The 72,089-nt window shown below is 25.8% G+C and overlaps 6 protein-coding genes across 8 annotated transcripts in view; 1 reads left to right on the top strand and 5 right to left on the bottom strand.

The window, feature by feature from the left end:
* Nucleotides 1-21,764, bottom strand: part of LOC122513038 (ATPase family AAA domain-containing protein 2-like) — a 32,726-nt gene extending 10,962 nt beyond the window's left edge. Inside the window, exons 1-11 of one of the 3 annotated variants that reach the window (XM_043629268.1) lie at nt 21,341-21,764; nt 17,188-17,429; nt 16,525-16,903; nt 16,271-16,430; nt 16,076-16,157; nt 13,016-13,265; nt 12,403-12,910; nt 9,218-9,535; nt 8,913-9,094; nt 5,004-5,669; nt 4,722-4,907 (exon numbers count right to left, since the gene is read on the bottom strand). In XM_043629268.1, the coding sequence (XP_043485203.1) occupies nt 4,722-4,907; nt 5,004-5,669; nt 8,913-9,094; nt 9,218-9,535; nt 12,403-12,910; nt 13,016-13,265; nt 16,076-16,157; nt 16,271-16,430; nt 16,525-16,903; nt 17,188-17,419 (2,963 nt within the window). In that variant the 5' untranslated portion in view covers nt 17,420-17,429; nt 21,341-21,764. The remainder of the gene's footprint in view (nt 1-4,721; nt 4,908-5,003; nt 5,670-8,912; nt 9,095-9,217; nt 9,536-12,402; nt 12,911-13,015; nt 13,266-16,075; nt 16,158-16,270; nt 16,431-16,524; nt 16,904-17,187; nt 17,430-21,340) is intronic. The other 2 variants (XM_043629267.1, XM_043629270.1) reach the window with 2 other exon arrangements.
* A 2,436-nt stretch (nt 21,765-24,200) lies between these two features.
* On the top strand, nt 24,201-35,047 carry LOC122513041 (transmembrane protein 68). The gene is made up of 5 exons (XM_043629273.1): nt 24,201-24,722; nt 24,871-25,009; nt 25,625-26,081; nt 34,130-34,333; nt 34,499-35,047. Exons 1-5 carry the CDS (start codon nt 24,677-24,679, stop codon nt 34,607-34,609), a joined length of 957 nt encoding a protein of 318 aa, XP_043485208.1. The 5' UTR covers nt 24,201-24,676; the 3' UTR covers nt 34,610-35,047.
* LOC122513040 lies at nt 29,055-32,507 on the bottom strand. Its single transcript, XM_043629272.1, has 2 exons — nt 30,996-32,507; nt 29,055-29,187 (listed from the first exon to the last, which is right to left on the bottom strand). Coding segments are annotated over exons 1-2 (1,335 nt in total). The 5' UTR covers nt 32,330-32,507; the 3' UTR covers nt 29,055-29,186.
* A 2,287-nt stretch (nt 35,048-37,334) lies between the features above and the next one.
* LOC122513039 lies at nt 37,335-40,810 on the bottom strand. The gene is made up of 2 exons (XM_043629271.1): nt 39,276-40,810; nt 37,335-37,467 (listed from the first exon to the last, which is right to left on the bottom strand). Coding segments are annotated over exons 1-2 (1,335 nt in total). The 5' UTR covers nt 40,610-40,810; the 3' UTR covers nt 37,335-37,466.
* Nucleotides 40,811-42,273: 1,463 nt separating this feature from the next.
* On the bottom strand, nt 42,274-47,143 carry LOC122513047 (peptidyl-prolyl cis-trans isomerase Fkbp12). Its single transcript, XM_043629280.1, has 5 exons — nt 47,037-47,143; nt 46,853-46,900; nt 46,440-46,487; nt 43,462-43,648; nt 42,274-42,845 (listed from the first exon to the last, which is right to left on the bottom strand). The coding sequence occupies exons 2-5, from the start codon at nt 46,887-46,889 to the stop codon at nt 42,788-42,790; spliced, it is 330 nt and encodes a 109-aa protein (XP_043485215.1). The 5' UTR covers nt 46,890-46,900; nt 47,037-47,143; the 3' UTR covers nt 42,274-42,787.
* Nucleotides 47,144-48,915: 1,772 nt separating this feature from the next.
* On the bottom strand, nt 48,916-66,256 carry LOC122513043 (protein EFR3 homolog cmp44E). The gene is made up of 12 exons (XM_043629276.1): nt 66,149-66,256; nt 65,999-66,075; nt 64,798-64,913; nt 59,403-59,565; nt 58,920-59,179; nt 55,303-55,446; nt 55,149-55,227; nt 54,460-55,040; nt 51,383-51,743; nt 49,893-50,192; nt 49,620-49,778; nt 48,916-49,537 (listed from the first exon to the last, which is right to left on the bottom strand). The coding sequence occupies exons 1-12, from the start codon at nt 66,153-66,155 to the stop codon at nt 49,385-49,387; spliced, it is 2,400 nt and encodes a 799-aa protein (XP_043485211.1). The 5' UTR covers nt 66,156-66,256; the 3' UTR covers nt 48,916-49,384.
* Between the last annotated feature and the right edge of the window lie 5,833 nt (nt 66,257-72,089).

Here is a 72,089-nt window from a genome sequence, read left to right as displayed (position 1 = left end):
TTAAAAATTATTGTTTTAAATAAATTAAAGAAAAAAATGAATTATTTATTTTCGAAGAAAATATTATTAAAAGTCAATAATTTCCCTACAATTTTCATATCGAACCCTTTTTTCAACAGATTTCGAAATAAAAATTTATTTATTTATTATATAGACGGGCGTTACATTAGTACCCATAAAAATATAAACCGTTATTTTTTAATAACAATATTAAAAAATAATAAAATAATAATGAAATAAAAGTTACTCAAAAAGTTTAAATAACAAGATCTTGCAAAATAATCGAAATTTCAAAAATATTTGCAAAACTATTTTCACAGCTTATAATTGACTCCTAAGACAACAAAATGTAAAAATATAAAAAAAATCTGAGATTTAAAGTTTGTCCTGCTCATGGAAAGCCCTATTTATCTATAATAAAGAAATTATTGAAAGCCACTAAATTCTACGATGCAAACAACAGCAATGGATAAAAAACAGGAAAGACTCAACTACCTCTTTAATATTCCGAGAGAGGGCCTATCGCGCAAGCTGACATGAAAAAACACACAACAATGAATATATGTCAGTATGAGGAAACGACCGATAGATGTGCCGCAATTATTTTTCACACGGAATTTCTTTTTTCTTTTTTAAAGTTAATATACTCATCAAATCCTTGAGAATAAATATCAAAAATTGTCATTTCTTCTTTATTTTCTAATATTAATTAGGGTGCGTGCTGAGGCGCGTAAATATTCCCCCGCCTTCTTCATTTTTATTTACACACATGACATTCCCATCTGTGTTCGATCGGTAAAGTAGAAATGCGCGGGAGAAATATTCATTCGCCCCCTCGTGCATTGAAAACAATCTAAGTGGTTTTAAGAAGATCTCAAGAAGAAACAACTTTATACGTTTAAAATAAAAATTCTCAAGGAAAGAGATTCAATATTTTCATTAAAATTACAATTAATTCTACATTTTTAATTTATCCGTTGAAAAAATGAGAGAAATTAAGAGTGCCAGATGATTGCAAAATAACAACTTTAGGAAGTCACTTTTTTCAAGAAAAGCATTTTTGTAAATCAATTTTTTTTATTGTTATTATTGATTGTTAATTGAATCAACTGTTGATTAGTCTTTTCAAAAGCCAAACTAATTTCCTGGTAAAAGCAATTGTCGCTTATCAGAATTTGCATGATCGTTGGTACCATTCCCTCTAAAAGTTTATCTATAGTAGCCAATAAATAAATTAAATTGGAAAACATGACTTTATCTAAATGTTTGTCATCAAAATTTTATGTCATAATTTCGTAATTTAAAAGAAAGAGACAAATTAAATTTTTAATTCGTTTTGGTGGAAAGGCGAAGAATTTAATTTTGAACATTTAAAACGATTGAAAGTTGCATTTGAATAAAAATTACAATTTTCTGTAAATAAGAAACATTTGTTAAATTTTATGTTATGTTACTTAAATCATTTATTATTGACAAAAAAGTATAATTTTTATTCAAATTTAACTTTAATTTATTCAAAATGTAGAGAATGAAATTCCTCACGCTTCTACCGAAAGGAATTTAAAATTCTTTAAAATACGAAATTATGACATTGGATTAACTTTTGTTCCGATTGTTTGTCAGATTCTTCCTTTCAATCCCCATTTTATTTAAAAATATTATAAAATTTGTAAAAATTTCTTCTTCAAGAATTAACACTTTTTGGCGACTCTTAAACCATAAATTCTTGGTGAATGTAATAAAAATTTAATTTTAATGCCCAAGGGGTAGTTTTTGCAGTTACAACAAAAATTTTATATTCTATACTCTCAATAAACTGATAAAATTCTGATAAAAATGACACCTTAACGACAAAAAAAAATGTTAATTTTTTAATCGAATATTTAAAAAAACCCATTTTCAGTAATTTACCTAGTTTTTTTTATATCTTACGAAAAAATTAACGTTTTTTTAACGTTCAAAGGCTCATTTGAATCGTATCAAATGGTATTTTTTTATAGAAGTGAAATTTCATCCTACAAGAATTTATCTATGTATATTTCTTTAGAAAATACAAGTCAAGAATATTGAATAAAAAAAGTTTAAAAATTTCAAACAACTTTAATGACTTGCAATTTCTAAAGGAATGTACATATAGAGATAAATTATTTGAAAAAAATCTAAATTTTATAAAAAAAATACGATTCAGATGAGCCTATGAACGTTAAAAGAAGTTTATTTCTTCGGAAGATAAAAAGAAATTAGGCAAATTATTATTGAAAATCGGGAATTTGTAAAATATCTGTTTGAAAAATTGACATTCTTTTGTCGTAAAGGTTTCACTTCTTCAGAATTTTATCAGCTTTTTGAGAAAATAGAAAGGAACAAATTTTAGACATTTATTTCAAGTTTATAATTATTTAATAGTCATCAAGGTTGACACAAAAATTTAATTTCGTTTTTTCCTGCCTTTTCCCTGATTTCCAGGCAAAATTTTGACTTTTTCCCTGACCCTAAAGAATAATTCTGATTCACTCTAAAATCCTGTGAAAATTTTATTATTTATCAAAATAATTAAATGTTTGGGCAGAATTTGATTAAAATATGTAAATATTGTAAATTATTGTAACTTCTTCAAAATTGTTTTCATCATTTCAATTTAATTATTATTTTCTAGAATTTTTAACTAAAATTCATCTTTAAATCAATTAATTTTAATAATTTTTGAAAAAGTTCTTTTTGAGAATTTTTAAATTTATTTGTTTACACTTCAATTTTACGTTAAATTTTGATTATTCAGAAATTCTCCAATTAAATATATTTTAGAAAATAAAAACTTTAAATAATGTCAACAAAAATTCAAATAAACTTTTTCAATGAAATTAATTCTACAAAATTGTTAGTTAAAAGTATGAAAAATTCAGATTTTTAAAGATTTTAATTTGGAACCTTTTAAAAATGCAATTATTTCTAAAAATTCATGCTATAATGCCTTTAATATTCAATTATTATCTGAAATTTTAACTAAAGTTCATTTTTAAATAAATTTTTATTAGAAAATTCTACTAGAATTCAATTATTTAAATACAAAAATAAATAATTCACCGAGTGCTTCTCAATATTAAATTCTTTCGACGAATTTCAATGAAATTTTAAAGAATAATGGAATTGAATTCCTAAAAAGAATTTTATTATTTATGAAATAATTGAATTCTTGAGAAGAATTTTATTGAAATTTTTTAAATAATTGAATTCGAGTGAAAAAATTTATTATTTATGAAAATAATTAAATTCATGCGAAGAATTTTATTATCTATGAAAATAATTGAATTATGCGAAGAAATTTATGAAAAATTTGTAAATAATTGAATTCCTCTAAATTTTTAATTATTTATTATGAAAATAATTAAATGTTTGAGTAATATTAAAATTATTTTTAAATAATTAAATTCTTTTGGAAAATTCTATTAAAATAGTAGATATTGAAAATCATTGAATTGAGGAACATTTTTGAAAATAATTGAAATGTTGTCAAGAATTTTTGGAAATAATTGAATTTCGGAGAAGAATTTTATTATCTATGAAAATAATTGAAATTTTGACGAATAGTTTTAAAAATTTTGGAACATAATTAAATTGAAAAAAATTAAATTAAAATTTTTCAAAAAAATTAATTCTACATAATTGTTAGTTAAAAGTATGAAAAATTCAGATTTTTAAAGATTAAAATCTTTTCAAAATTCAATTATTTCTAAAAATTCACACTATAATGATTTTAATATTCAATTATTATCTACAATTTTAACTGAAATTAATTTTTAAATCAATTTTTATTAGAAAATTCTACAAAAATTCAATGATTTAAATATAAAAATAAATAATTTATTGAATGATTTAATGTTTCTCAAAAGTGAATTCTCATAAAGAATTTTATCAACAAATTTTTAAATAATTGAATTCTTTCAAAGAATATTTCTTCCTTTAAAAACTTATAAAATTATTGGATTCTAATAAAATTTTTAATAATAATTGCATTTTTCAAGGAATTTTTTTTAAATTATATTAAAAGTAATTGAAATCCTGCGATGAGTTTTAATGCTTTTAGTAATAATTGAATTTTTGCTAACGAATTTTATTAAAACTTTTAAAAATAATTGAATTCCTGAGAAAAATTTTATTGTTTATGAAAATAATTGAATGCTTGCGAAGAACTATAGTGAATTTTTTTTAAGTAATTGAAATCCTGCGATTAGATATATTATTTTTTTAAAAGTAATTGAATTCACACGAAGAATTATATCTATTTAAGCAAAAAAGTTCCTGCTTTTGTACCACACAGAAACTATAGACTAGAAGTCCAGTTTTGTCGAAAATTTCTTAGTAACAATCTTAAAGGCCAAACCCCGTGGATCATTTTTTGGATTCTTTGATTAGATTCCTTCAAGCAACAACGCTATTGCTTATTCTTAAAAGTTTGCTTAAAAGTCTGTCTGTCTCTATGCAATTTCATAGAATTAAGTCAGTCAATGCAACAATCAACTCAACAGTGTACAATTTATTTTACAATAATTATTCTTTAAAATTTGTCTTCTTGTCCTATATTTTAAAAGAAATTTCATTTATTATGCAACAATTGAAAAAAGTGCTTCGGAAAAAGGGATTTTTTTAAGAGAAAAAGAAGATGATGATAATGAAGAAGAGAAGGAAGGAAAAACAATAAAAAAATAATATTATGGACTTACCTGTCAGGATTGTATTCAAGAGCATTCCGACAAATTAAATCAATATCATCGAGAAAATCACGAGCACAAAGATAAGAGTGCATATCAATTTTTGTCATCATCGTTTCCAAATCCATTGGCTCTTCAATAATCGTATTATAATCCGGCACCTCGTCCGTGTCCACCGGTTTCGTAAACATAAAAAATCTAAAAAAGAAACAAAAAAATTAGAAATTAAAATTTCCAAAAATTTCAAATTAAACAATTTTTTTTTATTTTAAAAAATAATTTAAAACTTCTTACTGTCTATTTCTCGCGAGTTTGGCACAAATTTCCCTCAAAAATATCCTCAATTCACGCAATGAAATTTCTTCTTTATCGCGAAGAAGTTTCTTCTCCTCCTCAGAGAGTTTCTTTGGCATTGGCTCGGGAGCAATTGGCAATTCCTCGAGGACACGCGGCTTATCGAGTTTCACGTGCGGTGGTTTTAAACTCTGCACGAGGAATATATGCTTGAAGAAGACAAATCTTTGCTCCTCAGTGGGCGAATTCATTGAATGAACTTCGCCACGTAGTTCACTGAATAAATTCTTGAGTTGATCGGGAAGTTCATTGTAGGATGAATCACTGGTGGCGAGAATTAAAATTGGCAATGGTGGATCGAGGGATGCGATGCGACAGAGAAAAACGGCTTTCACTGTTTCCGGTACGAGAGGCCACCATTGGTCGATTGATCTTATGTAAATAATGGACGGTACGTTTCGTGAGGCCTCATTGAACACTTGAACGCACGCTTCCTCCGGTGAGCGTGCACTCTCGGCGAAAAGTGCGCTCACATCCAATGTTTGCACTGGTACATGCTCCATTCGATAGATTAAGGCCTGGGCGAGTCGAGGACTCTGACTTTGCGCCATCGGTCCACCGGATATCAAGAGTCGTGGCCTGTGAACTCCTCTTGCTACTTTCACTCTATTGACAGAAAAATTTAAAAAATTACAATTGTTTCGTGAAAAATGCAAAAAAATTACTTTTCCCACTTATAAGCTTCGTACTCGATAAATTATTTTCAAAAAGGAGTTTTAAGAATTGAAAAAAGCAGTAAAAAAAAGTAACTGTCGATAAACTAAATTTGACGACTCAATTTTTTTAAGAATGGAAAAAAGTAGTAAAAAAAAGTAACTGTCGAAAAATTAAATTTGACGACTCAATTTTTTTCTAATTTAAAGTAAAGTTTGTAAAGTAAAATTTAAGTAATGTTAAATATCTAACATTAAAAAATAGAACCATTTTTTAAAAATAAATATTTAAATACAATTTACTTTTTTCACAGAAATTAAAATATTTTAAATGATTTCAATCCTAAAGCCTTTTCAGGGTTGCCACAAATATTTCATTTTTCCCTGATTACAAGAAAAATTTTTAACTTTTTCCCTGACCCTAAAGAATATTCTAATTCGCTCTAAAAATTATTAGATACTGAAAAAAAATGTTCTATTACATTTATTTACAAATTTCTTTAATTGTAAAATTATTCAAAAACATCAATAACTTCTTTTTTAAATAAATATCTAATCATTATTATTTTTCCGTGGGAATTAAAATTTTTCAAAACATTCAAATTCAAAGCTTTTTGAAATTCAACAACTTATAAAAATATTATTACAAAACATGACATGACAAAATTTAAATTATTAAAAAAAATCTTCTCAGAAAAAAGTTAATTATTTACAAGAATCCTTCGCAAGAATTCAATTATTTTTACAAGTAGTAAAATTTCTCAAAAAATTCAATTATTTAAAAAAAAATATAATAAAATTCGTTGCAATAATTCAATTTATTATTTTCATAAATAATAAATCGATTATTCGGTAATTCATTTTTAAATCAATTTTTATTGAACTTTTAAAAAAATAATTGAATTCCTGGCTAGAAATTCAATTAAATTTTGTTTAAATGATTGAAATCCTGAGATGAGATTTATTGTTTTTTTTTAAATAATTGAATTCAAACGAAGAAATATATTAAATTTTGTTTAAATATAATTGAATTTAATCAAAAAATCTTATTTTTTAAAGAAATAATTGAATTCTTACGAAAGACTGTGTTAAATATTTTTTAAAAAATTAAATTTTTTAAAAAGAATTTTAATAAAATTTTTAATTATAATTGTATTTATCGAAGAATGAATTTAAAATTGTATTAAAAATAATTAAAATCCTTCCATAAGTTTTATTACTTTTAATAATAATTGAATTCTTGTAACGAATTTTATAACTTTTAAAAACCATTGAATTCTTGCGTAGAAATTTATTAAATTTTTTTAAAGAATTGAATTGTTTCGAAGAATTTTATTATTTATAAAAATAATTGAGTTCCTCGGAAGTATTTTATGAAATTTTGTTTAAATAATGGAAATCCTGCGATAAGATTCTTTATTTTTTATAATATATTTAAATTCATATGAAGAACTTTGTTACATTTAAAAAAAAAAATTTAATTGTTTTAAAGAATTTTAATACAATTTTTGATTAAAATTGTATTTTTAATACAAATAAATTTATTTGTATTAAAAATAATTGAAATCCCGTCATCACTTTTATCACTTTTAATAATAATTAAATTCTTGCAACGATTTTTATTTAAATTAAACCTTTAACAATAATTGAATTCCAGAAAAAATATTATTATTTATAAAAATAATTGAATTTTTTGAAATTAATTGAATTTTTGCGAAGAATTATATTTATTTATCAAAATAATTTAATATGTAAGAAGAACTTTAACATTTTAAAAAATAATTGAATTCTAACAAACTTACAAAATTTTAAATAATTAAATTCCAGAGAAAATTCGTCTTGTTTGTGAAAATAATTGAATTCCTAAAAAGAATTTGATTATTTATGATAATAATTGAAATTTTGCCAACAATTTTAGTAAAATTTTTGAAAATAATTGAATTTCGGTGAAGAAATTTATTATTTATAAAGATAATTGAAATTTTTACGAGAATTTTCTAAAATTTTTGAAATTAATTGAATTTTTGCGAAGAATTATATTTATTTGTCAAAATAATTGAATATGTAAGAAGAACTTTAATATTTTAAAAAATAATTGAATTCTAACAAAGGATTTTATTACAAAATTTTAAATAATTAAATTCCAGAGAAAATTCGTATTGTTTGTGAAAATAATTGAATTTAAATTAAATTTTTCAGAATAATTGCATTTAGCGATAAATTTATTTAAAATTGTATTGAAAAGAATTGGAATTTCTTCGATAAATTTCATTATTCATAAAAATATAATTGAATTCTTGAGAAAAATTGAATTCTCGTAAAATTTGTTATTACCTACGAAAATTTAATTCAATTTCTGCGTAGAATTTTATAAAAAAAAATTTGTAAATAATTGAATTCCTGTCAAATTTTTATTATTTATGAAAATAATTAAATGTTTGCGTTAAGAATTTTATTAAAACTTTCAAAAATAATAAAATTTGTGAGAAGAATTTTATGATTTATAAAAATAATTGAATTCTTTCGAAAAATTTTAATAAAATTTTTTGAGGAATTGATTTAAAATTGCATTAAAAATAATTGAATCCTGTGATATGAGTTTTATTACTTCTAAAAATAATTGAATTCCTAAGTAGAATTTTGTTACTTAGAAAAATAATTTAATTCTTGCGATGAATTTTATAAAAAATCTTTTTAAATAATTGATTTTTCTTCGAAAAATTTTATATTTGTGCTTTTAAATAATATTGAATTCCTGTGAAAATGTTTATTATTTAGAAAAATAATAATAATTGAATGTTTGCAAAGAATTAAAAAAATTTCTTTTTAAATAATTGAATTCTTTGGGGGAATTTTTTATTAAAGTAGTAAATATCTAAAATAATTGAATTTTGAAATTTTTTTTATAATAATTATATCGTTAGAGAGAATTTTATTAAAATTTATTGAATCTTTTATAAGAATTTTACTAAAAGTTTTGAGAATAATTTTTTTGATTTCAACTCGAATCGTATTTAAAGTACTGCAAATTTTCAAAAAAAGAGGAAAAAGTTGCTTTTAGTGTCACAAATCTAAAAAAAAGGATCCAAAATATTAGCAAATCGTAAAAAAAAAGTAAAAAATAGTAGGTTTTAGTAACTGTGTACGAAGCCTGCGCGCGAAAACAAAGAGAGAAAGAGAAGAGAAAAATACTTACTTCGCCAAAGCTGGATTAATGCCCTGTGGAAATATTCCCTTCACTACGTCAACTAGTTGAGAGAGCGTTGGTCCAAGAAGAGGTTCCATGAACGCCTGAAGTTTTCTTCCTGCACATGGCGTCACTCTATGAGAGGACGGAACGAGAAGTGAACTCGCCTTTATGAAGTCTTTCTTTTTCACCTGCGCAAATTTAACACAAATTTTTCGATTTTTAAAATTTTCACCCTATTTACCGCGACAAAGAAATTTCAATTTCAAAGAATTTTAAAATTCTGCACTTGTAATAAAATAACTTGAAATTACCTCCACACGCTCTGGATCGAGGAGAAGACGATTGCTCGACAAATAAATCTGAGGATATGTCCTCTTTAAACCCTGTATCACCGCCTCAGTGCAAAGAGCACGTAAATCCGAGCCGCAATAGCCCGTCGATTTTTCCGCTAACGCCTCGAGAAGATGATCGCCCGGTTGATTTTGCCACTTTTTCACGTGTATCCTTAAAATTTCAAGTCTCTCCTTCATTGCCGGATGCGGGAAGAAAAGTTCACGATCAAAACGTCCTGGACGTCTCAATGCAGGATCAATTGCGTCTATTCTATTAGTGGCCCCTATAACTATCACCTGAAAGAAAACAATTTTTAAACACTCACGCAATTTAATAACTTTACATTAAAAACTTTTAATCATAAAAAAAGTCGCTTTAGTCGATTAAAAATACAAAAAAAAAATCGAAAAGTTGTTTAATAAAATTAAGTGTCGTCACAGAAATTTTTTTTTTTTTTTATAACTTCAATAATTTTGTTAAATGAATATTTAAATACATATTTGTTTTTTCACAGGAAATAAAATTTTAAAAATTTCAGCTTAAAACCTTCTGAAATTTAATAATATCTGAAAATTTTTAATTATAACCCATCCAAAATTTAATTATTTTCTACAATTCTGAACTAAACTTCATCTTTATATGAATTATTTTTGATAATTTTTCGAAAGTGATTCCATAATTTTTGGCAATTTAATAAAGTCTTTTAAAAATAATAGAATTTTTGAAAAATATAAAAAAATAATCAAATTTTTGAAGAATTTAAATGAAGAATTAAAATTTAAACATGAACATGATTTCTTTTTTCCTTAACAATTAAAAGTTTTCAATAATATTATTCAAAAATTCTAAAAAAATAATTTAATTTTGAAAGATTAGTAGTTTATTTATTTATTTTACAAAAATTATTGAAATTTAAAAATTCTGAAGAAAATTTGGTTTTTAACGATAATAAAATTAAAAAAAAAAAAAAATTTTTTTTTTTAGAAAAATTTTATTATTTATAAAAATTTTGAATTCTTGCGAAGAACTTTATTAAAATTTTTAAAAATAATTGAATTCTTTCGAAGAATTTTAATAAAATTGTTAAAAATAATTGAAATACTGCGACGAGTTTTGTTACTTTTAAATAATAATTCAAGTTTTGAAATAAATTTCTTTAAAACTTTTAAAAGTAATTGAATTTTTTTGAAGAATTTTATCATTTATAAAAATAATTAAACTGTTGGGAAGAATTTTATTAAATTTTGTTTAAATAATTGAAATCCTGCGATGAGATTTATTATTTTTTTTAAGTAATTGAATTCACACGAAGAACTATATTAATTTTTTTTTAAATATAATTGAATTTAATCTAAAAAATATTATTATTTATAAAAATTATTCAATTCTTACAAAGAACATTATTAAATATAAATAATAAATAATTTAATTATTTTACAAAAATTATTGAAATTTTAAAATTCAGAAGAGAATTAAGTTTTTGAAAAATAGTAATTGTTATTTTTTGGAAGGTATACCTACTTGAATTGACGAAAATAATTTTCAAAAAATTTAAACAACTGGAAATTTTGTAAAATTTTATGTTTTAAAGAATTTTACTATTTCATCTTTAAAAATTATCTAGAAATATAATTGAATTTTTAAAAGTACATTATTTTATGAATTTACAAAAATTATTCTATTTAAATAATTAAATTCTCAAACTTGAACTCTGATAGGAATTGATTTAAAAAAATTCCAGTTAAAATTTTAGAAAATAATTTAATATTTAAAGGGTTATAGCAAAAATTTTACGAATTAATTAAATTTTAAAACATATTTAAAATTGTTAGAAAATTTTAGGGAAGCAGAAGTATAAAAATATTTAAATTTTTATTTTGAAAAATTATTAATTACATTATTTTTCTTAAAAAATTCTTAAAGTTTTGAATAATTTTATTCAAAAATTCTAAAAAAGTAATTGAATTTTAAAAGAATTACAGTTGCAATTTTTAGAAATAATTAATTTTTAAAAGTTTTTTCATTGAAGTTATTTGAGATTTTAATTCCTGTGGAAAAATAAATAAAAAATAATGATTTTTAAAAAATTATAATAGAAATATTTTAAGAATTATTTTTTTCAAAAATATTTTTATATAATTTTTAGAAGCTAGTTTTCATTAATTATCATTTTTAAAATTATATTTATAAGATTATTCATTAAAATACTTGAAAATAATCAATTATTTTCAATTGAATTTTGCAAAATTTCAATTTTAAATAATTTTCATTTTTAAAATTAATTTATTGAAAATCATCGAATTGGTGCAAAAAATTTGATAATAATAGAATTCCTTCGAAGAATTTTATTATTTAGAAAAATAATTGAATTCTCAAGAAGAAATATATTAAAATTTTTGATAATTCTAATTAAACTCTTCTTGAAGAATTCCTGTGAATTTTTTTTTAAACAATGGATTTTCTATAAAAATTTTAATTAAAAATCTTAAAAATAATTAATTTTATAAACAATTTCTTTTAAGTTTTTAAGTGTATGTTAATAATTGAAATTAAACATTTAATTATTGAATTTTATTAAAATTTTTGAAAATTCTTTTGAAAAATTTTATAACGAAAGATTTATTAAAAGTTTAAAAAATAATTGAATTTTTTCGAAAAATTCATTAAAATTTTGGAAAATAATTGAATCCTTTGAAATTTTTTATAACGAATTAAGAAAAAAAATTGAATTCTTTCGTGAAAGTGTTTTGAATATAATTGAATTTTTGCAAAGAATTTTGCTATTTATAAATATAATTGAATTGTTTCGAAGGAATTATTAAAATTTTAGAAAATAATTGTATTCATTCGTGAAATGTTATTAAAATTTTGTTTGAAAATAATTGAATTTTTGGAAAAAATTTTACTATATTTATAAAAATACTTTAATTCTTACGAAGAATGTTATTATTTATGTAAATAATTGAATTCTTGAGAAGATAATAATTTTTGAAAGATTTGTCTATAGTTATATTTTATACTATAAAAATCAAAATAAGTTTAATTTATTTTTTACTAAAAATGTGATATTTCATTGCAATATTTGGAAGAAAAGTCGAAAAAGTTGCAAATTTTGAAAATAAGTCATAAAATCCTGAAGGTAAGAAAAATAAAATTTTCTCACCTCTCCCCGATCGCTGAGGCCATCCATAAGTGCAAGTAGTGTCGATACAATACTGGCATGAATCTGATCTTGTTTTGTACTTCGAACAGGTGCGAGGCCGTCAATTTCATCGAAGAAAATAATTGATGGTTTCATTTGTTGCGCTTGCTCGAAAAGTAAACGTAGCTGACGTTCCGACTCGCCGACCCATTTCGATAGACAATCAGCGCCCTTGCGCATAAAAAATGCCACCTTCCTATTGGCCTGACTGCATTCATTTGCTAAAGCGCGCGCTATCAATGTCTTTCCAGTGCCTGGCGGTCCATGAAACAACACACCCTTTGGCGGTGTTATGTGAAATCGTTCGAAAACATCGGGATACATCATTGGAAATACGACCATTTCCTTGAGACAATGAATATGCGATTCCAATCCACCGACATCGGAAAAACTAATATTCGTGTCCAATGTTATTGGACTGATGTCCGCCTTTCGATCTTGTGGTCCTCCTTGTTGTATAATATTTTGTCTAATTAAAAAAGAGTGAATATTAGTTTCTCGTGGAACATTTTGAATATTTTGACTTTTGAAAATTCTCATTGACTTTGAAACGTAATTGTTGAATTTAAATTACCTCGCTTTTTTGCTCTTCTTCTTGTCGTATCTCTGGGGTTCGGAGTCGGTCGAGTCACTTGAACTCGAACTCTTGCTTCGATGCTTACGACGCCGTATCGAATTACTGAGAACGCTTCTTAAGGCGCGAATCGATCGGCGAACTGGTTCGACATTTGCCTGGAATCTGTCAACTGTTGGCTTTTTCTGACGTAAGCTATATTTTCGTGGACCTGGTGTGTCCGTTGACTCGCTCATATCACTGTCCTCAACTGTAAAAAAGCGTAAACAATAAAATAAAATTCCGTTTTGTTTCAAAATATTAAAATTTACATTAAAAATTCTGCTAACCATATGAGATAAAATTTAACAATCTTCAATTATTATTATTGACTTTTTGGTGCAAAATTGGTAAAGAAACACACTTTTTTTAATTCTTATTGGAAAAATTCCTTTTGGAGATTGTAACAAATTACAAAACAAAGTTGCTACAAAAATTTAATTTTGCTTTCCCCTGATTTCCAAACATTGACTTTTTCCCTGACCCTAAAGAATATTCTGCGATTCACTCTAAAATTGATTCGATACTCAAAAAAATATTCTATTACATTTATTTACGAATTTCTTTAATTGTAAAATTATTCGAAAACATCAATAACTTCTTTTTTAAATAAATATTTAATCATTATTATTTTTCCATAGGAATTAAAATTCTTCAAAACATTCAAATTCAAACCTTTTTGAAATTCTAAAGTTATAATAATTAAAAATGACAGAGTGATAAAATCATTAATTTATATTATACGAACATTGTTACTGTAACTACTTCAAAATTATTTTCATCATTTCAATTCGGAAATTCTTTAATTAAATATATATATATATATATATATATATATATATATATATATATATTAGAAAATAAAAACATCAAATAATTTCAACAAAAAATTAAATAAACTTTTTCAAAAAAATTTATTTTTATTAGAAAATTCTATGAGAATCGAATTATTTAAATACAAAAGTAAACAATATATTCAATAATTTAATGTTTCTTAAAATTGAATTCTTATAAAAAAATTTAGCAACGAAATTTTTAAATAATTGAATTCTTTTGACAAATTTCAATAAAATTTTTCAAATTAATTGCATTTTCAAAAATAATTGAATTCTTAAGGTCATGTTATTCAGTAGTCACGTGTTCACATAGTAAAGTATATGGGACACATGACCACTGAATAACATGACCTTAAAACGAATTTTATTAAGATTTTTAAAAATAATTTAATTCATGAGAAGAATTTTATTATTTATAAAAATAATTCAATTCTTGCGGAGAACTTTATTACATTTTTTTTTTAAATAATTGAATTCTTGCGAAGAATTTTATAAAAATGTTTTTAAATAATTGAATGTTTTTAAAGAATTTTATTCTAATTTCTTTTAAATAATTGAATTCTTTGGAAAATTTTTATAAAAATAGTAGATATTGAAAATCTTTGAATTCATGAAAATTTTTGAAAATAATTGAATTTCACAGAAGAACTTTATTATTTATATAGATAATTGACATTTTGATGAGAATTTTTATAAATTTTTTTACATTATTGAATTTTAGCAAAGAATTTCATAACTTTTGAAAATAATTTAACATAATTATTTTGCAACTTCTCCAAAAATTAATTTTTTGTAGTGTTTTTAACGAAAATATTCTTCTATAAATTTATTATTATTAATAATTTATTAAATATATTTAAAAAATTGAACTAACTTCAGAAGAATTTGAATTATTAAAATTTTTCAAAAATCTATGTTCTTTAAAATTTCTAATTAAATTTATTGAAAATTTAAATTTTCTAAAATTTCCATTTAAAACCTTTTGAAGTTCATCTATTTATGAGAATTGTAAACGCAACTCCTTCAAAATTCAATTAATTTTAAAATATTTAAGAATATGAAGTAAATTCAGAAAAAAAAATTAGTAAAATTAACTTGAAACTTGGAAAAATTTCCTTCAAAAATGGTAAAATTTAATATTAAAAATTGTTATTTCCAGAATAGCATTTTACTATTGTCAGGTACAACTTTTTTTTTTATAAAAATTAGAAATGTTTACTTCAAAAATAGTAAAATTTACTCTAAAAATAAGAATTTTTAATAGCTAATTATAATGTTCGAGAAAAAAGTATTTGAACAATTTTGCTAAAAAAATTAATTTTTAAAATAGTAAATTTTTTTTATTAAAATGACAATTTAAAAAAATTTTTCATAAAAATAAGGAAAAAACCGCTGCCAAGTTAGAAGATGAATTTATTGTTTTTATTTCATCAAAAACTTTGCTTCCTCATGGAGATTTTCAAAATTAATTTTTCATTTTTCACAGTTTAGCTAGAGATATTTATAAAAATGTAATTTTTTAATTCCTGAGATCAAAAAAGACATAAAAAATATTCTAAAAAATCGAATTTGAAATATTTTGGTTAAGTCCATAAAAAAAAAAATTGAGAAAATGATATTTTCCATACTTCTTGGTTTTTAAAATAACAATAATTTTGTATTTCTGATCGAATTATGTTAAAAACTAGATAAATTAAAGCGATTTTTAAAGTTTTACAAGTTATTTATAAGACTTTAAAGTTACTTCCACATTTAAAAAAAAATTTTTTAAAGTAAGATTTTTTTTACAATTTTTGATTTTTAAAATACCAATAATTTCGTAATTTCTAATCGAATTAGGTTCAAAAAAAGTATTTTAAAAGTTTAATATCTAATTTTAAAAATGTCATTTTTGAATTCCCGAGGTCAAATAACAAAGATATGTCAAAAAATCGAATTTGAAAAATTTTTTTATTACAATACTTCCTCATGAGGAAGCAAAAGGGGAGAAAATGTATGATTTTAGGGTATTTTATTAATTTAAAGGGATGAAAAAGGAGAAAGTAGGAAATAGGCGACAAACTATGTAAAATATCTACAAAAATTATAAATATATGTATGTAGAAAATATGTTTTTGTATAAAGAAAGAAAGTAATTTTTCGTGAAGAATTCATCGGTCATAAAATGAGTTGAAAAATATTTTACCTGCTAATTTTTTACTTCTCGACAATTGTCGTTGCGACGTTCGTCTTGTTCTCTTAACCCGAGTATACATATCCGTGTAACCCTAAAAAATTAGATAATAATTTTAATGTTTCCATGAGTAGCACTAAATATAACATTGACGATAAGTCAGTAAATTTTACCCTAAAAAGAAAGAAATTAAGAAAAATAATTTACCGGTCCATTATCGGAATTATTCCCGGCCTTTTCACTTTCATGCGAACTCTCCTCATCAGCTTCGTTCTCTTCTGCCTTGGCTTTATCTTTAAGTGAACTACCGGAATGTCTAGTAATAGGCCCTTCTCTCAATCTTCCAGGACTGTCAGACTTGCGTGTTCTAAAAAAGAATAAATTTGATTAATATACAACTAAAAATGTGTTCTAAAAAAATAAGTGGTTAATATACAACTAAAAAATAAAAAAATAAATACCTGGTGTCCTTTTCCTCATTATTCGTTGTTCTAACATCGGACTTATCGTGCACTTCAGATTTCACCTTAATTTCCCTCTCGTTACGCTCCTTTATGTCGCGAATATTTTTCTCTCTTTCCGATCTGGTTTTATGATCGTGATTCGCTCTCTCATTATGTTCGCGCTCCGGTCTTTCGCGCAATTCACGAATTGGTCTGTCGTGTTCCGCTCGATCACGAATATGACGAGTCGTAACCTTCGACTGATGATTCTCCCTCGATCTAAGCGGCATTCGATCTCTGAGATCACGTTTACGTTCCGGGACATCGTCCACCATTTCTTTCTCCGATGACGATCCATTTTGCGGGAACATTGGATATCCCTTCAATGTTTGGGTTCCTGAATCAAAAACTATCAATTAGCAGAGAAGAAAAACTCTTTTCGGCTTTATATTAAATAATTTAATTATAAAAAAAGTCCCTGAAATTGACGACGATGTTTAAAGGCCAAAAAAAGATGACTTTATCTTTTAGAAGCTTTTACGCTTTTAGATTTGACGTCAACTTCAGGAAACTTATTAAGAGAAAAAATTATCCTGGGAATTAAATTTTTGTATTGTTTTTTTCGAAATCAGAATCTCGAGAATTAAAATTTTTTGTTTGGTTGCTTCTAGAATTCAGTACCTAGAATCCAACTAGTGTTGAGATTATCGTAGGTCTGCATTCTGTTGCGTGTACTACGCCGAACGCTGAGATTATGTCTTGCGGCAATATGTGGACTTGTTGAGGCGTGAGATCGCAGTGTGCGAAGGCTTTTTGTTCTTCGTGCATTTGGGCCACTGTTCCTGCGCCCGCGAGGGCTGAAAATATCTTCCTCCGTGTCCATTGAGTCCAGGGTGGCTTCATCGTCTGTCATTATCTGCCACCCAAAATTCAATCGACTTACAAATTTTATTTCTCCCATCAATGACAATTACGTTCAAATTTCAAAACGTTAAAATAAAGGCAATTTCATTCAAGCGTACAACGATAAAGCATTATGAGCATCTTTTTCTCCACTTCTTTTTCTTTTTTCTTTTTAATGGACAGTATAGTGACGTGTTAACAAATTTAACAAAAGCAACTGAAGAATGTTACTATTTATTGAAATATTACAATAATATAGTCTATAAAAAGTAAGTTCAGTAATCTTTTTAAAGAAACATCTTCGTAACGCCAGAAAGTTAGAATTTGGAAAAAATTAACACTTTAGTACAAAAGAGGCAAGCTGTTATGATAAGTAAAAACACAAAATTACCATTTTATTGAAATGCTATGAATAGGGACAGGAACTTTATGCTTTTCAACGAGACGTTTTTTATGCTTTCAAAATACTATCATATATTATGCCTAAAAAGTTTTTTAAGCTTTGCATTCGGAAAATTTGTTCTTTCACTTAATATTTATAAAAAATATACTTAATTTTAAAAATAAATTTACAATTAGAAATTTTTTTTGCACTTATTGTTGCAATATCAGGTTTGCCACAAAAACTTAATTTTGTTTTTCCCTGATTTCCAGACAAAATTTTAACTTTTTCCCTGACCATAAAGAATATTCTGATTCACTCTAAAAATTATTAGATACTCAAAAAAAATGTTCTATTACATTTATTTACGAATTTCCTTAATTGTAAAATTATTCAAAAACACCAATAACTTCATATTTCTAAATAAATAATTAACCATTTTTATTTTTCCATAGGAACTAAGATTTTCAAAATTTCTAATTCACTTCAATAAATGTTTAGCGCAAAACTTTCCTGAAAATTTAACTTAAATTTTCAGGAAAATTTTCACGAAAGTATAGTCGAAAATGCAATTCAAATGTTCAGGAAAGTTTCAAGCTATATTTTTAAGAAAATTTGAGGATAAACATTTATTGGAGTGAGAAATTTAAATCTTTACACAATTTTAAAATAAACTTTGCAAGTAAATTTTTCGAAGTATGCAAGCAAATCTTTAATATACATATTTAGAAAAATTTCGGTGTTTTGTGGATAATTTTTCAGTTATTTTTAACTGATTAAGAAGCAAAAAGTCAGTCACTGCTGATTCTAAGTTAAAACCATGATTTTTAACTGATTCAAATTAAGAGAATATATTACTTATCATATTATAAATAATATACCAATAGATGTTAAACAGGTACATATAATAGATATTAAATAGTTTAGAGCATTTTTAACTTGTTTTATTTAGAAAAAGTGCCATTGTCACATATAATTTCTTATAATCTTTGAATTTAAAAGATTGTGACGTAACACATGAGTTCACCCCCCCTCCCCCATGTCACACTTAGTCACAATTCTCAGACCCCGTCCCTCCCCCTAGCCGCGTGACGTATTATGTGTACGGCCCCTTACGTGTTATTTTAAAAGTTACATTTTACTGTACAAATGAAAAAAGTTACTTGAAAAGAAGCAAATTACTGAGATAGTAAAAAATGTCTCTACAATAACAAGTTAATATAAAAGTATGAGTTACTCCAAAAGTAACATTTTATTGTAAAAGTAACAATTTATTAGAAAAGTAACAAGTTAATATAGAAGTATAAGTTACTCCAAAAGTAACATTTTATTGTAAAAGTAACAATTTATTAGAAAAGTAACAAGTTAATATAAAAGTATAAGTTACTCCAAAAGTAACATTTTATTGTAAAAGTAACAATTTATTAGAAAAGTAACAAGTTAATATAGAAGTATAAGTTACTCCAAAAGTAACATTTAACTGTAGTTATCAAGTTACTCTAAAAGTAACATTTTATTTTAAAGTAACAAGTTACTCCAAATGTAACATTTTACTATAAACGTATCAAGTTACTCCAAAAGTAACATTTTATTGTAAAAGTAACAATTTATTAGAAAAGTAACATTTTACTATAAACGTATCAAGTTACTCCAAAAGTAACATTTTATTTTAAAGTAACAAGTTACTCCAAATGTAACATTTTACTATAAACGTATCAAGTTACTCCAAAAGTAACATTTTATTGTAAAAGTAACAATTTATTAGGAAAGTAACAAGTTAATAATAAAGGTATCTAGTTACTCCAAAAGTAACATTTTATTGTAAGAGTAACAGGTTACTCAAAAAGTAACATTTTATTGTAAAAGTAACAAGTTACTCAAAAAATAACATTTTACTATAAACGTATCAAGTTACTCTAAAAGTAACATTTTACTATAAACGTAAAAAGTTACTATAAACGTAACATTTTACAATAAACGTAAAAAGTTACTCCAAAAGTAATATGTTACTGTTAAATAGAGAAGTTATTGTTATTGTAAAAAGTTATTGATAAAGTAGCAAGTTACGAGTTGCTGTGAAAGTAACAAGGAACCCTAAGAGTAACAAGTTACTATAAGTATAAATATTTCTTTTATTGTAACGAATTACTTTAAAAATCACAAGGAACATACTAAGAAAGTAACAATTTACTATAATAGTAACAAGTTACTGTAAATTTAAAACTTTCTATAAAAGTAGCAAGTTACTATAATCGTTGATATTTACTGTAAAAGAGAAAAGTTACTGTAAACGTATCAATTTACTATAAAATTAACAAGGTATACTATAAATCTAAGAAGTTATAAAATTTCTCAGATACTACTAAAATGTATATCTGTGAGAAATTAGTATAAAGTAACAAGTTACTAAAAAGTAACAATTAACAAATTATTATTAATTAGTAAGTTTATAATTAATAAGTATTAGTAAGTTACTTTTTATAAAATTTCCATTTGGTATAAAAAATTAATCTTTGCTAAAAAAGTAAGTGAGTATGTAGCTTTTTCCAAAAGTTACAAGTTACTATAAAAAACAAGTAAAGTCTCAGTAATTTTGTTTCTTTTTCTTGAAAAGTAGTAACCTATATAAATATGTACTATAAAATGTGTTACTTAAGTTTTAAAACTGTTTTAAAACATAAACACAATAAATAGTAACAGTAAAGTAATAATTTTACAGACTTTATTTTTTTTGTTTCTTGTTCCGTTTATTGAAAGTAACACCTGCTAATTCCTGGGTTAAATTGTGAAACGGAAAATAATAATTCAAATTTCGAGATAATTATTTTAATCTCTCCATATGACTTTGTATCGAAAGAAAATGTTTTTTTACATGTGAAGTGCAACCAGTGCAACGAAATAAATGTACATCATAAGTCAGATTTTGTGTATGTTAACGGAGTAGACATGAAAAAAGGCGGGAAATTAATGTCAAATAAACCGGTACCCCCACCACTATCAAAAATAAGTGCACGTGTTCCGATAAAAGGTCAATCCCGAAATTGATATAAAATCTCTTGATATTTGACATTTGATTCGAGTTGCAATATAAATAATAATTATACAAATTAGAAACGTATCTAACAATAATTAAATTATTAATCAATTTAATGAAAAAATAACTATTCACATCACAAAAGAAATAAAAGAAAATAAAAAAAGAGAAAATAAGGAAAATTAGACTCCTGACGAATGGCAAACCGAACGACCGTACACACAATTGACTTCCATTTACTCTCACTCCTCTATGACAAACGATGACTATTTTTTGAAGGATATAAAAACGAAAGATCAATGTAAATATTTGGAAATTATTATTTTTTTTTTATTCGAAATTCCAAACAATAAATGTCGGATGAAAGGAAGCTGCGCGCATGTTGCAGCGATTACGTGGCTTTTGAAAAGGACCAAATGCGCGAGAGTTTTAATCGATTATCATATATACACACTTTAGAAAAAGACGTTGGAAAAAAAGAGAAATATTAAATGTATTGATTTTAATTGGCTTACCTTCATTTGCCTGGTAAACGACGGGCAAATTTCGCTCCTTTTCCGTATAATGACTCGCGATGCACGTCATATGCTTGTGAAATCGAAACTTTCCAAAGCCATATACACCACAACGACGACGACGACGACTTCGACGACAAGAGAGAATGAAAGGGTATATCGGTTAGGCGTGTTTGTGATTATAATGTTGCACACGCCCAACGATATTTCACGTTTCAACCAGAACGTTTTATTATTGTTACGTTATTATATTTAATTGTGACTATAATGGAATACGCGGACGAAATATTTCATGGCAAAAAAAAATATTAAACACGAAATAAAGACTCGTAAAAATGAAATGTATTTCCAGGGTCACCACACACTACCAGCAAAAATCGCCCAGGGAAATGCCACACGCCACACTACAAAGTCACTTGAAGTTTGCTGCAAATGCACCCCCGTCCTAACCTATTTGACAAAAGACGAACGACATTTTGAATTTCAGGTTCGTCACGATGAGGCGCTAAAATCAAATTTACAGGTATGTACCTATATTTTTTTGGAAAAATTTTAATTTCAATTATTATGTATATTGAAATTAATTTTAATTTTAAAAATTTTAACGCAATTCTTTGAAAGCAATTCGACTAGTTTAATAAATATTAAAATTCTTTCCAGAAATTCAATTATTTTCAAAAATTAAAAAAGAAATCTCCTCAACATTTCAATTATCTTTATATAAATGAATAGCAAAATAATTCTTCTCCAAAATTCAATTACATACATTCAAGAATTTTTATAAAATTCAATTATTTTCATAAATAATTGTATTCATCACAAGAATTCAATTGTTTTCAAAATTAATAAAATTCTTCCCAGAAATTTAATTATTTTTAAAAAACCTAAAAAACAATTGTCAACATTTCAATTATCTTTATAAATGAATATAGCAAAATTCTTCGCCAAAATTCAATTTTTTTAAAGAATTTTAATAAAATTCATGTCAAAATTTCAATTATTTTCAAAAAATTTTCTTAATTCAATGATTTTTAATATTCTACTATTTTTTAAACATTTTCCAAAAGAATTCAATTATTAAACAAAAATTTTGATAATATTCTACACGAATTATTATAAATTCAATTATTTTCCAAAAAAGTAAAATTTTCACACGAATTCAATAATTATTTAAAATAGAAAATTTGCATAAATTTTTCCGATAAAACCAAATGTGGCATTAAAGTCAATTGGAAGTCAATTATTTCCATAAATAACAATATTCATCACAAGAATTCAATTTAATCAATTTATTCTACTATTTTAATAAAATCTCCCAAAAGAATTCAATTATTAAACAATAATTTTGATAATATTATTCTACACGAACATTGAATTATTTTCCAAAAAAAATAAAAATTTCGCACGAATTCAATTATTTAAAATAGAATTTGTATAAAATTTTTTCGAAAAAATCAAATTTTTTAAAATATGGCATTAAATTCTTCGCAGTAATTCAATTATATTTTCATAAATTTTTAAATTATTTTCAGAAATTTAATTATTTTCATAAATAATAAAATCATTCGAAGGAAGTCAATTATTTTCATAAATAACAATATTCATCACAAGCATTCAATTATTTTTAAAAATTTTAATAAAATTCATGGCAAAATTTCAATTATTTTCAAAAATTTTTCTTAGTTCAATAATTTGTATATCTATTATTTTAATAAAATTTCAAAAGAAAATAATTCAATTATTTAAAAATAATTTTGACAAAGTTCTACACGAATATTCAATTCTTTTCTAAAATAAATTTCTTCGCAATCATTCAATTATTCATAAATATTAAAATTTTTACAGGGATTCAATTATTTTCATAAATATTAAAAAATTTCAATTTCAATTAGGGTCCTACAAATAGAAAAATAATAACATAAATATTAAAACACATTGTAGAATTTCAATTATTTTCAATGCAATTTTTATAAAATTTTTCAAATGAATTTAATTATTTAAAAAAAATTTAATATTAATTAGAATATTTTTTAATAAGAAATCAATTACTTTGAATACAATTTTATCTGATTTATTCCCAGAAAGAATTATAATTTTCTTCGCAAGAATTCAATTATTTTCAAAACTTTTAATAAAATTCTTCGCAGAAATTCAATTATTTGCAAAAATTAATAAAATTATTCACAGCAATTCATTTATTTTCCAAAAATAATAAAATCCTATGAAGGAATTCAATTACTTTTTTTTTAAATTAAAATTCTTATAATGAATAATTCAATTATTTTCAAAATTTATTAAAATTCTTAGCAGAAATTCAATTATTTTTAAAAATTAATAAAATTCTTCGCAGGAATTCAATTATATTTTCAAAATTTATTAAAATTCTATATGCATGGAGAAATTCAATTATTTTCAAAATTTATTAAAAATTCTTCGCAAAAATTCAATTACTTTCAAAAATATAATAAAACTTATTGCAGAATTTTAATTATTTTTAATATAATTTTAATCAAATTCCTCGAAAAATGTACCTAATTATTCTTAAAAAATTTTATTAAAATTCGTCGAAAGATTTCAATTATTCAATATAATAGTTAAAGTTTTAGGTATAATAATTGAATTTATTTGTAAATTTTTTAAATTAAAATCTTTGAAAATCTGAATTTTTTATACTTTTAATTAAAAGTTCGGCCACTTTCACAGGAATTTTAAAATTTCTATCCTATTATTATTTTATCAATTATCTTAGAAAAAATATTCTACACACTTTGTAGGTAATTCAAGAGGTAATTGTTAATTTTTTTTTGACAAAAAATTTAAATTCGATTTCTTGATCAGTCGAATGTCGATTATCGAATACGTACATAACCTCAAAATTAGTGAGAAACGTCTCGTCGCATCATAAATATACAGGCCCTGTAGTAAAAGAAAAGAAAAAAAATTATATATTAAAATGTCGAAAATGCGAATCACGATTAAATTAACATTTTTAAAATTGTTCGCGATGACTTTACAATGAAGTCAATAAGTGAAACAACGAATGTTGTTAAATAGAAAAACGGGAATTGTATATGAAAATTTAATATATCACAGTTTTAATGTGAGAAATAAATATAGGAAGAAATCGAAATCGTTACACAAAATAATCAAATTACGTTGTTGACTGACGTTTAACGGGTTTTTGTTTCTAAAAAAACTCGTTCTTCGTCTTTGTCTTTATATGCAATATGTGCGAGTCATTCAACGTATTCTTTCTCAAGAAAGTCTGAAGTTATATACATATTATATATTTATTATTTTTTGTATTTACATAATATAAATTTTCTTTTTTTAAAAATGTTTTCCATATCGAATCTTTGGAACAGTATTGAACACATTATTGGTAAGTATTTTTTATACTTTGATTAAATAAGATTTTTTAGTTTGTAACTGTAGTTAGAAGAATTAAAAATTTCATTTATAGATGGGAATATACATTGAATTTCTTTTGATGATTTCTATTTATATGTTATTTAAATTAATTTTTTTAGTTGATTACATCGATGTTGACTTCACACTGTGGCTTTCCTGGCTCTTGATGCCACTTATTATTACATTTTTACTTCCATTAATGATTGTGATACTTCTGTATGCTTCTGCATCGATACTCTATGTGTACAAAATACACAGGTTTGTATTTTACAAAAATATACGAATAAAAATAATTTTATCAATTTTGTACAATTGTTTTTTGTTTCTTTGAAATTGAATGGCATTTATTTGCAACTTCTCATGGAAAAAGTGCTTGTGATGGAATTGATGGTACGAATAAAATAACTTTATCAATTTAGTTATTAATATTGTTGTACTAATGTTTTTTTTAATTGAATGGCATTTATTTGCAACTTCTCATGGAAAAAGTGCTTGTGATGGAATTGATGGTAGAGTTAATTGATTTACTGCTCAAGAATATTTAACTCTTTGAGGACGAAATTTTTTTTTAAATAGCGATTTTTTATTTTCAAACGTCTTTAAAGGGGTTTTTTTTATTTAATGATCATTATTTCAATTATCTTTAGAAATAATTAAATTCTTCGAAATTAAATTAGTTTCAAAAATTTTAATAAAATTCTTGGCAAAATTTCAATTATTTTCAAAAATTTTCCTCAATTCAATGATTTTCAATATCTGCTATTTTAATAAAATTTTACAAAAGAATTCAATTATTTGAAAAATAATTAAATAAAATTTATTTTGCTATTGAAATTAGTTTAAATGCTACATTCTATTGAATTATTTTTCTAGGGAAAGATTGAGACAGGCGTATGAAGCTGATTGGAAAGACGCGGGCAGTAAAGTTGTCGCTGCACTTTGGGACGCTCACGGTTGGATATGGCACGGCTACGAGGTTGTTGGACTCGAAAATATTCCCGTGGATCAACCAATATTGTTTGTCTATTATCATGGTGCAATACCCACTGATCTTTACTATTTCCTATCCAGGGTGCTTCTATTCCATTCGAAATTAATTCACACTGTTGCCGATCGTTTTCTCTTCAACGTTCCTGGCTGGTCAGTTATATCCGATGTTCTTAAAGTCATTCCAGGCACAGTACAAACGTGCTCATCAATTCTCAAGGAGGGAAATATGCTCGCAATTTCACCTGGTGGCGTTTACGAGGCGCAATTTGGTGACTCTTATTATCGACTCATGTGGAAAAAACGACTTGGCTTCGCTAAAGTCGCTCTCGAAGCTAAAGTGGTAAGTCTCTCTGTTTACAGGGCTCGAACCAGGAAAAGTATTTTTAAAAATATGGACTTTACGGAATAAAAATGAAAAATTACGGACCAATTACTGACAAAAATATAACCAGTCCAAGTAAAATAAGGGAACATTTTACTTAAAACTATAAATTAAATTTTTTTAAACTATAAAACATGAAGATATCGATAACTCCGAGTCTTCGACTCGGAGTGATCAATTTCTTCATATTTTCTAATAATTTAAGATGACCGAGTGATAAAATCATTATCAATTCAATTATTATTTTCAACAATTTTTAACTAAAATTCTTCTTTAAATCGATTATTTTTAATAATTTTCGAAAAAGTTCTTTGACAATTTTCAAATCTATTTGTTTGCAATATTCAATTTTACGAAATTTCAATAATTTGTAAATTCTTCAATTAAATATATTTTAGAAAATATAAACTTCAAATAATATAAAAAAATTCAATTAAACTTTTTCGAAAAACTTGATTTCAAAATTCAATTAATTCTAAAAATTCACGCTACATTGCTTTTAATATTCAATTATTATCTAAAATTTTAACTGAAATTCATTTTTATGAAATGAAAATCAATTTTTATTAGAAAATTTTACTAGAATTCAATGATTTAAATACAAAAATAAATAATTTATTGAATAATTGAATGTTTCTTAGAATTCAATTCCCATAAAGAATTTTATCAACAAATTTTTAAATAACTGAATTCTTTCGTCGAATTTTAATAAAATTTTAAAAAATAATTGAAATTCTGCAATGAGATTTATTATTTGTGAAAATAATTGAATCCCTGAGAAGAATTTTATTATTTTTTAAAAATATTTAATTTTTGCAAAGAATATTATTACTCTTGAAATAATAATAATTTAATTTCTGCAATAATTTGTAACTTTTCAAAAAATTAATCATTTTTTCCTGTTTTTATAACTAAAATTCTTCGATAAATGCATTATTTTTAATAATTTTTGAAAAAGTTCTTTAAGAATTTTCAAATTCATTTGTTTACAATTCAATTTTATAAAATACCAATTATTATCGTAAATTATTTGAAATTAAATATATTTTAGAAAATAAAAACTTCAAATAATTTCAAACAAAATCAATTAAACTTTCTCAGAAAAATTAATTCCACAGAATTGTGAGTTAAAAATATGAAAACTTTTTCAAAATTCAATTCTTTCTAAAAAAAATCACTCTATAATGCTTTTAATATTTAATTATTATTATCTCAAATTTTAACTAAAATTCATTTTTAAATCAAATTTTCTTAGAAAATTTTACGAGAATTAAATTATAAATAATTCATTGAATAATTAAATGTTTCCGAAAATTGAATTCCCATAAAGAATTTTTTTAATAAATTTTTAAATAATTGAATTCTTTTGACGAATTTTAATAAATTTTTTAAGAATCTTTACATTTTTCGATGAATTTGATTAAAAATGTACTAAAAGAAATTCACATTCTGCAATGAGTTTTATTATTTATCAAAATAATTGAACGATTGAACGAACTTACCTAAAGTGAAGTTCAATCATAATTGTATAAGCCGCCTCGTCCTCTAGATCACACAGGTAGTACCGTGGTATTATACGTTCCGCCACAATAATTTCAAAGTTAAAAACTTTTAGCGCCTCCAACAGGTGGCGTCCTATTATCTAGCCCTCTGCTCGTCATTACATTTGAAAGTTTAGCAAAACAGTTGCAATAAAAATCATGACCGGGTAAATTAACAACTTTTGTTTATGGGAGTGGTGGGTTTGATCTAGAGGACGAGGCGGCTTATACAATTATGATTGAACTTCACTTTAGGTAAGTTCGTTCAATCGTTCAATTGTACTTCGCCGCCTCGTCCTCTAGATCACACAGGTAGATTTTTAAAGTGAATAATGATTTTTCTGTTTTGCGTTTTTGTTGAATTAAACATATAATTTTTATTAATTATATTTTAGAAACAATGTTGTAAGAATACGAAATATATAAATACGAAACAGTTCGTTTGATTATTTAAACATTATTATAGTGATAAAATAAAAGGATTTTTTTTTTTTTTTTTTTCTTTTTTTTTTTTAATTTCTAATGACTGCTTCTGCGAAAGAAGCCTCACTTACAATGGGACGGTTATAAAACCGTGCAAACGTTGAAGAATTCGCTGTCCAACCAGCTGCTTTGCAAATTAAGTCGACGTTTACACCTCGACGGGCAGCGGTTGACGTTGACGCATGCCTAGTGCTATAAGCGGTGTATGTCTCCGTATCTATACCACTGGCTTGTAGAGTGTCCCTAATCCAGCGACTGACTGTTTGAGCAGTTGCAGGTCGATGCGGTTTATTGACGGTAATGAGTAGTTTTCCATTTTCCTGGTTGCCTTGTCTAAGTGCCTTGGTTACTTGGATATATTCTCGAAGCGTGGTAGCGGCGCATATTTCAGGTTTATCTGTGAAGGTCGGGATTTGTAGACAAGGTTGGTAGCCATTTCTCCTCGTCGTTTTTATTCGTGCGGGGATTTTTATTGTAATAGGCTCTGTTCTCAGATTAATGTCTTGTAGTTCAATCAGCGTTAGAGTTTGGATTCTTTGTGCAGTACACAAGGCAAGTATTGTAACCAGTTTTTTCGTTAATTTTTCGAGTGTAAGATTGTTAATAGGATAAAAAGATGAGAGGTAATCCAGCACCGGCTTCGGGTCCCAGGTGGTATTATATTTTGCTTTCTGCGGCTTTAGGACAGCAATACCCTTGAAGAATCTTTTAATACTTGCGTTATTTCCAAGCTCATTGCCCATAAGAAGTGAGAGAGCTGCTCTATGTACATTTAGAGTACTGTAGGATTTTGTGCTCTCGTTAATTTTCGTAAAATACTTTAGGCATTCTGACGTCGAACAATGAAACGGGCTGCAGCGATTGTCTCGACAATGTTCCCACCATAGATGGATCGGTTTTGCATACTGCTTCATGGTTTTCTCCGTGATTGATTTCGCCATTATCTCTGCAGCCTCCTCTGTCGCACCTCTGCTTTTGAAACCGTCCCTGATAAGCGAGCTGCTACCAGGGAAAGGCTGTGGTGAAGCGGATGTAGATCTCTGTGAGGGGAAGAAAGAAGTTTTTTACTTGGCTTGAAAGTAATAATTTCTGATACGACTAAAGACATGAATAATGGGTACCAAGGCTGGGTAGGCCACCTTGGTACCACAACCACGCCTTCGGCTTGGTCGATTTTTATTTTTTGAAGGGTTCGCAAGATAAGTGCGAAAGGAGGGAATGCATAGAAAAGCTGATCTCGCCAATCCATAGTGAAAGCGTCGACAAGTATGGAGTCTGGATCTCGTCTCCAGGACACATACTTCCTACATTTGGCATTGACTCTAGACGCAAACAGATCTATATTAAATGGCCCTAATTCTCTTTCTAATTTTTTGAATGACCTATCTGACAGTTCCCATTCCGTTTCTTCAGGAAGGATACGTGACTGTTCATCTGCATCTACGTTGGCTTTTGACGGTAGATAAGACGCGTAGACCCATATGTCTCTTTTCTCGCACCACTTCCAGATTTCACTGGCAAGATAGGTTAACTTAGGGTATTTAATCCCACCCATTCTATTTACATAGGCAATGGACGTCGTGTTGTCCATACGAAGGAGGATTTCACACTCAGAATAATTTTTGGCGAAGCATTTTAACCCTAGAAACGCGGCCATCAATTCTAATGCGTTAATATGGAGTTCCTGCTCCTTTTTGCTCCACAGACCGTTAGCCACTTTTCCATCGCAGAACGTGCCCCAACCTGTTAGCGAAGCGTCTGTGAAAATTTCAATTGCAAATTTAGATTCTCTGATTGGGTTGGTTGATGTTTTTACGTTAAGAGACCACCACTGCAAATCAGGTTGAATCAGGTTAGGGAGGGAAATGGTAGCATTAAAATTATTACCGCAATTTCCTAAAGCTAAATATTTCTCGCGTTCTAACCTTTTGGTGTAGAGCCACCCGTATTTGATTCCCGGGCAGGCAGCCACCAATGTTCCGAGAAATTGAGCTAACTCCTTTATTTTGCAGGTCTTTTTACCTAAAAAGATTTGAATTTTTTGATCTATTGATACTCGTTTTTTATCTGTTAGTCGAACACAAAATGCTTCACTATCTATAACGAAACCTAAAAACGTGCATATTCTTGAAGGTTTGAGTTGACTCTTCTCGCTTATAACGAACCCCAGTTTGTTAAGAAGAGATCGAACTATCGTGACGTTTTTCCCACATTGCTTCTCAGTCTCAGCGATGATTAGTATATCATCCAAGTAGATGACTAAGACAATGCCCTGGTTTCTTAGTACTTGTACCACCGGCTTTAATAGTTTTGTAAAAACCAGTGGTGCTGTACAAAGCCCAAAAGGTAAGCAACTAAATTCGTAAGTGACCCCCTGAAAACGAAATCTGAGAAATTTTTTATGTTCTTTTATTATTGGTATCATAAGATAAGCATCTTTGATATCAATCACCGACATGAAACAATTTCTACTTACTAGCCGCAAGGCTGTTTTAAGGTCCTCGATCTTAAAGTGAGTTGCTGTGATGAATTTGTTCAGTTTCTTAAGGTTTAAAATAAATCGGTCATCGCCGTTAGATTTTTGCCTTAAGAAAAAAGAAGATAAAAATTCACCTTCGCACGGGTCGCATGGGAAAACAGCACCTATTTCTTGCATGTGGGAAATGGCTTTTACCATCCTGACACATTCTTCAACGGAAAGTTGAGGTTCTGTTGGTTTAAACAACTGCGTCGGAGTGCTATCAAAAAGTATACTGTAACCCTGAACGCATTTCAGTATGGAGGGATCGAGTGTCAGCTTTTCCCATTCGCTAATAAAATATTTTATTCGACCTGCTTTATAACTTACCACTGGGTCCTTTGACGACGATATGGCTGGTTGCGTGGTGTCCTCGATTCTTGCCCCCTCTTCCTCAAATTCGTGTTCGGATAGTTCTTCTTGGAGGAGGGGGTTTTGTAGTTTAAATTGCTCTTATTTTTTGGCGGCCCCGCAAACTTCTCCTTGTTGTTCACGTAACTTTTACTTGAACTTTGGTTGGATTTGGTGATGTCTTTCGCGGACTTCTCCACTTCCTTCGCAGACTTAAGTTTCTCCGATAAGTTTTCGCCAAAAAGATAAGTGTCCACTGGCGTTACATCGGCTATTTGTTTTAACAAGATGCTAAACGTCGGCACTATAAATGACCTCCGCGTCATCGACAGGCCATGCTGGATATCGGTCAATATTCTGCCGATGTCACACAATGTCGAAAATATGCTCACCAATGTAGCGGCGTCAAGATCTTTAGATTCTTTTTTAATTTGTAGCACTACTGTTAATACTTGACCTAAGGCACTAATCGCAGCACCGAGTTTGTTTTGAGCTGTCACTTGGTGTTGATCCTTTTTTAAGGCTGTCACTCCCATACCAGATTTTATTTCCTGGTTCAGCTGAGGCGCTCCCATCAGCAAACAGTTTTCTGGTAGCTGATATTTTTTTATTAGCGCTTTAGAGGCATCTGGCGGCAATCCAAATTGTAATATTTTTATCCACAGATCAGCAACAGTGTTATGTATCGGTTCGCTGGGATGCGCGTCCTCTGGCGCGCCCTCCCCTAACAACATTAGCATTGAGTTTTCAGCTGTTACCGACAGAGAACTGGCGTCTTTTTTGGCCACGTTTTCGCCGCCATCTTGATTTGTTTTTTGATGTGAACGGTGCGAATTTTTTGACGAATTTCCTGATGGGGTTATGGATCGAGAACGGGAAAAACTTCTGGATCGCGAGCGACTTCCTGAAACTGTGCTTGGGTTATCTCTAGGACTAACCTCTCGCTGTTTCTTGCCGGGACTGAAGTACGGCGTCCCTCGCGGGGTACGTTCTTTACTTCGCCTTCCGGGCGATCTGGACTCTCGGTCTCGAGATCGTTTGTCGTGTCCGTCTTTTTTCCTGTAAGGGAGAGGAGATTTGCCTCTCGGGCTATGCCTCTTGTTTGATCTTACCGTTTTAGGCGACACTGATCGTGAACTGGCTGATGACGATGAACTCGCGCGAGTGCGTGATCGAGCACGCTTGAGTTTCTTAAGTTCTTTTTTCGCCTTCTTTATTTTTCGATCGATGTTTTTCGATGAGCTCCTTTTCCTCTTCTTATGATGACGACGGTCACTCTCGGATGATGAATTTTCTCCTGACGATGAACTCATTTTTCTTTTAACAACGAGAGACGCGATGTTGCAAGGAACGCACAATACAACGTAATGACGAGCAGAGGGCTAGATAATAGGACGCCACCTGTTGGAGGCGCTAAAAGTTTTTAACTTTGAAATTATTGTGGCGGAACGTATAATACCACGGTACTACCTGTGTGATCTAGAGGACGAGGCGGCGAAGTACAATTGAATTATTGCGAAGAATTTTGTGTAAGAATTTATTTTTTGAAAATATAATTCAATTTCTGTAAAGAATTCAATTACTTAAGGTAAATAATTTAATTCTTGTGAAGAATTTTATGAAAAGTTTTTAAATAATTGAATTCCTGCTAAGAATTTTAAGAATTTTTGAAAATAATTTAATTCCTAAGAATATTTTATTAATTTTTAAAAATAATTGAATTTCTGCGAAAAATTTTATTGTTCTTTGAAAATAATTGAATTTCTGCAATGAACTTTAATAACTTTAAAAATAATTAAATTCCTGCGAAGAATTTTATTAATTTTTAAAAATCTGCGAAGAATTTTAATAAATTTTGAAAATAATTGAATTCTCGTAAAGAATTTTATTTTTAGAAAATAAATGAATTATTGTTGTGAATAATTTTATTAATTTTTATAATTGAATTTCAGCGAAGAATTTTATTAAAAGTTTTGAAAATAATTGAATTCTTGCGAAGAAAATTATAATTCTTTCTAGGAATAAATCGGTTAAAGTTGTATTCAAAGAAATTGATTTCTTATCAAAAAATATTATTAAATTTTGTTTAAATAATTAAATTCATTAAACAAATTTTATAAAAATTCTTTTGAAAATAATTGAATTCCATCGAAAAATGTGTCATTTATTAAAAATAATTCAATTATATCTAAACAATTTGAGAAATAATTAAAGTTTTGAGTATAATTTCAGTTAAAAATTCTAGAAAATGAAATAAAAATTTTTATAAAAATCCGGAAGAAAATTTGAATTTTAATAAAATTTTTATGAATAATTACATTTTTCGAGTCATTTGATAAAAATTGTAGGTATTAAAAATAATTGAAATTCTTCAATGTGTTTTATTATTTCTGAAAATAATTGAATTCCTAAAAAGAATTTTATTATTTACGAAAATAATTGAATTCCTGTAAAAATTTTGTTATTTATGAATAATTGAATGACTGCGAAGAAATTTATAAAAAAAATTTGTAAATAATTGAATTTCTGTGAAATTTCTATTATTTTATGCAAATAATTAAAGGTTTGCGTAAAATTTTATTAATTTTTTTTAAATAATTGAATTCTTTTGGAAAATTTTATTAAATTAGTAGATATTGAAAATCATTGAATTAAGGAAAATTTTCGAAAATAATTGAATTTTGCCAAGAATTTTACTTATCAAAATTTTCGAAAATAATTGAATTTCGGAGATAAATTTAATTATTTCTAAAGATAATTGAAATTTTGACGAGAATTTAAAAAAAATTTTGAACATAATTGAATTTCTGCGAAGAATTTTATTACTTTTGAAAATAAATGAATTTCTGCATTCATTTGTAATTTCTTTTAAATTCTCCAAATTATATCGTACAATTTATGAAATTTTCCTTCTTTTTTCAATTAAATTACAGACTTTATGGACCTATTTTTAAAAAAAAAACGGACTTTTACGGATTTCAGGCAAATTTACGGACCCATACGGGATTTACGGACCTAGTTCAAGTCCTGTGTTTATTAGATTGTTTGCGAGAATATTTTATTATAGAAATGTAAAAAAAAGTTTTTTTTTAAAAAAAGATTTGTTTTTTTAGTGCATTATTCCCTTCTTCACGAGGAATATTAGAGAGGCGTTTAGGACCATCAGTTGGGGTCGAAGATTCTGGTTGAGATTATATGCGGCCACGAGGTTTCCGTTTGTTCCAATTTACGGGGGATTTCCGGTGAAGCTCAAGACTTTTGTAGGAAAACCAATTCCATACGATGAGAGTCTCACGCCCGAGCAATTGCAGTTGAAGGTAAATTATTAAAATTTATTTTAAAAAAAATTGTTAACACATCTGTTAAAATTCAAAAATTCAAAAAGAATCTTACAGTTGAAAAAAATTGTAATTGTCTAGATTTTTACTCGGAAAATTAAAAATTTTGAAATTAAATACCTTTTTTACATTTATATTTCACAGGTCTCGACAGCACTTGACGAGTTAATTCAACAACATCAAAAAGTGCCAGGAAGCATAACACGGGCATTACTAGAAAGATTTTACGACGAGGACACTCCGAAGCTTCAATGAACATGAAGATTGGAATATAGCAAAAAATTTCTTTCTAATTATTATATTAGAATCATCAATCGTATGTGAGTGAGTGTGTGTGTGGAAAAGAAATAATTATTTGTCGAAAATATGTATGTATTTTTCAGTTGTACATTCCGATTGTTTTTTTCACACGTTAAGCAATTTTTTTTCTCATTTATTAAAAAAAAGAAGAGATTTTATACTTAATATTTATACGTATATTTAATAAGGTGCAACGCATAAACTTAAAAAGAAATATTTAATTTTTATTTAGAAAGATTTGAACTGAGTTGGTGTATGTACTTAATGACTGCCTTATTTATTTTTTATACAACAAACTAACATTGAACATAAAAAAAAAACTTTCGAAGTACTTTGTTTGTAAATAACTTATTGGAATAAAAATAATTTTTTTCCTTTAGGAAAATTTTGAAATTTTGTCCATTAATTATTAACTCCTGAATTATGTAATTAGCGCAATGTCGACAGTCAGACTAACAAAAATTAAAAAAAGGTAAAATTCATAATTAAAATTTTTTAAAAACATCATCTTGTAGGAAATAAAAATGACTTTCTTTCTTTCTTTTACAAAATTTTCTAATTTTTTGTCTGTATTATTTAAAATATTCAAAATTAAGGAATTTTAAATATTTTATTTATATTTCTGGCAATAGTTTATTTTCAATAACTTAATTGTATTGAAGAAATGCCATAAAGTTATTACTTGTAAATCATTTAATAAAGTATTTTCTTAAAAAATTTTAATTTCAATTCTGTTGAAATTAGTTTTAATTTTAAAAATTTGAACGCAATTTCTTTGAAAGAATTCAACTATCTTAATAAATATTAAAATTCTTGACATACAGAAATTCAATTATTTTCAAAAATTCTTGTCATTTCAATTATTTTTATAAATAACAAAATTCTTCGTCGAAATTCAATTATATTCATGAATTTTGATAAAATTCATTGCAAAATTCAATTATTTTCATAAGTAATAGTATTCATTATAAGAATTCAATTATTTTCAAAATTAATGAAATTCTTCTGAGAAATTTAATTATTTTTAAAAAATCTAAAAAAAAATTTAGCCAACATTTCAATTATTATCTTTATAAATATCAAAATTCTTCGCCAAAATTCAATTATAATCAAGAATTTTGATGAAATTCATTGCAAAATTCATTATTTTTTTAAATAACAATATTCATCGCAAAAATTCAACTATTTTAAAACTTAAAAAAATTCGAATTTTATTAATTTTTAAAATAATTGAACGATTGAACGAACTTACCTAAAGTGAAGTTCAATCATAATTGTATAAGCCGCCTCGTCCTCTAGATCACACAGGTAGTACCGTGGTATTATACGTTCCGCCACAATAATTTCAAAGTTAAAAACTTTTAGCGCCTCCAACAGGTGGCGTCCTATTATCTAGCCCTCTGCTCGTCATTACATTTGAAAGTTTAGCAAAACAGTTGCAATAAAAATCATGACCGGGTAAATTAACAACTTTTGTTTATGGGAGTGGTGGGTTTGATCTAGAGGACGAGGCGGCTTATACAATTATGATTGAACTTCACTTTAGGTAAGTTCGTTCAATCGTTCAATTGTACTTCGCCGCCTCGTCCTCTAGATCACACAGGTAGATTTTTAAAGTGAATAATGATTTTTCTGTTTTGCGTTTTTGTTGAATTAAACATATAATTTTTATTAATTATATTTTAGAAACAATGTTGTAAGAATACGAAATATATAAATACGAAACAGTTCGTTTGATTATTTAAACATTATTATAGTGATAAAATAAAAGGATTTTTTTTTTTTTTTTTTCTTTTTTTTTTTTAATTTCTAATGACTGCTTCTGCGAAAGAAGCCTCACTTACAATGGGACGGTTATAAAACCGTGCAAACGTTGAAGAATTCGCTGTCCAACCAGCTGCTTTGCAAATTAAGTCGACGTTTACACCTCGACGGGCAGCGGTTGACGTTGACGCATGCCTAGTGCTATAAGCGGTGTATGTCTCCGTATCTATACCACTGGCTTGTAGAGTGTCCCTAATCCAGCGACTGACTGTTTGAGCAGTTGCAGGTCGATGCGGTTTATTGACGGTAATGAGTAGTTTTCCATTTTCCTGGTTGCCTTGTCTAAGTGCCTTGGTTACTTGGATATATTCTCGAAGCGTGGTAGCGGCGCATATTTCAGGTTTATCTGTGAAGGTCGGGATTTGTAGACAAGGTTGGTAGCCATTTCTCCTCGTCGTTTTTATTCGTGCGGGGATTTTTATTGTAATAGGCTCTGTTCTCAGATTAATGTCTTGTAGTTCAATCAGCGTTAGAGTTTGGATTCTTTGTGCAGTACACAAGGCAAGTATTGTAACCAGTTTTTTCGTTAATTTTTCGAGTGTAAGATTGTTAATAGGATAAAAAGATGAGAGGTAATCCAGCACCGGCTTCGGGTCCCAGGTGGTATTATATTTTGCTTTCTGCGGCTTTAGGACAGCAATACCCTTGAAGAATCTTTTAATACTTGCGTTATTTCCAAGCTCATTGCCCATAAGAAGTGAGAGAGCTGCTCTATGTACATTTAGAGTACTGTAGGATTTTGTGCTCTCGTTAATTTTCGTAAAATACTTTAGGCATTCTGACGTCGAACAATGAAACGGGCTGCAGCGATTGTCTCGACAATGTTCCCACCATAGATGGATCGGTTTTGCATACTGCTTCATGGTTTTCTCCGTGATTGATTTCGCCATTATCTCTGCAGCCTCCTCTGTCGCACCTCTGCTTTTGAAACCGTCCCTGATAAGCGAGCTGCTACCAGGGAAAGGCTGTGGTGAAGCGGATGTAGATCTCTGTGAGGGGAAGAAAGAAGTTTTTTACTTGGCTTGAAAGTAATAATTTCTGATACGACTAAAGACATGAATAATGGGTACCAAGGCTGGGTAGGCCACCTTGGTACCACAACCACGCCTTCGGCTTGGTCGATTTTTATTTTTTGAAGGGTTCGCAAGATAAGTGCGAAAGGAGGGAATGCATAGAAAAGCTGATCTCGCCAATCCATAGTGAAAGCGTCGACAAGTATGGAGTCTGGATCTCGTCTCCAGGACACATACTTCCTACATTTGGCATTGACTCTAGACGCAAACAGATCTATATTAAATGGCCCTAATTCTCTTTCTAATTTTTTGAATGACCTATCTGACAGTTCCCATTCCGTTTCTTCAGGAAGGATACGTGACTGTTCATCTGCATCTACGTTGGCTTTTGACGGTAGATAAGACGCGTAGACCCATATGTCTCTTTTCTCGCACCACTTCCAGATTTCACTGGCAAGATAGGTTAACTTAGGGTATTTAATCCCACCCATTCTATTTACATAGGCAATGGACGTCGTGTTGTCCATACGAAGGAGGATTTCACACTCAGAATAATTTTTGGCGAAGCATTTTAACCCTAGAAACGCGGCCATCAATTCTAATGCGTTAATATGGAGTTCCTGCTCCTTTTTGCTCCACAGACCGTTAGCCACTTTTCCATCGCAGAACGTGCCCCAACCTGTTAGCGAAGCGTCTGTGAAAATTTCAATTGCAAATTTAGATTCTCTGATTGGGTTGGTTGATGTTTTTACGTTAAGAGACCACCACTGCAAATCAGGTTGAATCAGGTTAGGGAGGGAAATGGTAGCATTAAAATTATTACCGCAATTTCCTAAAGCTAAATATTTCTCGCGTTCTAACCTTTTGGTGTAGAGCCACCCGTATTTGATTCCCGGGCAGGCAGCCACCAATGTTCCGAGAAATTGAGCTAACTCCTTTATTTTGCAGGTCTTTTTACCTAAAAAGATTTGAATTTTTTGATCTATTGATACTCGTTTTTTATCTGTTAGTCGAACACAAAATGCTTCACTATCTATAACGAAACCTAAAAACGTGCATATTCTTGAAGGTTTGAGTTGACTCTTCTCGCTTATAACGAACCCCAGTTTGTTAAGAAGAGATCGAACTATCGTGACGTTTTTCCCACATTGCTTCTCAGTCTCAGCGATGATTAGTATATCATCCAAGTAGATGACTAAGACAATGCCCTGGTTTCTTAGTACTTGTACCACCGGCTTTAATAGTTTTGTAAAAACCAGTGGTGCTGTACAAAGCCCAAAAGGTAAGCAACTAAATTCGTAAGTGACCCCCTGAAAACGAAATCTGAGAAATTTTTTATGTTCTTTTATTATTGGTATCATAAGATAAGCATCTTTGATATCAATCACCGACATGAAACAATTTCTACTTACTAGCCGCAAGGCTGTTTTAAGGTCCTCGATCTTAAAGTGAGTTGCTGTGATGAATTTGTTCAGTTTCTTAAGGTTTAAAATAAATCGGTCATCGCCGTTAGATTTTTGCCTTAAGAAAAAAGAAGATAAAAATTCACCTTCGCACGGGTCGCATGGGAAAACAGCACCTATTTCTTGCATGTGGGAAATGGCTTTTACCATCCTGACACATTCTTCAACGGAAAGTTGAGGTTCTGTTGGTTTAAACAACTGCGTCGGAGTGCTATCAAAAAGTATACTGTAACCCTGAACGCATTTCAGTATGGAGGGATCGAGTGTCAGCTTTTCCCATTCGCTAATAAAATATTTTATTCGACCTGCTTTATAACTTACCACTGGGTCCTTTGACGACGATATGGCTGGTTGCGTGGTGTCCTCGATTCTTGCCCCCTCTTCCTCAAATTCGTGTTCGGATAGTTCTTCTTGGAGGAGGGGGTTTTGTAGTTTAAATTGCTCTTATTTTTTGGCGGCCCCGCAAACTTCTCCTTGTTGTTCACGTAACTTTTACTTGAACTTTGGTTGGATTTGGTGATGTCTTTCGCGGACTTCTCCACTTCCTTCGCAGACTTAAGTTTCTCCGATAAGTTTTCGCCAAAAAGATAAGTGTCCACTGGCGTTACATCGGCTATTTGTTTTAACAAGATGCTAAACGTCGGCACTATAAATGACCTCCGCGTCATCGACAGGCCATGCTGGATATCGGTCAATATTCTGCCGATGTCACACAATGTCGAAAATATGCTCACCAATGTAGCGGCGTCAAGATCTTTAGATTCTTTTTTAATTTGTAGCACTACTGTTAATACTTGACCTAAGGCACTAATCGCAGCACCGAGTTTGTTTTGAGCTGTCACTTGGTGTTGATCCTTTTTTAAGGCTGTCACTCCCATACCAGATTTTATTTCCTGGTTCAGCTGAGGCGCTCCCATCAGCAAACAGTTTTCTGGTAGCTGATATTTTTTTATTAGCGCTTTAGAGGCATCTGGCGGCAATCCAAATTGTAATATTTTTATCCACAGATCAGCAACAGTGTTATGTATCGGTTCGCTGGGATGCGCGTCCTCTGGCGCGCCCTCCCCTAACAACATTAGCATTGAGTTTTCAGCTGTTACCGACAGAGAACTGGCGTCTTTTTTGGCCACGTTTTCGCCGCCATCTTGATTTGTTTTTTGATGTGAACGGTGCGAATTTTTTGACGAATTTCCTGATGGGGTTATGGATCGAGAACGGGAAAAACTTCTGGATCGCGAGCGACTTCCTGAAACTGTGCTTGGGTTATCTCTAGGACTAACCTCTCGCTGTTTCTTGCCGGGACTGAAGTACGGCGTCCCTCGCGGGGTACGTTCTTTACTTCGCCTTCCGGGCGATCTGGACTCTCGGTCTCGAGATCGTTTGTCGTGTCCGTCTTTTTTCCTGTAAGGGAGAGGAGATTTGCCTCTCGGGCTATGCCTCTTGTTTGATCTTACCGTTTTAGGCGACACTGATCGTGAACTGGCTGATGACGATGAACTCGCGCGAGTGCGTGATCGAGCACGCTTGAGTTTCTTAAGTTCTTTTTTCGCCTTCTTTATTTTTCGATCGATGTTTTTCGATGAGCTCCTTTTCCTCTTCTTATGATGACGACGGTCACTCTCGGATGATGAATTTTCTCCTGACGATGAACTCATTTTTCTTTTAACAACGAGAGACGCGATGTTGCAAGGAACGCACAATACAACGTAATGACGAGCAGAGGGCTAGATAATAGGACGCCACCTGTTGGAGGCGCTAAAAGTTTTTAACTTTGAAATTATTGTGGCGGAACGTATAATACCACGGTACTACCTGTGTGATCTAGAGGACGAGGCGGCGAAGTACAATTGAATTTTCAGATTAAATTTAATTAAAAAAATTTAATTTGATTACTTTTGAAAATAATCGAATTCTTCTGATGAATATTGTTGCTTATGAAAATAATTGAATTTTATAAAAATTACTGAATATAATTGAATTTTGATATTTATAAAGATAATTGAAACATTGGCAAGAATTTTTTTAAAAATTTTTGATAATAATGACAATTCTTGTGATGAATTATTTATGAAAATAATTGACAATTCTTTTGGGAAGAATTTTATTAATTTTGAAAATAATTGAATTCTTGTGATGAATATTTATGAAAATGATTGATTTTTGCAATATTCAACTATTTTCAAAAAAACTAACAAAAATTGTCGTCGGAATTTTAATTATCTTTATAAATGAATAGCAAAATGACAAAATTCAATTATTTTCAGGAATTTTAATAAAATTCATTGCAAAAGTAATAAAATTCAATTATTTTCATAAACAATGAAATCATTCGGAGGAAGTCAATTATTTTCATAAATAACAATATTCATCACAGGAATTCAATTATTTCCAAAAGTAATAAAATTTAATTATTTTCAAATTTTTTTTTCTAATTTAATGATTTGTATATATTATATCTATTATTTTAATAAAATTTCCCAAAAGAATTCAATTATTTAAAAACAATTTCGACAAATTCATCGAAAAAATTTAATTATTTAATTTTTTGACAAAATTCTTTATGAGAATTGAATTTTAAGAAACAGTCAATTATTCAATAAATTATTTATTTTTGTATTTAAATAATTGAATTCTCGCAGAATTTTCTAATGAAAATTAATTTAAAAATTACTTTCAGTTAAAGTTTGAGATAATCATTGAATTTTGGAGAAATTACTAATAATTGCAATTTTTAGAAATAATTGAATTTTGTAAAGCTTACAAATTAATATCTTTGAAAATTTGAATTTTTCCTACTTTTAATTAAAAATTCTATGAAACTAATTTTTTCAAAAAGCATTTTTTAAAATTAGATATTCAAACTATTTATTTTCTAATGTATATTTAATTGAAGAATTTCCGAATAAATTGAAATTTCACGTAAAATTGAATTGTAAACAAATGATTTTGAAAATTATTCTCAAAAAAGTACCTACTTTTTCAAAAATTATTTAAAATAATTCGATTTAAAGAAGAATTTTATTTAAAAATTGTAGAAAATAATAATTGAAGTGGAATGATGAAAATAATTTTAAAGGTGTTTTGAATAATTTTACAATTAAGGAAATTCGTAAATAAATGTAATAGAAAATTTTTTTTGGATATCTAATCATTTTTAGTGTGAATCACAGAATATTCTTTAGGGTCAAGGGAAAAATTCAAACTTTTTTTCTGGAAACCAGTGAAAAGTCAGGGAAAAACAAAATTACATTTTTTTGGCAACCCTGAAGGGTAAAAGGAAAATAATATTGATTAAATTTGAGGTAATAATTTTTAATTGTTTAAGATTAAGACAGCTTTTATTGTAGTTTACAGAATTGATACAAACGATCATAATTATTACTGATTGAATGCAAATTTTTTTTTCTTTGTACAAAATGCACTAGAAGATTACAAAATTGCTAAGAATAAATTGGAATGAACAAAGTACATATATATATTTTTATATTTTGTTTTGACTTTTGGAAAATGTAATTTAATGATATAGTGAAGAAAAAGTGTTGTTAACATTTCAGATTCTAGAAATTCATGAAAATATCTTATATATCGACCTTGTTTTAGGAAAAATTTTTAAGTTCTTCATTTTTCATTGGGTTTTTTTTATTTAATTAAGAAATTGAAGATTAATTAAATTTTTTAGTGATTAAGTGCGCCGTCTATATTTGAGGAAATCTCCTAAACACAAGGTTCAATAAACCCGATAGTAAAATGCAATTTTTATTACAGTTTAAAATTCCGTGATTGTTGAAATCGAGGAAATTTGGTCGATTTTTATTTTTTTCAGGAGAGGATGTTCATGGTTCCACTTTTATCAGCTCAACATCGAAGGTGAGCTCAGCATTGGGCGGAATAGTGTGCTTTTGTCAAGGAGAATATATTAATTATAAATATTATATTAATATAAAAATATTTATAAACATAATTAAAATTTATATTTTTACGATTTTCTATTTAAAATTAAAAAAAAATTTTATTCTTAGTTTTTGTGATGTAAAATTGTTAATTTTTCGATTCTTCAATTTAATAATATTTATAATGTTTTAGTCTTTATATCTCTTACTATAAAATTTAATGGAATTTTTTTACAATGCAGCAAAACTCGATTACCTGTTGGAAATACATTCAAGATATAACACATTCAAGTTATAAATAGATCACACAAAAGCAGTGACCTGAAATGATTGCTTTATATGAAACTAAATTTATGGTAACGTAAAAAAAATAGCGAAAAGTGAAAAAAAAAATATTTTTTAGAATATTTCCATTAAATTTTGTTCTAATGTTTGAAAATACAAAATTATTATAGTTTATTAATATTTTTTTAATAGGTCGCAAAGGCTTTGAATGTATGTCTTTTTGTACGCTTATTTAAAAAAATAATAAACTATGTATAGAAATTAATTTTGGTGATTTTTAAATTAAATTTGACGAGAATATGGTTCTAGAATATAAAGTAGTAAAAGGATATATTCCAGGATGTCCTCGAGAACCATAAGCGTAATCTGGAGAGCAAATTAATCTTGCACGTTGTCCGACACTCATTTGAGCAACGCCTTCATCCCAACCTTTGATAACTTCGCCTCTGCCGATCTTGAATTTGAATGGCACACCTCGGTCTCTACTGGAATCGAACTTTTTACCGTCCTTTAAAGTACCTACAAACCATTTGTTTATTTCGTATCTTTAAATGTATATTTTCTCTAATAAAAAGTTGTTTAAATATTGTTTCTTTGTGTTTCACCCTTAAAAAAAATAATTTTTTTCTTGAAAACATGGAAAATTTTATGCAGTCACGACCAAGCAGAATGTGTATACTTATACAATTTATTGATTGAAATTTTTTAAAAATTTGTTAAACAATTTTTTGTTTCAATTTCATTTTTTAAGGAGAAATATATTTTTATTACATTTTTTACTAAAAAATCAAATTTTTTAATCGAAATAAAAATACCTATTCGTCCTTTTAGTAATTTTGCATGATTCAGGGCTCGAACCAGTGAAAGTATTTAAAAATACGGACTCTACGGACCAAAAACGAAAAATTACAGACCATTTACGGACCAATTACTGACAAAAATATAATCAGTCCGAGTCAAATAAGAGAATATTTTACTTAAAACTATAAATTAAATTTTTTCATAACTATAAAACATGAAGATATCGATAACTCCGAGTCTTCGACTCGGAGTCATCAATTTCTTCATGTTTTGTAATAATTTAAGATGACCGAGTGATAAAATCATTATCAATTCAATTATTATTTTCAAGAATTTTAAACTAAAATTCTTCTTTAAATCGATTATTTTTAATAATTTTCGAAAAAGTTCTTTGACAATTTTCAAATCTATTTGTTTGCAATATTCAATTTTACGAAATTTCAATAATTTGTAAATTCTTCAATTAAATATATTTTAGAAAATATAAACTTCAAATAATATAAAAAAATTAAATTAAGTGCGATTCCATGGGAGATTTTAGTTTTTTCGGAGTAAGTAAACCAATTGCAATGAAATTTAGGAATTTTAATCTACACATAAAAAGAAATATTTCCACCAAATATTACGTCAAAATATTCAGTAGTTTTTGAGATGTCAAAATTTTGGAAAAATTTTGAAATCGTTATATCTTCTTTCCATCTCAACCAAATCACTTAATTTTTTTTGGAGAAAATTCAGCATAAAAAAACGAAAAAGTTTTTTATATTATGTTTATACAATATTTTTATAAACAAAAAAGTTATTAAATAATAATTGAATAACTTTTGAATAGCTTCACAGAATTGAATGAAATAAACACTAAAATAATCTTACCTTTGATTTCTTTAAGATTCCGAAAAAAATTAATTGAAACCTTTTCAAAATTCAATTATTTCTAAAAATTTACTCTATAATGCTTTTAATATTTAATTATTATTTCAAATTTTAACTAAAATTCAATTTTAAATCAAATTTTTTTAGAAAATTTTAAGAGAATTAAATTATAAAAAAACCAAATTAATAAATAATTTATTGAATAATTGAATGTTTCTGAAAATTGAATTCCCATAAAAAATTTTATTAAAAATTTTTTAAATATGTAATTCAATTTTTTCGAATGAATGAATTTTAATTTGAAAATAATTAAATTCCTGCGAATAATTTTAATAAATTTTGAAAATAATTGGATTCCTGTGAATATTTTATTAATTTTTGAAAATAATTTAATTCCTGCGAAGAATTTTATAATAAATTTTGAAAATAATTGAATTCCTGTGAAGAATTTTATTTTTTTAAATAAATAATTGAACTCCTTCGAAGGATTTCATTATTTTTGGAAAATAAATGAATTGCTGTGAATAATTTTATTAATTTTTGCAAATAATTGAATTTCTGCGAAGAATTTTATTAAAAGTTTTGAAAATAATTGAATTCTTGCGAAGAAAATTATAATTCTTTCTAGGAATAAATCAAATAAAATTGTATTCAAAGTAATTGATTTCTTATTAAAAAATATTCTAATTAATATTAAATTTTTTTAAAATAATTAAATTCATTTGAAAAATTTTATAAAAATTGTATTGAAGATAATTGAATTCTATCGAAAAATGTGCCATTCATAAAAATAATTCAATAATTATATATCTAAATAATTTGAGAAATAATTAAAGTTTTGAGTAAAACTTTAGTTCAAAATTCTAGAAAATGAAATAAAAATTTTTCTAAAAATCTGGAATAAAATTTGAATTTTAATAAAATTTTTAAGAATAATCACATTTTTGGAGGAATTCGATGAAAATTGTATTAAAAATAATTGAAATTCTGCAATGTGTTTTATTATTTATGAAAATAATTGAATTCCTAAAAAGAATTTTATTATTTACGAAAATAATTGAATCCCTGTAAAAATTTTATTATTTATGAATAATTGAATGATTGCGAAGAAGTTTATAAAAAATTTTGTAAATAATTTAATTTCCGTGAAATTTTTATTATTTTATGAAAATAATTAAAGGTTTGAGTAGAATTTTATTAATTTTTTTTTAAATAATTGAATTTTTTTGGCAAATTTTATGAAAATAGTAGAAATTGAAAATCATTGAATTGAGGAAAATTTTTGAAAATAATTGAAATTTTTTTTTTCAAAAAAACTGACTTTTACGGATTTTAAGCAAATTTACGCACCATTAAGGAATTTACGGACCTGGTTCGAGTCCTGATAATTTTATTATTGACAGGAAAATTATTAAAGTTCATACGAAATTCAAAGAAATTTAATTAAATTTTTTTTAATACTAGAATTATTATCGTAATTTTTAATTTTCTGTATTTTTTTATCTATGTTATGCAATATTTTAACTCTTTCAATCAAATTTTTATTAACCGGAAATATTAGTAGAATCGTGATTCGAAATACAATTTCGAGGTTATGATTCTAAAGAGGTTTTGTAAAAAATTTAAGTTTACATACCTGTATAGTGTACGACAACGGTTTGTCCAGTCTTGGGATAAGTTCTGCCTGGAGAGGAAGAGGAAAAAATTTAAATTTATAAAATTATTATTATTAATTTGTTCTTATTTGTCCACAATTTTTTTTAACTCCTTTATATTGAAATTAAGGAAGTAAAGATTGACAAAAAAAAATTGTCTTACGAGAAAAAGAAAGCGCTGCTGGAGCCGGAAAAATTATACTTGATGATCTTTTATACGCATATATATAGAAAGATTCATTTATAAATTTTTAAAGTACTTGGTAAAATGAAATGTACGGTAGAAGTAAATTTTAGAAAAATAAATTTTTAAAGCTTAGTAAGCGTGCAGAGGAATAATAGTAGTTGAGACAGAAATAGAAAATCGTGTGATATAATTCACGTAAATACTTACTATCGCCAGGTGTAATCGATTCCACTCTCACGCCCATGTTTGCGTTTTCTGTGAAATGAAAATACGAAAACTTGAAGAAAATGGAATAAAACGAATGTAACAAACTTTAGGGACAATTGTTTATTGTAGATTTTTAAATATTTCATGTATAAAGTCTCGTTTTATGACATAAAAATTTACTTACCTCGAGATTTGATGCCACCGAAATGCGGTTTCCGAAAAAATGTGGTCCCGTCGGAAAAGAAATTTCGACTGCTATAGCGACCGTCAGGGGCGCTACCTGTCTAGGTCACATTCCAAATTTTTATAATTTCCTGAGAAAATAGTTGAAAGAAAATTTTTTTTATCTTCTAAAAAACAAAATATTTTTTTTTTCGTTCTTTGTAATTAAAAAAGTGTGTTGAACTAATAATTTATCTTAACATAACCTAATTTTACAAATTTCTTATCATTACAATAAATAATTTATATAATAAGTATAGAAATAAAATACTTATATATTTGTATTATACTAAAAAGAATGTTGAAATCCTAAATATGTAAAAAAAAAATAAATTTAAAAGTAAGTTAATTTACTAAATAATGTAATTATTTATTATAATTTGACAATAATATATGCGTAAAAAACAAAAAATCTAAAAATGATTAGATAATCAAAGAAATATTATTTTTATCACCTCTAATAGTGATAAAATCATGATTTAATATTTATAATATAAGAATATTGTTACTGTAACTTCTTTAAAATTATTTTCATTATTTCAATTCAATTATTATTTTCTAGAATTTGTAATTAAAATTCTTCTTTAAATCAAGTATTTTTAATAATTTTTCATAAAATTCTTTTTAAATTTTCAAAGATTTTAATTTGGAAGCATTACAAAATTCAATTATTTCTAAAAATTAAAATTATTAGTAACTTCTCAAAAATTCAATTATTATCTAAAACTTTAATTGAAATTAATTTTTAAAATTAATTATTGAATAATTAAATGTTCCTTAAAATACCGAAAAATACATAATTTTATCAACAAATTTTCAAATAATTGAATTCTTTCGAGGAATTTATTTAAAATTGAATTAAAAATAATTGAAATTCTATAATGAGTTTTATTATTTATGAAAATAATTGAATTATAGTGAAGAATTTTATAAAAAAAAGTGTCAAACAACTGATTCTTTTCGAAAAACTTTATGATAATTCTATTTTTAATAATTAAATTCCTGTAAAATTTTTATTATTGTAGAAAATAATTGAAATTTTGCAATGAATTTTATTAAAATTGTTTTTAAGTAATTGAATTCTTTTGGGAAATTTTAATAAAATAATAAATGTACGAATTATTAACTAAAAAAATTTTTTGTAAATAATTGAAATTTTGAAATGAATTTTATTAAAATTTTTGAAAATAATAGAATTTTATTACTTTTGAAAATAATTGAATTCTTGTAATGAATATTGTTATTTATGAAAATAATTGACTTCCACCAAATGATTTTATTATTTATGAAAATAATTTAATCCCTAAAAAGAATTGTGAAATTTATGAAAATAATCGAATTATTGCGGAGAATTTAATGTAAAATTTTTAAACATTTGATTTTTTCCTAAAAATTTATGCAAATTCTATTTTAAATAAATGAATTTCTGTGAAATTTTTACTTTCTTGAAAATAATTGAATGTTTGTATAGAATATTATCAAAATTTATGTTTAATAATTGAATTCCTTTGGGAAATTTTATTAATATAGTAAAATATTAAAAATCATTGAATTTATTAATGTAACATTTTAAAAATAATTAAAAATTTGACATGAATTTTATTAAAATTTTTAAAAATAATTGAACTTTATTATTTTTGAAAATAATTGAAGTAGACAAAATTTGAAGTGTTTTAGAATTCGTGGTAATTTCATAGTTTATGAGGCAAACAAAAAGACACAAAAATCCATAATTTTCTTATAAATTCTAAACATTTAATTTTTTCCAGAGTTTTTAATAAAAATCCCTGACCAATTCTACTTTTCCTGACCTGTGGCAACCCTGAATAAATTGAAGCATATATTTAAGAAAAATACCATTTATTAAAAAGAAATTTTCGACTTTTGTGAACATTCTAATAATGTGAATAAATAATAATACTTATCACAAATTTGTGATAAATATCGTTACTCTTGTACTTATATTAACATTCTTAGAATTAAACAACACCTTAAAGAAGAACAATATTATTTATACATTTTCTTACGCAACACTTTGTTTTTGTAACAGTATTTAACAAGTTTTTTTCATCATTCCTTAACAAATAACAAAATAAATAAACGAATGTAAATACTTTACATTGAACTAAAAGAATTATATTTACAATACATTTGTCATTTCATAATTTTTTATATATAGGTATATATGTTTTGACATGATCGAAATAATAAATAAATATATATTTATTTTTTGTCAATTCATCACAATTTGTGACGAAAATTTTTAAAAGAATTTCTTTGAAATTTAATAAACAATTGTATAAAGAATTTTTAATAGACAAATAATTCGGGAAAATGAATTTCATACGCAGGGAGTTGTGTCGGCTTGGAATCCGATGGTGTTGTACCTTGTGTTATGGGAATTTTCGGCTCAATTGTTAAAGTGTTAAATATCTCGGAAAGTTTGTTCTGTAAGGCATCGTTCTAAAATAAAATAAAAATTTCATTTTTATTGTCAGTAATATATTCTTGATAAAATTTGTAATAAGAAATGAAAATTTATTACCTTCGGTTGTGTTTTATTGACTAGATCTTCAAAGGGTGCACTTTGAAATAGCTGCGAGATTTGCACACGCTTTTCTTCCTCGACAATTTGATTATTATTATTATTCTCCGTTAAAATTCGTTTCATATTCTCGAAAGTTAATTCCTCCCCTGGTAATTTCTGGAAAAGGGGAAAAATAAAAATTTATGTTGAGAATTAATTTAGTAATATAAAGTAGAATTATGAATTATTATTGTAATTGTTATCACTATTATTTTTATCATTTTTCAGCACCTTTTGAACGCCAGGAGAAGAACCACCGCTGTCGACTTCGTTTGTGCCATTGTTGATGTCCGCCAATGAATTTCTGCCAGCGCTATCGACCCAGGAATGTCTGTGTTGCATGGAACTTCCGCTATATCCGGAGCCCTGATGAAGCTTTCCCGTTTCAAGACCCAAGCCCTTGAGACATTCGCTCACGACCGTTTGATCCACAAGCAAAGCTGGAGGAATTCGCGACGGTAAATTGATGTCGTATTGAGAACGTAAATCCGGCAGTAAGTATATCGCTTCCTTCAATCTTTCATCGACCACCTGTTTTTAAATCAAAACATAATTTTAAATTTTTTCTCCACTGTCACTAAAATGAAATTCTTTTATTTTCAGATTCACTTGACTTCGAAAATCTTGTCTGAAGAAAATGTGACGAATAAAAATTCACTTTACTTAGTACCTTGTATTTTCTAATAAAAAGTTGTTTCAAATTGTTCATATCTGTGTATTAAACCTTTTCAAAATATTTTGTTTCTTGAAAACATGGAAAATTTTATACTGTACCGACTAAAGAGAAAATACGAATAATTCATCGCACGGAAAAAGATAGAAATTTCAAGGTGTCTACTATTTTCGTTCAACAAAATTCCCAGATATTTCCCGGCTTTGTACTAATTTTTCCCAGTTTTTTTCTCGTCAAATTTAAATTTATTTTATTTCGAACATAAATAAATCTACAAATGGCTTCCAAAATTTTTATTAGAGTTTTTACGAATAATTAAATTCTTTTGACGAGTTTTTTAAAATTTTTTGAAAATAATGTTTCTTTTAATAATTTTAATTAAAAATTTGGAAAATAATTGAATTAAACAAAGAATTTTTTCAATTTTTTAAAATAATCTTGTCTTTTCATAATTATAAATTTATAATTGAAAAGATTAATTCAATTTTATTAAAATGTATTGATACTAATTGAATTTCTGCAAAGAATTTTACTATTTATAAAAGTAATTGATTCCTTCCTAAGAATGTTACTACATATTTATGAAAATAATTAAATGTTTGCGTAGAATTTTATTAAAATTTTTGAGAATAATTGAATTGTGGAAAAAAAACAATTCATTATTCAATTATTTATAAAGATAATTCACATTTTTAGGAGAAATAAAAAAAAATTTTCAACATAATTTGAATTTCTGCGAAAAATGTTATTACTTTTGAAAATAATTGAATTGTTTTTTAGAATTCCCGGCTATTTCACGGTTTTCCCGGTTAGTAGACACCCTGAATTTATCAATATTTTATTAATAGGTTTTAATTTCTTTTTTGATTACTTTAATAGCAAATTTTAAATTAATTTAATATTTGAAATAATTTTAGTAAAAATTTCCCTAAATACCAAATTCTATTTTTTACGTTTAATAAAATTTGTTAATATATAAATTCTTGAATAAATGTAATCTATGTTGTTAATTTTTTCTTTCATATATAAATTATAGATTGTAACGTACCTTTGAGGCATAATCCATGAGAGATGAAATATTACAAACGTAGGAAATGAGAACAAGAAGGGAAATGACGATTGCGTGAAGATTGAATTTGACTGCCATTGTGATTTGTCCACTTGTGAGAGCAAGATCTTGAAGACTTAGAACAAGCCTCAGGAGTTCGAGAATAGTCTCCTCGGAGGCTAATTCAACGGCCAATAGTGCGAGGGTCGTGTAGATCGATTCAATATTTTCCACTGAATTGTTTGTCATTTCCAAAGATTCATAAAGTGCCATATAAATTTCCGGACCGTGCTTCCGTATGAATATCACGTCAGGACGAGAGCATTTCTCTATCATTAAATCCAGCTCCAGAATGTTAATTCTGAAAAAAAATGATATATAATTTAAAATACAGAATACTATACGAAAGAAGCAGGGCTCGAACCAGTGAAAGTATTTAAAAATACGGACTCTACGGACCAAAAACGAAAAATTACAGACCATTTACGGACCAATTACTGACAAAAATATAACCAGTCCGAGTCAAATAAGAGAATATTTTACTTAAAACTATAAATTAAATTTTTTCATAACTATAAAACATGAAGATATCGATAACTCCGAGTCGACTCGGAGTCATCAATTTCTTCATGTTTTGTAATAATTTAAGATGACCGAGTGATAAAATCATTATCAATTCAATTATTATTTTCAAGAATTTTAAACTAAAATTCTTCTTTAAATCGATTATTTTTAATAATTTTCGAAAAAGTTCTTTGAGAATTTTCAAATCTATTTGTTTACAATATTCAATTTTACGAAATTTCAATTATTAGGAAATTTTTCAAAATATTAGAAAATAAAAACTTCAAATAACATTAAAAAAAATTCAATTATTTCTAAAAATTCACACTATAATGCTTTTAATATACAATTATAATCTAAAATTATGACTAAAATTTATTTTTCAATCAAATCTTTTTAGAAAGTTCTACAAGAATTCAATTACTCGAATACGAAAATAAATAAGTAATTGAATAATTATTTCTTAAAATTTAATACTTATAAAGAATTTTATGAAAGAATTTAATTTCTTTCAAAGAATTTTAATAAAAATTTTGAAAATAATAATATTTTTCGAGAAATTTATTTAAAATAATTGTATTAAAAATAATAAAAATCCTCTAAAGGATTTTATTATTTATGAAAATAATTTAATTCTTTTAACGAACTGTATTAAATTTCTTAAAAATAATTTAATTCTATGAAAAATTTTTGTTATTTGTAAAAATAATTGAATTTTTTTGAAGAATTTTATGAATATTTAAAAGCACAATTCAATTATTTCGAATAATTTAATAAATATTGTATTAAAAATAATTAAATTCTTGCCATGAATTCTATTATTTATGGAGTTAATTTAAATCTTATAAACAAATGTTATCAACATTTTTAAAAATAATTTATTTTAAACTATTTTACTGAAATATTTTAGGTAATTGAATTTTTTTGAAAAATTTTATAAAAATTTAAAAGAATAATTCAATTATTTCTAATAATTTAATTGAAATTGTATTATAAATAATTGATATCTTTCGAAAAATTTTTATTTCTTGAAAATTGTATTTCAAATAATTGAATTTCTGTGAAAATTTTTTTATTCTAATTGAAATTTTGCGAAGATTATTTGTGTAAATATAACTGAATTCTTGCGAAAAATTTTCCAAAAATATTTGAAAAAAATAATTGAATTGTTTCAAAAGAATTTTATAACAAGAATTTTGATTGGTTTCTAAATAATTGAATTTTTTTGACGAATTTTACTACAATTTTTAAGAATTATTACATTTCTCGAGGAATTTGATTAAAATTGTATTAAAAATAATTGAAATTCTGCATTGAGTTATATTATTTATGAAAATAATTGAATTTCTAAAATAATTTGTAACTTCTCCAAAATTAATTTTTTTTCAGTCTTTTTAACTAAAATTCTTCTATAGGCATTACTTATTATAATACATTTTGAGAAAGTTCTTTGAAAATTTTCAAATTCATTAGTTTACAATTCAATTTTACAAAATTTCAATTATTCCGAAATTCTTCAATTAAATTATACATTAGAAAATTAAATCTTCAAATAAAATAAAGAACAATTGAATTAAACTTTTTAAAAAAAATTAATTTCAAAATTCAATTATTTTTAAAAATTCACGTTATAATGCTTTTAATATTCAATTATAATCTAAAATTTTAACTGAAATTCATTTTTAAATCAATTTTTATTAGAAAATTCTACTAGAATTCAATTATTTATATAAATAAAGAATTTTATCAACAAATTTTTAAATAATTGAATTCTTTTGACGAATTTTAATAAAAATTATAAGAATAATTACATTTTTTCGAGAAATTCGATTAAATTTGTATTAAAAATAATTGAAATTCCGTGATGAATTTTAATTATTTGTAAAGATAATTGAATTCCTAAAAAGAATTTTATTATCTACGAAAATAATTGGATCCCTGTAAAAGTTTTAATTATTTATGTAAATAATTGAATTATTGCGAAAAAATTTATACAAAAAATTTGTAAATAATTGAAATTTTTATTATTTATGAAAATAATTAAATCCTTGAGAAGAAATTTAAAATTTATGAAAATAATTGAATTTTGGAAAAATTTTATGCAAATTCTACCTATTTAAATAATTGAATTCCTGTGAAATTTTTATTTTTTAAAAAAATAATTGATTCTTTCGGAATTAAATTTTTTGAAAATAATTTAATTTCGGAGAAGAATTTTATTATTTATAAAGAGAATTAAAATTTAAAATTTTTGAAGATAATTGAATTTCTGCGAAGAATTTTATTACGTTTGAAAATAATTGAATTTCTGCAATCATTTATAATTTTTCTAAAATTCTCCAAATTATATCGTACAATTTACGAAATTTTTAATAAAATTACGGACTTTACGGACCTTTTTATCACAAAAACTGACTTTTTCGAACTTGAAGCAAATTTAAGTAACTTTACGGGATTTACAAATCTAGTTCGAGCTTTGGAAAGAAGGGAAAATTTAAAATATATCAACTCACGTGGGTTTTGTAAATTTGGCACTATTTCGGTGTCGATCGATCAAAGTATGGAAAATTTGTTGCACGAGAAGTCGCATTTCAGCGTCGGAAGCCAATGACATTCTGAGTAATGGTTGCAAGAAACTAGGCGGAAATGTTGTATTTAAATGTATTGTTTGATATTTGGTGCCGACTTTCAGGAGAGATTTCAATAGAATACTTTGAAGGAGAACATCGCCCTTGCCAATGGAATTAATTCGATCCGATTGATTGTACGAGACTTTACCCATGATGAACATCATGATTTCAATTTTCTGATAATCGGGCAAATGATTGGCGAATTCGCCGAGTGCGTTGATTAAAGCCTCTTGATATTGTTGCTCGTCACTCGATGAGACCTGATTACGTGTCACGCTCACACGTAAATGTGAGAGCAGAGAGCTAATTATCTCCAGTACGGATGGACCGACACTTTCACCGGCGGCAATTGAGATGATCTTCGATAATGTATCAGCGATGCTTGTTCGTATTTTCGGAGTCGACTGTGAATGATCGTCGAGATGCGTCATCAAAGCCTCCACCACTGTGTAGGAATATTGTGACTGTGGTAAAGAGAAAATTTACAAAATTAGTGGATCAATTTTAAAATTAGATTCTAATCATTTATAAAATTAGAAATAAAAAATAGAAGATGTAGAGGAAGAATATACCTGAATGGAGAACATAATAATTCGGAAAGTATGAATCGCAAAGAAGTTGGGAACCCACAACTGATGATGATCCAAATGTCTGAAAGAATCAAACATTAGGTTTAGTATCTAATAAAAAGAATTGTAATATTTTTTGAATATCGGAAAAAAATACCTTAGAATGGGTTTTATGACACATCGAATATGACCGAAGGAAGCGCGACCGACCAGTTCTCTCATGCAAGTCTCTGCAAATTGAGGTGGATCCGATCTTTCCTCCGTTGGACTCTCTGGAGTTCCATCCGGCTTTTCGAAATACCTGTACAAAAAATCGATAAATGTAGAAAAGTAATAGTTTTTTTTTTTGAAAAAATAAAATCACAATTTTTTAAAATTAATCGGCGACCACTTTAGTTGAAATAAAATAATTAATTAACTTAATTTCCTAAAGTAAATCCAGACTTCGCATTCGATAATTAATTTTGAAAAGGAGCAAAAAGTAGTATAGCTTTCAAACTAAAAAAAATAGGTATCCAAAAATTAAACTTGACGACAAAAAAAAAAACTCGTTTTAGAAACTTCATAAAACTGACAAAAATTCCATTCTAAATTTTCTTTTCCTGACTTTTTCCTAATTTTCATCAAAAATATTAATTTATTTAATATTTTTATTTAAAATTAAATTCCTGCAACGAAGTCTATTATTCGTGAAAGAATTTAAATATTTACAAAAATAATTTAATGCTTGCCAAAACTTTTATAAAATTTTTTAAATAATTGATTTCTTTCGACAAATTTTATGCAAATTCTAATGTGAATGATTGAATTCTTGAGAAATTTTTATTATTCATGAAAAGAATTGAATTCTAACGAAGATGTTTACAAAATTTTTTTAAAATAATTGAATTCTGTTTAGAAATTTTATGAAAATAGTAGATATTAAAAATTATTGAATTGCGAAAAGTTTTTAAAAATAATTAAATTTTACAAAGAATTCTATTAAAATTTTTGAAAATAATTGAATGTTTGTGTGGCATTTTAATTTTTTTTTTATGAAAATAATTGAATTCCTAAAAAGCATTTTATTATTTATGAAGATAATGGAATTCTTGCGAACGATTTTATAAGAATTTTTTAAAATAATTGAAATTCCAAAAAGAAATTTATTACTTTTAAAAATAATTGAATACTTGTGATGAATATTGTTATTTATGAAAATAATTGAATTGTTCAAAGAATTTTATTAAAATATTAATTATTTTTGTAATAATATAATTATTTTTGTAAATAATTAAATTCTTCTAAAGAATGTAAAAAAATATCTTTTCAAATAACTGATTTTTTCGAGGAATTGAAATTAAATTTTTAAGAATAATTACATTTTTTGAGCAATTCCTGTAAAATTGTATTAAAAATAATTGAAATTCTGCAATGAGTTTTATTAATTATGAAAATAATTGAATAGTTGCAAATGATTTTATTAAAATTTTACAAAATAATTGAATTCTTGAGAAGAATTTTATTATTTATGAAAATAATTGAATTATTCAGAAAAATTTTATTAAATTGTTTAAAAAGAATTGAATTCTTGGAAACATTTTTATTAAAATCAAAAATAATATAATTGAGTAATTTAAAAAAAAAATTATTAAAATTGTAATTAAAATAATTGATTTCTTTTTAACAATTTTATTAAAATTTCTGAAAATAATTCAATATCTGTGAAAAATGCTAAAATATTTTTGTAAATTAATAATTGAATTCTTCGAAAGAATTAAAAAAAACATTTTTTTAAATAATTGATTTTTTCGAGGAATTGGAATTAAATTTTTAAGAATAATTCCATTTTTTAAACAATTCTTGCAAAATTTTATTAAAAATAATTAAAGGTGGTGAATTTAACAATCTTTCCGAATCAACTTCTCACACAGCACTTAATTTCATGTATCGACAGCGCAGCTGTCCTAAATACAGAAACCTGCCTTCTTGAAAAATATTTTTCGAAATTAATTAATAATTTCTGAAATATCAAAGAATTAGGAAAAAATCGGGGGCATGGTGGGATACGAACCCACGACCTTTCTATTGCCGGTAGACTGCTCTAACCAACTGAGCTACATTTATTTTTATTAAAAATAATTGAAATCATGCGATGAATTTTATTATTTATGAAAATAATTGAATTCCTGCTTACAATTTTATCGAAAATTTTAATTTCAATGAAAAATGTTATAAAATTTGTGAAAATAATTGAATTCTTGCGAACCTATTCGAATTTCTTAAAATAATTGAATTTCCAAGAAGAAATTTATTACTTTTAAAAATAATTGAATTCTTGTGATGAATATTGTTATTTATTATTTATGAAAATAATTGAATTTTGCAAAAGAATTTTATTAAAATGACTCAAAATAATTGAATTTTCGGAAATAATTTTGTTATTTATCGACATAATTGAATTCTTTCGAAGAAATATTTACTTATATGTAAATAATAATTTAATTCTTCCAAAGAATTTAAAAAAAAAATTTTTTTAAATAATTGATTTTTTAGAGGAATTGAAATTAAATTTTTAAAAATAATTACATTTTTTGAGCAATCCTTGTAAAATTGTATTAAAAATAATTTACATCCACGATAAATTTTATTATTTATGAAAATAATTGAATAGTTGCAAACAATTTCATTTTATAAACATTGTCTTAAATAATTAATTTTTTCGAAATATAATAAATACTGGGTGGCCGCAAGATTGAGTTTATCAATTTCCCTGACATTTTACTGACATAACAACGAATTTCCCTGACAAAAATTTTTTTGTTTAGAGCAAAAAATGTATTGCATGACCGTCTTAATTTCTTTAATTGCCCTGACAAAAAAAATATTTCCTGACATTTCCCTGACTTTACTGACAAAAAATTTTTTTTCCTGACATTTCCCTTCTTCTTTAATTGCCCTGACAAAAAAATTTTTCCTGACATTTCCCTGACTTTACTGACAAAAAATTTTTTTCCTGACATTTCCCTGACTTTACTGACAAAATGTTTTTTCCTTGACTTTACTGACTTTACTGACATGTGGCCACCCTGAAATATTATGAACATTTTATTTTTAATAATTGAATTCTTGTGGAAAACTTTTTTTGTGAAAATAATTGAATTTTTCGATTAATTAATTAAAAATAGTATTAAAAATAACTGAAATTCTTCGATGAGTTTTATTATATATGAAAATAATTAAAAAAAAGCTTAGAATTTTATCAAAAATTTTTTTTAAAAATTGAATTTTAATGAAAATGTTATTATTAGTGAAAGTAATTAAATAATTTTGAAGAATTGTATAAAAATTTTGTTAAATAATTGATTTTTTCAAATTGTTATTCTAAATTAATTGAATTCCTGTGGAAATTTGATTATTTATGTAAATAATTGAATGTTGGTTGAATTTTATCAATTTTTTTTAATTAATTGAATTTTTTTACTAAATTTTATGAAAATACTCGATTTTGAAAGTAATTCAATTTCGAATATTTTTTAAAAATAATTGAATCGATTTAAAGAATTTGATTATAATTTTTGAGAATAGTTTTTTGATTTCTAGTATCAGCGAATTTAAAGTAGTGAAAATTCTAAAAAAAAACAGAAATAGTAGCGTTTAGTGGCTGAAATTTAAAAAAATACTCAAATAGTAGCATAACGTAAAAAAAGTAGTAAATAGTAGGTTTTAGTAGATGAGTGCGAAGCCTGTAAAATCAAATTCTTTTTTTGTTTTCATCATTATTTTGTAACTTGCCTCGAGTTTTGCATGTTATAAAGAAGAGATGGAACAATTTTATCCATGTGAACTGGTTCCCAAATATTCTCCACAAGATCATCGGACAATGTTTTTCTCACAACACCCTGCAAGCCCTGTATTCCTGCGAGTCGTATCTGTTTGCGAATGGCGGGATCATCGTGATTGGAGTGGCACATCGCAGAGAATTTTGATACAAAGAAATCGTAACGTGTGTGATAAGACGGCGTGTCGTCTTCGATGTTGGCAAATTTAACAAACTAGAAATTGAAAGAAATTTGTTCAACTTAATAAGAGGCGTTAGTAAAGTAAGTTACGATTAAGAAACATATATAAAATAGCGAAATCATACAATAAAGCAATGAATCAATTTTTTTTTCTTTTTTATTAATGAAATTTGAAAAATATTAAGAGGATGATCTATTTAAAAGGAGAAGACAAATGCAATAAAATGCATATTGGCTTGGAAATTAAATAACTCACTGATTGTGTGGCTAAAATTTGTAATTGTGGATCCGTTGATTCGAGGAGTTTTTGAACCATTTTCAAAAAACTCTCGACAAATAAATTTAATGTTTGTGCGTGACATGCTACTAATAGTTGATCCATCGCCTCCATTGCAATAATAACGAATCCATTGCGTCGTCTGGAAAAACGTCGTTTACTTCAATTAGGCACAGTGTTTGTTACTTATTACCCTTGTTCAAAATAGGGTTGGATATTATTTTTATCCTCGTTCAGGGTTGCCACAAAAATTTCATTTTGTTTTTTCCTAATTTCCAGAAAAAATGTTTACTTTTTCCCTGACCCTAAAGAATATATTCTGCGATTCACTCTAAAAATGATTAGATACTGAAAAAAATGTGCTGTAACATTTATTTACGAATTTCTTTAATTGTAAAATTATTCGAAACAATCAATAACTTCATTTTTAAATAAATAGTTAATTATTATTTTTTTTCCTAAGAATAAGATTTTCAAAAATTTCAAATTCAGGGCTCGAAGCAGTGAAAGTATTTAAAAATACGGACTTTACGGACCAAAAATTAAAAATTACGGACCATTTACGGACCAACTGACAAAAATAGAATCAGGAAGAATCAAATAAGAGAACATTTTACTTAAAACTAGAAATTTAATTTTTCATAACTATAAAACATGAAGAAATCGATAACTCCGAGTCTTCGACTCGAAGTCATCGATTTCTTCATGTTTTATAATAATTAATAATAATTATTAATAAAAATAATTTATAATAATTAAAATCATTATCAATTCAATTATTATTTTAAGAATTTTTATCTAAAATTCTTCTTTAGGTAGGGTAACTGCACCAATTGCCGAGGGTGCTCCAATTGTCGAGGATAATAATTTTCTTTTTTAGATAAATAGTATAATATATAATATTTAAGAACAAAAAAAATTTCTAAATAATCTTTGTATTTTCAACTGTATATTTATATATACAAATTTCGTAGCGATTCTACTAAAATAATTATTTAATTAATATTATAATTCACTGCTGTGAAATTTACACGAATCTCCATTTTCTTAATACTTCAGGTTGATTAAAACAGATTTTTAGAAATGCAAATTAAACGTATTTATAATGACTTTTTGTGTACAAAATTATTATTATAATTTTGTACACGAACTAAATTAATTTTGTATGCATGTTTTTTTGTTAAAAAAAATATTTAATATTTTTTAAAAGCAAATCATCGGTATTTGGTTCCTTTTTTTGACAGTTCCATTTTTCGAGGTAATGACTCGAAAATTGGTGTAGTCACTTTTTTCGCTGATACACCATTTATCGATGGTTAAGTGTTTATTTACTAAACGTCAAACATAAATGCCAAACATTTATAGGTACAGAGAAAAAGAAAAAAAATGCTCCAAAAATTTACAACCAACAGAAAATAATCAACCAAAAAAACGAGGAAGACCGAAAAAAAATTAATAAAAAAATGCATTATTTAAAACTAAAAAATTTTGTACTATAGTTTAATTATAATTAACCATTATATTTACAGTTCGTAATAAAAGTATATTTTATTCGTTTACAAATTTAATGTGACTTAAATTAATTTATTTTTTCAATTAATGTCTGATTAACAAAATTGATTAAATTTAATTAACTTATATTTATAAAAGTTTAAAAACAGTTAAATAATTTTCTGTCCTGTATCATCTACTATAAAAATGTTTTATATCGATATTATAAATTATTCAATTATAGTTAAATAAATATATTTGTTTTCTGGTAATGTTCTATAATATTTTTATCGAAAAAATAAATATCTACTCGATTTTCTAATATCTGTACAGGTTAATTGTTAGGTTATATTGGGTTATATGTTTAAAAATGTCATACCCTCGACAATTGGAACAGACCCTCGAGAAATTAGCACAAGACCATCGACAAATGGTGCTTTTGCTCGATTGACTTTTAAATATATTTTTTGCTTAACAATTTAGTTTATATTAAAAAAATAAATATGAATATTAAACATTATTAGATCCTTCGTCCAAATATACAAAAATCAAATTTTAAAGTGCATTTACTTCCGAGAAAAAAATGTCAAAGTCACATGTTGCCTAAAACCCTCGACAATTGGTACAGTTACCCTATAACGATTATTTTTAATAATTTTCGAAAAAGTTCTTCGACAATTTTCAAATTCATTTCTTTACAATATTCAATTTTACGAAATTTCAATTATTCGTAAATTCTTCAATTAAATAAATACTAGAAAATAGAAACTAAAAATAATATTAAAAAACTCAATTAAACTTTTTCAAAAAAATTAATTACAAAATTCAATTATTTTTTAAAATTCACGCTCTATTGCATTTAATATTCAATTATTATCTAAAATTTTAACTGAAATTCATTTTTATGAAATGAAAATCAATTTTTATTAGAAAATTCTACTAGAATTCAATTATTTAAATACAAATAAAAATGCAAATAAATAATTTATTGAAGAATTGAACGTTTCTTAAAATTCAATTCCCATAAAAAATCGTTATCAACAAATTTTCAAATAATTGAACTCTATCAACGAATTTTAATGAAATTTTTAAGAATAATTACATTTTTCGACAAAATTCGATTAAAATTATATTAAAAATAAATAAAGTAATTGAAATTCTGCATTGAATTTTATTATTTATGAAAATAATTGAATTCTTGCGAAGAATTTTATTAAAATTTTCAAAAATAATTAAATTCTTGTAAAAAATTAACAGGAATTCAATTATTTTTAAAAATTTTAATAAAATTCTTGGCATAAATTAAAAATAACAAAATTCTTAGCAGATCTTCAATTACTTTCAGAAATATTAATAAAATTTTTCGCAAGAATTTAAATATTTTCGTAAAATAATAAAAATCTTTGCAGTGATTCAATTATTTCCAAAAGTCTTAATAAAATTCTTCGCAAGAATTCAATTATTTTCAAAAATATCAGAATTTTAGCAGAAATTCAAATATTTTAAAAAATTTTGATAAAACTGTTTTTGGTAGAAATTCAATTATTTTTAAGACAATTTTAAAAAAATGTCTGAATAAAATTCGATTATTTTTAAAATTTTAATGAAATTCTTCGAAAGAATTCAATTATTATAATCCAAGATTTTAACTGAAATCTATTTTTAAATAAATGTTTATGAGAAAATTCTACCAGAATTCAATTATTTAAATACAAAAATAAATAATTTATTGAACAATTGAATGTTTCTTGGAATTCAATTCCAATTAAAAATTTTATCAACAAATTTTTAAATAATTAAATTTTTTGGACGAATTTTAATAAAATTTTTAAGAATTTTTTTGAGGAATTCGATTAAAATTCTATTGAAAATAATTGAATTCCTAAAAAGAATTTTATTATTTACGAAAATAATTGAATCCCGGTAAAAATGTTATTAATTATGAAAATAGTTGAATGATTGCGAAGAAATTTATAAAAAAAAATTTGTTATTAATAAAATTCTTGTGAAATTTTTATTATTTTTTGAAAATAATTAAAAGTTGTTGTAGAATTTTATTAAATTTTTTTTTTAAATAATTAAATTCTTTTGGTAAATTTTATGACAATAGTAGTAGATATTGAACAATATTTAATTTTTGCGAAGAATATCATTACTTTTGAAAATAATTCAAATTTTGCAATGGATTTTATTAAAATTTTTGAAAATAATTAAATTTTATTACTATAGAAAATAATTGAATTCGTGTGATAAATATTGTTAATTATGAAAATAATTGAAATAGTTTAATGAATTTTAATAACATTTTTTAAAAAATCACTGAATTTTGTCGAAGAATTTTGCTATTTATTTATAAAGATAATTGAAATGTTGACAATGTTTTAAAGATTTTTTGAAAATAATTGAATTTCGGAGAAAAATTTTAATATTCCTAAAGATAATTGAAATTTTTGACGAGAGTTTAAAAAATTTTTTGAACATAATTGAATTTTTGCGAAGAATTTTATTACTTTTGAAAATAATTCAAATTTTGCAAGGGATTTTATTAAAATTTTTGAAAATAATTGAATTTTATTACTTTAGAAAATAATTGAATTCGTGTGATAAATATTGTTAATTATGAAAATAATTGAAATGTTGACAATGTTTTAAAGATTTTTTGAGAATAATTGAATTTCGGAGAAGAATTTTAATATTCCTAAAGATAATTGAAGTTTTGACGAGAATTTAAACAAATTTTTGAACATAATTGAATTTTTGCGAAGAATTTTATCACTTTTGAAAATAATCCAAATTTTGCAATGGATTTTCAGGGTGTCTAGTGAATTATGATTTTCAAATTTCCGGCAAAATCCCGGATTTCCCGGACCTAAAACTAAATTATTCCCGGATTTATTTTTAAGACATTAATGACTATACTATTAAAATTTCATAATTTTTTAAATTCAGTGGAAACTGAATTATCCGAACTAATTCAGGCATCAGGATCTGATTCAGATAATCAAAAGTTCGAATAATAGAAATTGCTATTTTTGAATTCTTTTGAAAAAGTTTATTAAAATAGTAGATATTAAAAATCATTGAAATGGGGAAAAACTTCTGAAAACAATTGAAATTTTGCCAAGAATTTGACGATTTTTAATAAATTTTTTAAGAATAATTACATTTTTGGAGAAATTCGTTTAAAAATGTATTAAAAATAATTGAAATTCTGCGATGAGTTTTGTTATTTATGAAAATAATTGAATTTTTGTGAAAAACTTTACTAAATTTTTTCTTTAATTATTTGAATTCTTGCGAAGAATTTTAATAAAAGTTTAGGTATTAAAAATAAATGAAATACTACGATGAGTATTATTACTTTTATAATAATATAATTGAATCTTGCAACGAATTTTATTAAAACTTTTAAAAATAATTGAATTTCTTGAGAATAATTTTATTTTTCATAAATTAATAATTGAATCCTTCCGGAGAACCTTATGAATTTTTTAAAAAAATAATTTAATTCTTGCGAAGAATGTTATAAAAATCTTTTTAAATAATTGATTTTTTTCGAAATATTTTATGATATTTGTATTTCAAATAAAAAAATTGAATTCTTGTGAAATTTTTATTATTTATGAAAAAAATAATTGAGTTATTTAAATAGAAATTATTGTCCAGAAATAGAAAAAAATTGAAGGTTTTGTATTAGAATTCGTGGTAATTTTATAGTTTATGAGTCAAACACAAAAAATACACAAAAAAATTCAGAATTTTCTTGTGAATTCTAATAATTAATTTTCCATTACTTTTAATAAAAATTCCTGACTTTTTACTGAATTCCCCGACCCGTGGCAACCCTGTCGTTCCTTGTTTCATTTATTTAATTTTTTGTTACCTGTAAATATCTCTCGAAGCACGTTGAAATAAATATTCGCCAATTCGATCCAATTTTTCCGGACTGCTCAGTGAATAGAATGTAAGCTTCTCCATATTATTCTTGACCAATCCATCCTAAAATAATAATTTTTTTATTGGAACCTCGAATTTCACTGTTATACTCATTCAATAAAAATAAAGTCATATTTTTAATAGAATTTTAATTTTTTTTTAATTTTATTTATTATATTCAAAAATAAAGTAGTAAAGATAAAATTTTTCTTCGAAATTTTCATAGTTTTAATTTAATTTTTTTATATTTTATTCAAAAATAAAGGATAGTAAATATAGAATTTTTCTCCGAAAATCATAAATTTTACTGGAAAAACCCGATAATTTCTTTGTAATTTTCAGGTATGAAGAAAAATTCTCCAACTAATGGTTAAAAAAAATTCAATTTCTGCCTTTTGAAATTTCAACATAAAAAAATAAACAAACATGTTTAATTACATGTAATTTGTTATAATTGCTTTACAAGAAATGTTAAAATCTAACTTAACTTCTTTTTTCATGACTCTATCATTTAAAAAAAATTGATGATCTTCAATCTTCATTAGATGATACAACATAAGTGAACATCTCTTTGAAATTTGATGTTACAAATATTGGAAAATTAAATTAAGGTCACGAATTACGTCATCGCAGCTAAAATGAACAAAAAAAAATTGTACGGAAAGAAAAAATTTTTCACCTCAAAAAATAATCTCAACTTGAATAAAAAATTTAAAAAATAGAAGTTGGACATTTTTTTGAAAGTCACGAAATCTTATATTTCTGTAGAGAGTACAAAAAAAATTAACACTAGACTAAAATTATTAAATGCAGAGAAAAATTAATTAAAATTTAAAAAGAAATTAAAAATTAACGCAAAAAGTATAAATAATTAAGAGCTGAGAAATACGAAAATAACAAAATCAAGAATAACAATGAAGCTAATAAGTAGAGACTAGTTGAAAAATATAAAAAGAATTAAAAAAAGAATTTTAAAATTAGTATAAATGGTATAAATTTAAAAAAAGGTAAAACTTCAAAATAGAAGAGTCAACGAATAAAAGTAATTTAAAGACGATAATTTCATAGATAGTTACTATTTACAAAAAAATAACTTAAAACTATGTACAAAATAAAAATTCAATTCTAAAGAAAATACAAAAACCTACCTGAGGATTGACAGGAAAAATGTTATCAACGAGACGTTTGTATCTTGGACGAAGTGCTGAACAACACCAGCAGCAACCTGAAGCACAAAAAAATTTAATAAAAATACAAAAAACTCATTAATTTGGGGAAAAAATAAATCGTATTTTTACCCAACATGATTTAATGATAATCTCTCTTTTTTGGGAGAAAAACTTTATTTTTCACTCTCTCGCATTCCCCGTGTGCACAACCTGGATCAATTCCAGAGGCAACACACGTCACAAGTGTCATTCAAAGAGCGGGAGTTACAAAAACATTTATAAATGAAAAATAAAGATTTATATTGATTTTTCAAATAATCTTAATTAAATTTTTCATATTGTATTTAATATCGTATAGTAAAATTTAAATAAAAGGTAATTAAAAATGGTATTCGTCGCTTTATTTAATTAATAGAATTTTAAGCTTTTTTCATTTACCGATGCAGCAAATGTAAGCAGGAGCTTCAATTTTTATTTGTTAGAGGCGCTGATGTCTGTCTATCCGCTACTGCCATCTGAGTGGAATTTTAAAGGTACTAATAATTTAAATTTTGTCACTTCGTATATTCAATTTTAAAAGAGTTGCGTTTACATTATTTTCATAAATAAATGAACTTCAAACGATTTGAATTTGAAATTTTATAAAATTTCAATGTTGAATGAATTTAATTAGAAATTTGAATGGACTTAAATCTTTGAAAAATTTTAATAATTCAAAATCTTCTAAAATTAATTAAACTTGTCAATATGTATATTTAATTAATTAGGGGGGGGGGGGTCTCTACTATACGTGACACAATGTATTTTTACATATGAAATTGCGTGACAGGGGGAGGGGGGGTCTAAAATCCCGAAAAATTACGTGACATCATTTGTGAACCCTCCCTTATTAAAAATAATGGATTTATAGAAGAATTTTAGTTAAAAACACTAAAAAAATTGAATTTTGAAGAAGTTACAAATGATTGCAGAAATTCAATTATTTTCAAAAGTAATAAAATTCTTATCACAAAATTTAATTATGTATGTTCAAAGTTTACAAAAAAATTTCGACAAAATCCCATTATTATCTGTTATAAATAAAAAAATTCTTCTTCAAAATTCAATTATTTTTAAAAATTTTAATAAAATTACCCAAAAGAATTCAATTTATTTAAAAACAATTTTTATAAAATTCTACGCAAACATTTAATTATTTTCATAAATAATAAAAATTTCACAGGAATTCAAATATTTACAAATTTTTTATAAGTTTCTTCTCAATAATTCAATTATATTTTTAGAAATAATAAAACTCATGTCAGAATTTCTATATTATTTTTAATACAATTTTAATCGTATTCCTTGAAAAAAGTAGCTATTTTTAAAAATTTTTTATTAAAATTCGTCAAAAGAATTCTATTATTTAAAAATTTGTCAATTTTAAATAAATTTTAAGAAACATTCAATTATTTAATAAATAATTTACTTTTTTTTTTAATAATTGAATTCTCGTAGAATTTTTCAATAAAAATTGATTTAAAAATGAATTTTAGTTTAAACTTTAGATAATAATAGAATATGAATAAAATAATTTTTAAATATTATTATGATCGTTATTATTATTTTTATTACTATTAAAATAATATCAGTATAAAGAGAAATTAAAATTTATATATTAACCGATATAAATTTGCAAACTTTTCAAAAGGGTTTATTCTAATTTTATTTAAAAAATTGGAATAATTTTATCTTTAATAAAAACATTAAAAATGTAATATATTATATTATAAATTTGTGTTTATCTTAATATCACAATAGAAAAGTAACAATATAATATTCATTTCAGTTCATATAACCTAGATTTTGTATGGTACAATGCAACATGAAATATCAATGTCTTCGAAAATCAATATGTTCGACTACCCGATACATTTCCATTATTTAAAAACTTTATCTGGAATATGTATTCACATTTTTGTAGGCCTTCAACAAATATATTCTTACTAACATAACGAGGAATATTAAACAGTAATTTAGATAAAACTACATATGCTACTTATACCAAATCATAAATTTTATTCATTACTGAACAAACATGAAATAGAATTCAAAAAAAAACTTCCTCTAATAGATTTAAGTAAAAATCAATCATACCTATGAAAAAAATAGTTTGCTAATAAATATTTTTTTATCACTTTATTATTCAAAAATATAATCTCAGAATTAGAGAATAGTGAATGGAAATTAAATGCATTTTAAAAAGTATAGTTATTCTTACAAATATGTTATATTTTTATAATTGTATTTCACAGAAAAAAGATTTATTATTTGATTCTAATAATCAATTATCGATTTATTAAATGAACATTTACTTGAATCAAATAATTTTTATTTCAAATCAAATAAATTGTATTTGAACCAATAATTTTAGTATTTGATGCAAATACCGTTTAATTAATTTCATAAAAATTATTTCTTACAAATAAATAAAATAAATAATTATTATTATTAAGAAATAAATAATTATTTTCAAGAAAAAGATGTAATCGTTTATTTGAATGAAATTAATTTTTATTATAATGTCGAGTATTCATTTCATATTGGTGTTGCAATTATATTATAAACACAATTTTTTTCCAATTTAAAAACTCGAAGTTTATTTTCTTATTGTACTTACATCCAGGGTCAGTACACTTTTTTGCTACAGATTCAAAAACTTCTTGTGCATCAGTTTCAAAGCAACATCTGATAAGAGCCATAATATATAAATATTAACACGTGAGTGATTTCAAAGACTAGAGAGGAAGAGAGAGAGAGAGGGGGAAAGTGTTTTACCCCCACTCTACTCTTTATAGTTTTCGCGGGAAAGAATTGTGGCACTTTTAGGCGAGAGTTCTACAACCGAACCGATCCTTTACTCCTTTCAGCACGTGGAGAAGGTTATAACATAGTGGCGCCTTGTGTTCTACTAACCTCCATTGTATAATACAAAGCAACGAGTTGAGGGGATATTTTCCGCTCTGCTTTGTGACGTCACGTGAATACGAAGGGCGCCTGTGCCAAAGAATCAGGAATTGAGAATCTTTCACGGTCACGTGGCTGATACACGCTGTCTCCTGTTAGCGATCTATAAATTATTTCCTGTCAACATCTTCTATGAGCGCAGCTTTTGCTTTTTTTAAAATCAGGTTTATTAGTTTTTGAATCGAAATGTAGAACGAGTATATCATTTTGTTTATTATTAGGAATTATATAATTTATTTATTAAAGAGTTCCTGGATTAAAAAAATAAGCTGAAATGTAAACAAACGCAAACACTAAAATCGCAATTTTCAACATTCTTTTATTTACCCACTGAGTGTTGTTCTTTTAGCATTATAAGAATTTACTATTACATTACTTCCCTCTAATTAACAAATTTAAAATTAGATTCCTGCAAATTTTTGCTTCTAAAATTAGATGAAATTACTTCAAGAAGAAAAACAATGATATGATGGCAAGAGAATATCCAATTACTGATACATAAAATAGAACAAGTAGTAATTCTTTCTTTCCAATAATTTCTAGTTACGAAATATTACTCCTTAAACGCTCGTCAGATCGATAATAATCTTTAAGGAATCCGAACTCTGAAGCTTTTAGAATTATTTCATTAAAACGATCAATATAGGGTGAGTGAGCCTTTGACCTAAATGTAGTAGCAGCATATCCAACAGTTTCTTTTAATATTGTAACATTTGTTTCGCCGTTTTTAGATTCATATAAATTTACAAAATATTCAGCATTTTTAAGAATGCAGGTTATGTTTCGATAATCAATCATGTATTTTAAACAATATTCCATCTTTCTACTTCGAAAAATTTTGGTTTTTTTCACTAATTTTCTTACGTTAGATATTGGACTGTTCGACAATGATGTTTTGTGAGTGGACGTCATTCTAGGCTCCAATTGCGAATCAACAAGATCCTTTGAGATTTGAAATTTCAGCAGCCGAACGAAAACTGATGTCGAGTATTACGGAATAAAAATAACCTGTGTAGAAAATGCATGTAATCAATATTGAGCCAAAAACAATTCTCTCCAACCATTTCCTAGGTTCTCTTGCAGTAGGCATTCCTATTATAATTTGACTGATATTCAACGTTTGCCATATGTACTCTTCTCGAATTTCATTACAAATACAAAAAATCGTAGAACAACAATCATACCAATATAGTTACTAAGACCATGTACAAAAATTCTGGCGAAACTTCAACGTCGTAAGTAACTCTTACTTCCTGTGGAATCCCGGCAAGAAGGCTGGAATTGGATGGATTTAAAGTTATCTCACGTTCGTACATGGAGGTGAAAAATTTTAATTCTTTTTAATACCTGATTTTTCCACTTTTTCTAGTTCAACGGAGTAGGATAAATCGCCAACAAAGTGAATTCCACTTAATTCTAAAATTTAAAAGCTATTAGCAGTCGTAAATTTGTTTTCTGTTAAAAAGAATAGAATAGAATTAAAAATTTAAGTAATTTTTTATTTAATTTAATTAAATTAATTTTTTTTAATTTTAAAATAAATAAGACAAAAAATAAAATAAATAAAAAATTAATTATACGAATAGGTTAATAACAAATATAATAATAACAAACACTTTCTAGGCAAACAAAAAATTAACCAATGAAAATGGTTACTGGAAAAAACGATGAAAAGAGAAAAGAGATAATAAATGGTTTTGTTCAAGGTGATTTCAGTCAGATTTGTAGGATTTGTAACAAATTGTAATGTGCTTGTTTTTTTAACCGGCTTTACGTGCATATATAATATGGTGCAAATTAAAACTTTGTTATATTTTAATAAATAAGAAGATTACAATTATTATGTTGTTGTTAATCAAAGTGATTAATAATCAGTTCAAGTCCTTTGAGTCTTTGAGATGCATGTCATTCGAACCTTTGTAGGTTAGAATGACACGCATCTCTCACGTAATTTGAATTTTCTGAATTGCAGTAATTCTCTTTCAAATTTTGGGTTAGGTGTCCTTCATTTATAAATCTCTTATTTAACCTATTATATTTTTCTTTATTACAGTAAATGATTTATTAATTTCAATTTAAAATACTTTTTATTATTATTTTTTAAATATTTATTGAAAAAGAATTATAAATATTATTCATATTCAATACATAAAAGTTTTAATTCCGTTTTACGTTTTGCTTAAACGGAATAAAAAGGTATTTAACTTGGCTGTTATCTATTCCTTAGTATTGGAAAAATCAGGTATTAAATGGAATTCATTTTTTTAATTCTAATCAATTCCAGCCTTATTGCCTGGATTACAGCTTTGGCACTATCAAATTTTATAATTCTTATATTCATAATTTTCAGGTGACTATTGGAAAAAAATGTTTCCAAATTCAGGTAAATGTCCAGATCTAATTTTTTAGGTTTGTTCTCAAATCTTTGAAGAAACTTTCCACTTTAAGATTTTTTATTTTGAAGTTCATGGCATGAGATTGAGGGTACTTTTATTTTGATTTATAAAACAACATAATATTTCCTGTTAAACAATTAAAGTAACCACACACGGTGGGTTTGAATTGAGTTTAACCCAAAGATGCTTGCGTATCAAAATTTCTTTATGATTTCTTTTCTAGCATGGCCCCTGATAATTTTGAGCCCAAAAAGAAAAAAATCGCTTGGGCCGTTTTTGAAAAAACTCAATTTTTCGTTTTTTGAAAATATCAATTAACTTTTTCTCTAAGAAAGTAAATAATAGTAAGATTATTATAGGTTTTTAATCAATTCAATTAACATACGTAAGCGGTCCCTAGGTGCTGAATATATGCATCAACTAAAACCCTGTAAAAAATCTAAAAACAGCTGAAAACCCAAAAAAAAATTAAAGTTTCAGTTTTTGTGAAATAACTTGCTTCCAGTAAATCTAAAAATATACTATATACATATACTACTTTATATACTTTATATACTACTTATGGGTAAATTAAAGTGTACATAATTTTGAGAACATCCAAAAAAAGTAGATGTTTCTAGCTTAATTAGAACCATAGTTATAACCGTCTGAAAATTAACACCCTTTTT

Source organism: Leptopilina heterotoma, unplaced genomic scaffold (assembly GCF_015476425.1).
Source record: "Leptopilina heterotoma isolate Lh14 unplaced genomic scaffold, ASM1547642v1 Lhet_131, whole genome shotgun sequence".
Taxonomy (NCBI): Eukaryota; Metazoa; Arthropoda; class Insecta; order Hymenoptera; family Figitidae; genus Leptopilina; species Leptopilina heterotoma.
This window is presented reverse-complemented; position numbering and strand designations above follow the sequence as displayed.

Excerpts from the sequence above, each read along its gene's own strand:
- LOC122513041 (XM_043629273.1), top strand. The coding sequence starts at position 24,677 with ATGTTTTCCATATCGAATCTTTGGAACAGTATTGAACACATTATTG. Across the intron at positions 25,010-25,624 it reads TATGTGTACAAAATACACAG|GGAAAGATTGAGACAGGCGT; the intron begins GTTTGTATTTTA and ends TTATTTTTCTAG. Across the intron at positions 26,082-34,129 it reads TCGCTCTCGAAGCTAAAGTG|TGCATTATTCCCTTCTTCAC; the intron begins GTAAGTCTCTCT and ends TTGTTTTTTTAG.
- LOC122513040 (XM_043629272.1), bottom strand. The coding sequence starts at position 32,329 with ATGAGTTCATCGTCAGGAGAAAATTCATCATCCGAGAGTGACCGTCGT.
- LOC122513039 (XM_043629271.1), bottom strand. The coding sequence starts at position 40,609 with ATGAGTTCATCGTCAGGAGAAAATTCATCATCCGAGAGTGACCGTCGT.
- LOC122513047 (XM_043629280.1), bottom strand. The coding sequence starts at position 46,889 with ATGGGCGTGAGAGTGGAATCGATTACACCTGGCGATA. Across the intron at positions 46,488-46,852 it reads ATCGATTACACCTGGCGATA|GCAGAACTTATCCCAAGACT; the intron begins GTAAGTATTTAC and ends CTTCCTCTCCAG. Across the intron at positions 42,846-43,461 it reads TCTCGAGGACATCCTGGAAT|TATTCCGCCCAATGCTGAGC; the intron begins ATATCCTTTTAC and ends ACAAAAGCACAC.
- LOC122513043 (XM_043629276.1), bottom strand. Across the intron at positions 51,744-54,459 it reads GCCAAATTTACAAAACCCAC|AATTAACATTCTGGAGCTGG; the intron begins GTGAGTTGATAT and ends ATTTTTTTTCAG. Across the intron at positions 49,779-49,892 it reads CTTCTCCTGGCGTTCAAAAG|AAATTACCAGGGGAGGAATT; the intron begins GTGCTGAAAAAT and ends CCCCTTTTCCAG.